The 72,089-nt window shown below is 46.8% G+C and overlaps 1 protein-coding gene across 1 annotated transcript; it reads right to left on the reverse strand.

Annotated features, from left to right (window-relative positions):
• Positions 1-6,932: 6,932 nt before the first annotated feature.
• csrnp3 (cysteine-serine-rich nuclear protein 3) lies at positions 6,933-53,840 on the reverse strand (the record flags this gene model as incomplete). Its single annotated transcript, XM_084311429.1, has 4 exons — positions 6,933-8,003; positions 10,517-10,813; positions 17,686-17,945; positions 53,675-53,840. The coding sequence occupies 4 exons, from the start codon at positions 53,838-53,840 to the stop codon at positions 6,933-6,935; spliced, it is 1,794 nt and encodes a 597-aa protein (XP_084167555.1).
• Positions 53,841-72,089: the final 18,249 nt, after the last annotated feature.

Here is a 72,089-nt window from a genome sequence, read left to right on the forward strand (position 1 = left end):
ATTAACATAGAGGCTGCGCTAGCTGCCGGAGCTAGGCTGGCAAGCTAGCTGGAAGGACAGTCCAAGCTGTGGGGAACTGACCTTGCTAGCTGAAGGGGCAATCCTAGCAGTGGGAAAACTGACCTTGCTAGCTGAAAGGGCAGTCCTAGCAGTGGGGAAACTGACCTTGCTAGCTGAAAGGGCAGTCCTAGCAGTGGGAAAACTGACATTGCTAGCTGAAAGGGCAGTCCTAGCAGTGGGATAAACTGACCTTGCTAGCTGAAAAGGCAGTCATAGCAGTGGGATAAACTACACAAAAAGTGGAGGCCATGCAGAGGGACCGGGTTAGCTGCCTGGGCATGGCTAGCTACAGGGCCTATGCCAGCTGCAAGGGCTGCATTAACATAGAGGCTGTGCTAACAGCCGGGGCTAAGCTAGCAGACTGGGGCCATGCAGAGGGACTGGGTTAGCTGCCAGGGCATGGCTAGCTACAGGGCCTATGCCAGCAGCAAGGGCTGCATTAACATAGAGGCTGTGCTAGCAGCCGGGGCAAAGCTAGCAGACAGGGGCCATGCTGGTAGTAGAGGCCTAACAAGCTGCAGGGGAGCTAACGAGGCTAACAGGGAAGCAAACAGGGCTAACAGGGGAGCTAGAGGGGAACTAGAGGGAACAAGAAAAAAAAAGGCAAACTCAACATACACCGTCTGTGCTGGCTGGGGTCGTCGATTTGGTCGGGTCGTACTCTTATGGTTTGTAACCGACCCCAATCGCACAACACAAGACAGGTATGAGAGTAAGCCAATAACGGGCATTTATTGAAAACAATCAGAAAAAAGGCTAAAACGCTGGGTGAGTGACTGTCTGATAAAAAGCTGGAAATCTTCAGTGTTTTATAAACACACGAAAAACGGAATTGGATCAAAGACAGTCATAAAAAACTCACCCAGGCGTTGTGCGTAAAGAGCGTTGGAACAGAACGGGGCGAGAGCGTCGCCACCGGGGAACCGGTTGTCCAAGCGGAGGTCTGAGTGGTGCGCGACTGCTTGGAGTACGCGCCGGTACGAAGGGCGCATGAGGCGCGGAGGTCTGAGGGGTGCACGCCTGGAGTGAAGCGCGCATCTGCTGCGTGGAGGTCTGGATGCGCGCCTGGAGTGAAGAGCGCATCTGCTGCGTGGAGGTCTGGATGCGCGCCTGGAGTGAAGAGCGCATCTGCTGCGTGGAGGTCTGGATGCGCGCCTGGTTGGAGTGCGCGCCGGTACGGAGGGCGCATCTGGCGGTGCGTCTGTGCGGAAGAGCGCGCCAGGCTCGGAGGTCTGGATGAGCGTCAGGACGTCTGCTGCGCGGGGGTCTGAAGTGGAACACTGGGAAGCCTCCCGTGGAAGTCTAGAGAGCGCAGTCCAGTGTCCACCTCAGGCAACGGCGACAGGAGGCGAAGGCTGGAGCGCATGTCACGCCGGAGATGAAAACAGCATAAACAGACAGAGGCCTCCCGAAGGAGTCCTGGTGATAGAGAATATGATACCGAATGAAACGGCATGTTACGGCACGACCCGATGACCAACAGAGGGGAAGAGCCAGGTACTTAAAGCCCACAGGGGAACTAATTAGAATGCACCACAGGTGCGTGAAGGTAATTGATACTTGAAACTAAAAGTGTGTGTTCGGCACAAGACCAATCAAACACACAATGACAGGTTGTCCAAGGTGTGGCCGCTGAGAGCAAACGAGAGTAACGAACGCGAGGGTGGGGGCTAGTGAGGTGAGTGAGAAGGGAATTCCTTAACAGTAGGCTTAAAGGAACAGAGAGAGTAGGTGAGCAGCGGACAAAACCTCACAGCTGGCCAGTATGACTTAGTGTCTTTATATCTGTATCATTGTATATTAATACTACAACTCTGTACATACATCTGATTAGCACAATTACGCAGTAGTACTATTTTATACCCCGTTTAATCACCTGTACATTGCACTTTACTGTTACATTTGCACTGTATATATATATATACAAAATCGCTGTATTGTATAATGAATTGATTAGGAGCATGTCTTGTTGTTTTAATCTGTCTGTATGGCATGTGAATGTCTGAGTGTATAATGTAAGTCTAACTGTATTTTATGTGTTATGGACCCCAGGAAGACTAGCCACAGCACTGCTTAAGACTAGCCTTGACTTTTAGCCTTTATCTTATTTTCATACCAGCGCTCGTTTTCCTATGCTTTTTTTGTTGTTGTTCTTAGCTCTATTTATTTTAATTAAAAAAAAAACTTAGATACTATTTCTACCATGTATGTATATATTTGTTTCATTACATGTATATATACATACTGTACATACCAATTATTTGCCTGTTCTATTCCTATATCCATCTATCATCCATAGCAACAGTATCTTATCACCGACATCCTATTGGGGGATCCCCTTTGAACAGCCCATCTGAGGTTGCCTTGTGATGTTTCTTCTTGACTTGTACAGTCCATGGGCGCAATTCCATGTGATCTCGGGCTCTACAAATACATTTGATTTGGTTGGATGCCAAACTTCTTTTAGTTGTACTGTACTTGTGCTGTATGATGACAATACATTTTAAATCTAATCTAAAGGACAGTTCTGTGAGTGCCGGTTATTTCTATAAAAGCATGTGAGGCCTATACGTTCGAAAATACCCCAAGAATACATTGTGATTTAAATTCAGTTTATTTCAAAATCATGTTAAAAAGGAAACAACTCAACGTAAAGTGAACTTTATCTACAGTTAGAAACCAAAACACACTGAAACATTTAGAAAATTTTTGTGCAAAACCTATGCAGTTTCACAGAGTAAGAAATAGAACCAAAGTAAATAGATCAGGCACATGAAGCCATTATATTATAGAACTCACAACCAGCATGGAACAGAGGACAGCTTTAAGACAAGAGAAGCACTTATTTTACCCAATACAGACTGTTTCAGTAAACCACAATAAATACACATTTCAATATATCATTCATAATAAATACTGGAAAAACGCAAAACACAGCAGAATCACTTAACTGGATGCAATGTCACTGTTATCTAGCCTTCTCATAATGCTTTGGCACACCGATTCTGTCTCATAGGCCGCCTTAGAACGGCACCGATTGGCTGAAAGCAGTCTGCGCACTTTATTTGACCACTGACGTGAGGCGTCCCCGCTAGTGTTTGTTTGCAGACCAGTACAGACGGCAAGCTATACATGGTCGCATACAGTATCACTCCAGCACTGACTGACCGTTCCGATATATTGACCTATCTCAAGCCCCAACCTCTTTTCTTCATCCTCCAATGGCAACCGTCAAGGGACGCGGTTGGAGGATCCCCGAAAAGAGGACGGGGCTCTGGATTAGGTCCGTTTGCAAGCTTAGGAGAGGGGCGGAAATATTGTTATTCATGCAAGAGCGGATAGCTCAAGGTGGAGAACTTCAGCAAGGTATTTCAGTAGTAAATATATGCGCTGAATTATTGCAGTCCCTAAATTGCAATTTCGATATGAGGCGTTGAACACAGCAACGGGCATTCACTTTAGATTCATCCCGATGTCCGTCACGTCATGAAGAGGTGTTGGTCCTGGTCTTCTACAGCTAGTCTCCAGGGCTCTGTCCCAACCGGCCCTGGTCTCCTACAGCTAGTCTCCAGGGCTCTGACCAGTCCTGGTCCCCTACAGCTAGTCTCCAGGGTTCTGACCGGCCCTGGTCCCCTGACCGGCCCTGGTCCCCTACCGAAGTCGGCCCATGTCACCCCACTTCTTAGGGACCTGCACTGGCTCCCCATTGCTGCACGAATCCGCTTCAAGGCCCTCGACCTAGCATACCGTGCGGCAAAGGGAACTGCTCCCGCCTACCTCCGGTCAATGGTCTCTAACTACACACCCTCAAGACCCCTACGCTCTGCATCTTCTGGCCGCCTCAGACCTACTCCTATCCAAGCTCCGGGAGGGTCATCAAAGAGAAGTCACCTATTCTCAGTCCTTGCCCCACAATGGTGGAATGAACTACCCACCCCAGTTAGGACAGCCGAAACACGTCCAATCTTTCGCCGTCGACTAAAGACGCACTTCTTCAACCATTATCTGAAAAAAAAAAAAAAAAAAAAACTAACCATACTGTCATGCACTTGTCCTAATAAACTAACCTACACTGTAGCACTCAACACTTTGATGAACATTGTTACTCAGCTGATAGAGTTGTGCCCTTCCTGATGGCTTGTCGTACAGAACTTGTAAGTCGCTTTGGATAAAAGCGTCAGCTAAATGACTAATGTAAATGTAGTCTCCAGGGTTCTGTCCTGACCGGTCCTGGTCTCCTACAGCTAGTTTCCAGGGTTCTGTCCTGACCGGTCCTGGTCTCCTACAGCTAGTCTCCAGGGTTCTGTCCTGATCGGTCCTGGTCTCCTACAGCTAGTCTCCAGGGCTCTGTCCCAACATGCCCTGGTCTCCTATAGCTAGTCTCCAGGGCTCTGACCGGTCCAGATCCCCTACAGCTAGTCTCCAGGGCTCTGACCGGCCCTGGTCCCCTACAGCTAGTCTCCAGGGCTCTGACCGGCCCTGGTCCCCTACAACTAGTCTCCAGGGCTCTGACCGGCCCTGGTCTCCTACAGCTAGTCTCCAGGGTTCTGTCCTGACCGGTCCTGGTCCCCTATAGCTAGTCTCCAGGGCTCTGACCGGTCCTGGTCTCCTACAGCTAGTCTCCAGGGCTCTGACCGGTCCTGGTCCCCTACAGCTAGTCTCCAGGATATGGAGTGTTATAAGGTTATTTACAGCTTTTTGGCAAATCATACTGCTTTTATTTTCCTCATCTGCTTCATCATTTTCAATGGCTCTCAGGACTTAGTCAGGTATCAATTGAAATATGAATTCTCTATTTGATCTCAAGCTTTGATTGTCAACCTTTAATGTCCCCCCCCTTTTTTTTGTGAACAAGCAATGTTTCATCAAACAGATGTTGCCCCCGCAACCCATTTGCAATTCCGTTTAACGGTAGGAGTTACTTATGTTAGAGAATAACCATGGAATAGCCTTGAAACTATTGCACTCGACGCTCAAATGACTCGAAACCCAACATTGTTACAGGTCTGAATAAGCGTCCCGATTAACGCCTTAACGTGGACAACATCGTTTTGAGAACCAACTATTCTAATGATGCTGTAACACTGTCTCGTCAGAAAACATAAATAAAGTACTAATCTCGACCACAGGAAAAACCTTTTGCCTGTGGTTGGTCAGTACATTATTTGCATATTTTAAGCGAGATCGGTCTGAATGATGATGGGTTCTGGCCACTGAAAGCCGTGGGGTTCTAGAATTCAGAGAAAACATTCCAAGAAACATACTAGCTAATTCGTAGTATTTGATCGCAGACATCTTGGTCGTAGGTGATTGTAAATCGACTAGCAGGTGATTATCGTTAGATGACAAACCTTGGCCAATGAGCTCTGGCATCATGCCATACTGTATGGCAACAAGTATCGGGAGAATTACTACCGTACAAATAGACACTGAAGTTGTCATAATTGAGTATTTCGATGTTAGACCTCCTCCTCCCACCTTCCCACCCTGCACTCAAAAATGTAATACAACTCGTCACGAGTGAACTTCAGTTATGAATTATTGAAAGAGGCTAAGGTCAATCAAACCGTATATCTACAGTGCATGTAATTTGGATGGGAGAGCAGGTGCTCGTGCCGTTTCAACCAAAGCCCCGTTTGAAGATTTACTGCTAGCGATAACGGGCGGAATCTTTGAACGTATCGCTTCACTTATACGATTATGCTCCCGGAGATGTGTAAAAGTGCTGATTTAGTATATCCCTGTATACACCATCGATGTTTGACAAGAATAAATATGTAGACCATTAAAGTTATGTGGTGACACTTCGTAACCGCCTCATTCTGGGAGCAAACGATAACGAAAGGCGGAGCGTCCCAACCAGGTACCGCTGTTCAAGTATATGTATCATATCATCACGTCATCTGCATATCACCGGACCCCGACACACAAAAGTGCAAACGCTGTGGATTATTTTTGACTTGAATGTCCTGGACCAGATCTAGGACCAGATCTAGGCTCTCCTGACAGTTTTTCCCCCCCAAAGACACAAATAACAAGTTTAAGTCATGCTTTGTTTTCCAAACCGTAGAAAAGTACGGATCACAAGTGACGAAAGAAAGAAGGAAAGAAAGAAAGAAAGAAAGAAAGAAAGGAGGAAAGAAAGAAAGATGTAAAATTTACATTATGTATAGATACATGTTTTGTTTTTAGTTCGTTTTTATAAACCCATGTTAAATTCTTCAGAACTGCCCCCCCCCCCCCCCCCAACAAAAAAGAAATGGCATGCGTATCATTATCAAAACATTTACAGTATATAAGTATACACAGAATTCAGAACCAATAAATAAACTAACGATAAACCTTCTTTTTTTTGCACATTTGACACATTTAGTAGACATAGAAAAGTTCCATCTACAGTACAATATCTGCTTAAAACTAGAACTTTACATCTGAAATTACAAGATACATTGCACAGCATAACATTTTGTGTGTGTGAGATGTATTAAATGTTCCCATCTTGCAGGTTGAAATACTACGGTTATGAAACCTTCAAATGGGAGAAATGCTCTAAAGCATTTTCCATTGACCGTATTCACACAGTGGCCATTTTGCTCTCGTATGTCATGATCAGGTTGGGTTCCTTTTCACCCTGCCCCCCCCCACAACCAGAATGACATAAGAGCTAAATGGTCTGTGAATAATGGTCAATCACGGAGACCTCAGCGGATACCGATGAAGATGCACTATCATTCTGCAAATAGCTTTTTGAAAATGTAAGGTCATATACTGTAAAAGGCAATGAATATGTTCCCTTGAAATACCACTTGGTCTTGGGGAGGATTGATCTCAAGTAAAGACACAGAATGAAAGAACACTTAAGAAAGGTTTCACTAAACGGCTGCGACATCTGGGTAATGGTCAGGTAATGGAAGGTTCTTAGTATTCTCAGCTAAAGAGGGCGCTTCAGAAAGACTGTTAACTCCGGCCTCCATCTGGGGCTGCTCTGCCGCTGAACAAGTGCTATTGCTGCCATAGGAACCCTGCGTGTTGTTGTTCTGTTCCGAGAGGTACTTCTGGAAGTCTATCTGGGTCTGGTTCTGAGGCCCGGGCGGCGGCTCCACAAAGGCTACTTTGGACAGAACCTTCTTTTCCTGTTCAGGCGCGCAGCAGGCCACAGGCGAGACGGAGACCAGCGTGCCGTTGGCGAGAGCAAAGTGGCGGTTAGCTGCGTCGGCGCGCCCGGGGTAGTCCTCGTACTGTTCGGCGGATACGCCGAACGGCCCTTGGGGCGCGGTGCCGCTGGCGCTGCTGACCGGGTCTTGGAACGCTAAGGCCTCTCCGTAGGGTTCACTGGCCTGGCTGGCAGAGCCGCCGCCGGTGGAGAGGGTGCTGGAGTTCCCCGGCTGATAGTAACTGGCTGAAGACGCGTTAATTAAGTACGTGTTTCCGTTGTCGGAGTAACACAACACCGAGGACAGGGGCACCCCGTCCTCCGATTTCTCCTCCTCCGCGTCCTCCTCCTCGTCCTCCTCTTCCTCGGAGTCGCTGTTGGCTAAGCTCTGGGTGCTGGAGTCGGACAGGCCGCTGCAAACGCTGCTGCTGTCCTCCTCGTCCTCCTCGTCTTCCTCGTTCTCCTCCTCGTCCTCATCCTCGTCGTCCAGCGTCTCGTCCATGTCGTCCGCCATCGGCAGGTGCATGATGGCGGTCTGCGGCACGGCATCGGACAGGGGGTACTCCAAGCCGTGCTGGGATTGGACGAGGCCGTTGCCCAGGCCATTGGTCTCGCCGTGGTAACCGTTGGCGGGGGAGGCTTGCTGCTGCTCGCGACTCTTCTCCAGCTCCAGCTTCATGATGGTGTGCAGGAAGTGGGTCCGGACGCGGATGGGGTTGAACTCCACCCTCCCCGCTGCGTTGCTACAGCCTTCCTTTGTACAGCCACACGGGAAGGACATGCGGTCAACCTAGAGGAAACATAACGGTTCACAAGATGAAACATTGGAGTTGAGTTGAATTCATTAAGGTGAACTTTTCATTCAGGTTGAGTCGTACATCCGTGTTTCACATTTGATATTGTATTTGTATTGTTTGTGTAAATTGTACATCTTGTGTTGTATTTGTATTAGTATTGTATTTACAGTACTTTTGTGCAGAACCTTGGTGAACCTCGGTTGTTTTTTAATGTGCTATATAAATACATCTGACCTTGACCTTTCCTATGATGCTGTATTTCATAAGGGAAGTTAATTTGCTTCTAGGGGCGCATCTCAAAGTTAATTTGATATTAACTTGCGCCTTTTACCAATGTTTACTGAGAAGCATCTGGACACATTTCTGTGTTTATTTTTGCTGACATGCATGTTTGGCTGCTGCTCAACATGTATGTTACAGCAAGGACACTTCCCCTGGTGTTACACTGAGAACACTTCCCCTGGTGTTACAGCAAGGACACTTCCCCTGGTGTTACAGCAAGGACACTTCCCCTGGTGTTACAGGATAATGATCCCCCCCTCACGGATCCTCTCCCATCCCGGAGACAGACGTCTCACACCTTCAGCCCCATCCAGCCCCCAACCCATGTTCCCCCCCCCCCCCCTCCTCATAACCCTTCTCTCTTGACTATAAAAAGCCACGTCTGACTGGACTCTCCTGGGGCCGGTGTCTATACCTCTGATAATAAACCTGTGTTTAACCAAGTCTATATTTGACTATCTACATTCATTCATCACACTATCAGTGCCGGCCCTGTTTACCTTTTTACCCCCTTGAATGCCATCATCCACTTCAATGTTAGCGTTAAAAACGCATAATCTATGTTTTAAATTATGGCTATGTGTCTAATCTGCCCGTCGCTTATCAATGACTTGTTTGCAGTCTAAACGGATTGTTTTTTAATCGGTTCATATCCTTTTTATAGCCTTTCGAAAAGCTATCGTTCTCTCGAACATTTTCGGAAAATTTTAAGATTCCGGCATTTATTGGAATATTCTCGAATACACTAGACACGTTGTCATTTGTCGGCCTATTTATGAATCGTTTTCAAATAAACGCTAGATTATCGATAGTATATGTGTACTTATGCACGCTATAGAAGCGGGCTGAAAAATCTATTCTCTCATTTCCTCAACATCACACACACACGGCACATGCTGATATCTCAGTGAATACAGCTCTGATTATCCTAAAACTGGTAACAGACTCCTTACCTTAGATCAGATGTTCTCAAAAGATTATTCCAATTCCTGATCGCCATTCCAAATATCGATCGCGTTTATTGATTGATTATTGGCTGCTGTAAATATATATTCCACGCTGCTTTCCTTCTTGCGATCACTTCGATGTTCATCAGACGGCTTGCCAGCACAGTCCACAGATCCAGCAGTATAATCGAATGGCCTGCAGTTACACAGGGATAGACAATAGGGGGCGGTATTTTCCCATCTGAGCTCCTAGAGGGTCTGCTGTACCAACGGGAGACTCGGTTGATGAAATATGAATTCAGATTGCTAATAAAAAAATCAAACGACAAATCACGTCGGCACTCAACGGGGGGCATGATAAGACGACAATACACGTCGTCGGCACTCAAAGTGTTAATATGGGGAATTTCCTCAACAGTGTTCAAGATTCAAGAGGTTTATTTGTCACATACATACCAGGGCATACAGTGAAATGTGGGTGGCCATGCCCGCTTTGATTGTGCAATAATACTAATAATAAAATAGACATAATAAACGGGTAATAAAATAGACATCAAAATAGGCATGATAAAATAGACATGCTAAAGTCCTGAGTGCAATACAATGTTAGCTACGGATTTAAGGCACTGGGTCCTATGTACACTACTATACAATATACAGTTTTTACTCTATATCCTTATGCTATACTTGCTACAGTATATCTAAACTATACTATTCAAGAACCACATTGGTTCACGAGGGGAGAGAAGGTTAGGCTGTGATCACAGCCTTTAGGCATCCGAGCGCAGGAACCTGCATCGTAGTTGTTCTCTTGTTACCTGTAGGGCTGTCCCCGATTAGTCGAATAGTCGACTATCGGTCGAAAGGAGCCGTAGTCGACTGCCAACCTCTTAGTCGAATGCAAAAGAAATATATTGAAATATTTTTTTTTATCATTCTTTCCAAAAGCAAAGAGGCCTAGAAGCCTGGCTAACGCTAATGGTGCGCATGCCAGAGGCTAACTGCCTAAGAAAACGGGCACAGAGGCACTGAAAGAGGATTTCACCCATCTAATAAACACACTAGACTACACAAATATCAAGATGTATCCATCAGTGGACCAATTGAATGCTTTTGCAGAGGACAAGAAGCCTTCAGTCAACTCCTTCAGACATTAAGCACCCCCCACAGCCCAAATGGAATGATAAAAAATGCATTGGGTGGGTTGTCGACTATCGGCACATTTCGACCAATCGAAGTCGACTATACAAATCCTAGTCGAGGTCAGCCCTAGTTACCTGGCACTTGATCCCCGCCACGCTGCAGGCGCAGGTCTCTGGGTCACAGAAGACCCTGCAGTCGCAGCCGCAGTCCTCCCGGGACACCCTGATGGAGCGCAGCTCGTGCTTCTCCTCCACGTCGATCTTCTTCACGCCGGAGGAGCGCAGCAGTGCCCGGCGCTTCTTGGTGGTGAGCGGCTGCAGGAAGAAGTACTCATCCACCTCTGTGTTGTCCAGGTCGATGTCGTCGTCCGAGATGTCCTCCGCCGTGAGCGTGTTGGCCTCCTCCGACTCCACCGTGCCGTTCTTAGTCAGCTGGGAACAAGATAGATAGAGAGGGAGGGGGGGGGGGGGGGATAACATAAATAAAGACATACATTTATGCAGAAAAGGCACAAATTAGTGCATAAAAGTACACCAGAATGCAGGAAAGGGTTTGACGCTCAAATGTTCCTGTTCCTGGGGGAGGACCCCCAGAACCCCAGCTTAAAGTGCCCCCATATTCAGCTATGTATTTACAGAGTGTGACAGAGACAAGGGTATAGTTTTAGCCTCAGGTCAAAGATAAACCTAAACTAAGTACTAAGTACTAAGTACTAAACTAAGATAAACCTAAACTAAACCTAGTACCTATTTGACCTCCTCCACCCCCTCCTGGAGGCTGTGATCCTCAGACATGGATCTGCTCTCCACCCACCCCTGGAACTCTCTCTCCTGACTGAGATCCTCTCTGCCACATCCTTGGACTCCTTCAAGACAGCCTTGTAAAACGTCCTTGGGTCTAATCCAAGTTATTATTATTATTATTATTATTATTATTATTATTATTATTATTATTATTATTATTATTATTATTATTATTATTATTATTATTATTATTATTATTATTATTATTATTATTATTATTATTATTATTATTATTATTATTATTATTATTATTATTATTATTATTATTATTATTATTATTATTATTATTATTATTATTATTATTATTATTATTATTATTATTATTATTATTATAACAAAATGGATTTATGGAGACACATTTATGGAAAGTTCAAGTCCGGACCACAAAGCTTCTGGAAGGGTTAGCGCAATACCAAAAAAAGTTAGTCTCAGCCTCTGTGTTATGATAGGAAAATGTTATTGTAGTGCTGTCAGACCCAGATACAGGTTGTCTTTTCCCTTTTTATTTTCTTCTCTGAGTGCTTCATTTACATGTTAAAATCACAACGATTGTCTTCATGCCCCCACACCCCTTACAAACATGTCACCTTTTTCACCTCTTATCAGTTTGCCGGTCTGGTTATATACTGTAGTTACTGAAACTGAGTGAATATGGCACAGCCCCACCTAGAATATTTTCACCAGCCACCACTGTTCGGGGCGTCTCTTTAGGCATCTTAAGTACTGAACATGACGGTATCGATGTGAATCCGCATGTAGGTGCCCTTGCACGAAATTAAATAATGTTACAGTATTAATATAGCCATCAATATCTTATGCCAGATGATTAGGACCTATTACAATATCATTTTCTTTACAAATAACTATTTATCATTTTCTTTACAAATAACTATTTATCAATTAACAAGTCCTCGTCTGCAACTTCCGAGTCCAAATGCAGTCAATGCTCAAGTCCAAGTACACTTCCCCCTGGTGTTACAGCGAGGACACTTCCCCCTGGTGTTACAGCGAGGACACTTCCCCTGGTGTTACAGTGAGGACACTTCCCCTGGTGTTACAGTGAGGACACTTCCCCTGGTGTTACAGCGAGGACACTTCCCCTGGTGTTACAGTGAGGACACTTCCCCTGGTGTTACAGTGAGGACACTTCCCCCTGGTGTTACAGCGAGGACACTTCCCCTGGTGTTACAGTGAGGACACTTCCCCTGGTGTTACAGCGAGGACACTTCCCCTGGTGTTACAGCGAGGACACTTCCCCTGTGTTACAGTGAGGACACTTCCCCTGGTGTTACAGCGAGGACACTTCCCCTGGTGTTACAGTGAGGACACTTCCCCTGTGTTACAGCGAGGACACTTCCCCTGGTGTTACAGTGAGGACACTTCCCCTGGTGTTACAGTGAGGACACTTCCCCTGGTGTTACAGCGAGGACACTTCCCCTGGTGTTACAGCGAGGACACTTCCCCTGGTGTTACAGTGAGGACACTTCCCCCTCGTGTTACAGCGAGGACACTTCCCCTGGTGGTACAGTGAGGACACTTCCCCCTGGTGTTACAGTGAGGACACTTCCCCCTGGTGTTACAGCGAGGACACTTCCCCCTGGTGTTACAGCGAGGACACTTCCCCTGGTGTTACAGCGAGGACACTTCCCCTGGTGTTGCAGTGAGGACACTTCCCCTGGTGTTACAGTGAGGACACTTCCCCCTGGTGTTACAGCGAGGACACTTCCCCTGGTGTTACAGCGAGGACACTTCCCCTGGTGTTACAGCGAGGACACTTCCCCCTCGTGTTACAGTGAGGACACTCCCCCTGGTGTTACAGCGAGGACACTTCCCCTGGTGTTACAGCGAGGACACTTCCCCTGGTGTTACAGCGAGGACACTTCCCCTGGTGTTACAGCGAGGACACTTCCCCTGGTGTTACAGCGAGGACACTTCCCCCTCGTGTTACAGTGAGGACACTCCCCCTGGTGTTACAGCGAGGACACTTCCCCTTGTGTTACAGTGAGGACACTTCCCCTGGTGTTACAGCGAGGACACTTCCCCTGGTGTTACAGCGAGGACACTTCCCCTGGTGTTACAGCGAGGACACTTCCCCCTCGTGTTACAGTGAGGACACTTCCCCTGGTGTTACAGCAAGGACACTTCCCCTGGTGTTACAGCAAGGACACTTCCCCTGGTGTTACAGTGAGGACACTTCCCGTGGTGTTACAGCGAGGACACTTCCCCTAGTGTTACAGTGAGGACACTTCCCGTGGTGTTACAGCGAGGACACTTCCCCTAGTGTTACAGCGAGGACACTCCCCCTGGTGTTACAGCAAGGACACTTCCCCTGGTGTTACAGTGAGGACACTTCCCGTGGTGTTAAAGCGAGGACACTTCCCCTAGTGTTACAGTGAGGACACTCCCCCTGGTGTTACAATGAGGACACTTCCCCTGGTGTTACAGTGAGGACACTCCCCCTGGTGTTACAGCGAGGACACTTCTCCTGTGTTACAGCGAGGACACTTCCCCTGGTGTTACAGCGAGGACACTTCCCCTGGTGTTACAGTGAGGACACTTCCCCTGGTGTTACAGTGATGACACTTCCCCTGGTGTTACAGTGAGGACACTTCCCCTGTGTTACAGCGAGGACACTTCCCCTGGTGTTACAGCGAGGACACTTCCCCCTCGTGTTACAGTGAGGACACTTCCCCCTCGTGTTACAGTGAGGACACTTCCCCCTGGTGTTACAGCGAGGACACTTCCCCTGGTGTTACAGTGAGGACACTTCCCCTGGTGTTACAGCGAGGACACTTCCCCTGTGTTACAGCGAGGACACTTCCCCTGGTGTTACAGTGAGGACACTTCCCCTGGTGTTACAGCGAGGACACTTCCCCTGGTGTTACAGTGAGGACACTTCCCCTGGTGTTACAGCGAGGACACTTCCCCTGGTGTTACAGTGAGGACACTTCCCCTGGTGTTACAGCGAGGACACTTCCCCTGGTGTTACAGTGAGGACACTTCCCCTGTGTTACAGCGAGGACACTTCCCCTGGTGTTACAGCGAGGACACTTCCCCTGGTGTTACAGTGAGGACACTTCCCCTGTGTTACAGTGAGGACACTTCCCCTGGTGTTACAGTGAGGACACTTCCCCTGTGTTACAGCGAGGACACTTCCCCTGGTGTTACAGTGAGGACACTTCCCCTGGTGTTACAGTGAGGACACTTCCCCTGTGTTACAGTGAGGACACTTCCTCTGGTGTTACAGCGAGGACACTTCCCCCTCGTGTTACAGTGAGGACACTTCCCCTGGTGTTACAGTGAGGACACTTCCCCTGGTGTTACAGTGAGGACACTTCCCCCTGGTGTTACAGCGAGGACACTTCCTCTGGTGTTACAGTGAGGACACTTCCCCTGGTGTTACAGTGAGGACACTTCCCCCTCGTGTTACAGCGAGGACACTTCCCCTGGTGTTACAGTGAGGACACTTCCCCCCGGTGTTACAGCGAGGACACTTCCCCTGGTGTTACAGTGAGGACACTTCCCCTGGTGTTACAGCGAGGACACTTCCCCTGGTGTTACAGTGAGGACACTTCCCCTGGTGTTACAGTGAGGACACTTCCCCTGTGTTACAGTGATGACACTTCCCCTTTCCCCTGGTGTTACAGCGAGGACACTTCCCCTGGTGTTACAGCGAGGACACTCCCCCTGGTGTTACAGCGAGGACACTTCCCCTAGTGTTACAGTGAGGACACTCCCCCTGGTGTTACAATGAGGACACTTCCCCTGGTGTTACAGTGAGGACACTTCCCCTGGTGTTACAGTGAGGACACTTCCCCTGGTGTTGCAGTGAGGACACTTCCCCTGTGTTACAGTGAGGACACTTCCCCTGTGTTACAGTGAGGACACTCCCCCTGGTGTTACAATGAGGACACTTCCCCTGGTGTTACAGTGAGGACACTTCCCGTGGTGTTACAGCGAGGACACTTCCCCTGGTGTTACAGCGAGGACACTTCCCCTGGTGTTACAGCGAGGACACTTCCCCTGTGTTACAGTGAGGACACTTCCCCTGGTGTTACAATGAGGACACTTCCCCTGGTGTTACAGTGAGGACACTTCCCCTGGTGTTACAGCGAGGACACTTCCCCTGGTGTTACAGCGAGGACACTTCCCCTGGTGTTACAGTGAGGACACTTCCCCTGTGTTACAGTGAGGACACTCCCCCTGGTGTTACAATGAGGACACTTCCCCTGGTGTTACAGTGAGGACACTTCCCCTGGTGTTACAGCGAGGACACTTCCCCTGGTGTTACAGCGAGGACACTTCCCCTGGTGTTACAGTGAGGACACTTCCCCTGTGTTACAGTGAGGACACTCCCCCTGGTGTTACAATGAGGACACTTCCCCTGGTGTTACAGTGAGGACACTTCCCGTGGTGTTACAGCGAGGACACTTCCCCTGGTGTTACAGCGAGGACACTTCCCCTGGTGTTACAGCGAGGACACTTCCCCTGGTGTTACAGCGAGGACACTTCCCCTGTGTTACAGTGAGGACACTTCCCCCTCGTGTTACAGCGAGGACACTTCCCCCTCGTGTTACAGTGAGGACACTTCCCCTGGTGTTACAGTGAGGACACTTCCCCTGTGTTACAGTGAGGACACTTCCCGTGGTGTTACAGTGAGGACACTTCCCGTGGTGTTACAGTGAGGACACTTCCCCTGGTGTTACAGCGAGGACACTTCCCCTGTGTTACAGTGAGGACACTTCCCCTGGTGTTACAGCGAGGACACTTCCCCTGGTGTTACAGTGATGACACTTCCCCCTCGTGTTACAGCGAGGACACTTCCCCTGGTGTTACAGTGATGACACTTCCCCTGGTGTTACAGTGAGGACACTTCCCCTGTGTTACAGCGAGGACACTTCCCCTGGTGTTACAGCGAGGACACTTCCCCTGGTGTTACAGCGAGGACACTTCCCCTGGTGTTACAGTGAGGACACTTCCCCTGTGTTACAGCGAGGACACTTCCCCTGGTGTTACAGCGAGGACACTTCCCCTGGTGTTACAGTGAGGACACTTCCCCTGTGTTACAGCGAGGACACTTCCCCTGGTGTTACAGCGAGGACACTTCCCCTGGTGTTACAGCGAGGACACTTCCCCTGTGTTACAGCGAGGACACTTCCCCCTGGTGTTACAGTGATGACACTTCCCCTGGTGTTACAGTGAGGACACTTCCCCTGGTGTTACAGCGAGGACACTTCCCCTGGTGTTACAGCGAGGACACTTCCCCTGGTGTTACAGTGAGGACACTTCCCCTGGTGTTACAGTGAGGACACTTCCCCCTGTGTTACAGTGAGGACACTTCCCCTGGTGTTACAGCGAGGACACTTCCCCTGTGTTACAGTGAGGACACTTCCCCTGGTGTTACAGTGAGGACACTTCCCCTGTGTTACAGTGATGACACTTCCCCTGGTGTTACAGCGAGGACACTTCCCCTGGTGTTACAGCGAGGACACTTCCCCTGGTGTTACAGTGAGGACACTTCCCCTGGTGTTACAGCGAGGACACTTCCCCTGGTGTTACAGCGAGGACACTTCCCCTGGTGTTACAGCGAGGACACTTCCCCTGGTGTTACAGTGAGGACACTTCCCCTGTGTTACAGTGATGACACTTCCCCTGGTGTTACAGTGAGGACACTTCCCCTGGTGTTACAGCGAGGACACTTCCTCTGGTGTTACAGCGAGGACACTTCCCCTGGTGTTACAGCGAGGACACTTCCCCTGGTGTTACAGCGAGGACACTTCCCCTGGTGTTACAGCGAGGACACTTCCCCTGGTGTTACAGCGAGGACACTTCCCCTGGTGTTACAGTGAGGACACTTCCCCTGGTGTTACAGCGAGGACACTCCCCCTGGTGTTACAGTGATGACACTTCCCCTGGTGTTACAGTGAGGACACTTCCCCTGGTGTTACATCGAGGACACTTCCCCTGGTGTTACAGCGAGGACACTTCCCCTGGTGTTACAGTGAGGACACTTCCCCTGGTGTTACAGCAGAGGACACTTCCCCTGGTGTTACAGTGAGGACACTTCCCCTTTGTTACAGTGAGGACACAATAAACACTTACCGTAACACCCACTCTACTCACTTTAAACACTTTATATTTATTAACAAAGAGATTTGCACTACAACTCATACCTCATTGCACCTTACCCTAAGTTGTACCTGATCCCATTGCTGCATTGTACCTCACTGTTTTTATTTTTATTTTTTACTCTGTATTGTATGTATATTGATTGACTGAACACTTTTTGTTTACGTACTCTTGACTCTGTCTATTTTATACTTTTTATCTATTTTATCTAGCACACTCTCAGGAGCTCATACAGAAAAAAGCATTTCATGGAAAAATATTCTGTATTTTCCTATGACAGCTATTAAAGAAACTTGAAACTTGACACTTCCCCTGGTGTTACAGCGAGGACACTGCCCCTGTGTGTGGGACTGGAGTACCACGACGCTCACCTTCAGCTTGATGGAGTTGAGCTTCTCCTCCTTCAGGTGCTCTCGCAGCATGTCCCTGTGGATCCTCTCCTGCTCCGCCGCAAACTCCCCCAGGGAGTACTGCCGGACCCAGCCGTGTCTGTTGGACATGCCCAGGGTGCTGCCCCCCTGGCTGGGCACGCTGGTGAAGCCCTGCCGCCTGCCGAAGTAGTACACCGTCACGCCGTCGAAGTGCACCCGCCGCGTCCGCAGCCGCTTCTCCCGCTTCAGGATGGAGTCGGCTGCGAAGGAATGGGAGGGAGGGATGGGGGTTGGGATGATGATGTTAGAAACTGCAGTGGCGACTGCATCGGAGGACAACAACAAAGGCGGGATGCAGACGGTCTTTTAGCAATTTGACATGGTGTGAAATAATAAAACGTATACATTTCAGCTGAATGAAGGAATGTCTGACCACTAAGTGTGTCTGACTCTTAACCAAACCAAAACCTGCACGGACTACAACGTGTGACGTACATCGTGCCAGTTAGGGTACCTTGTGTATACAGTTTACTTTTACTCTTACTCATGGTATATATATTCAGATTCAGATTATTATTTTTTATTGTAATGTATAATATAACCGATGGGGCATTACAGACCCTCATCTGCACCTTTGCTTACTACACTGTCGGTAACATTTTCAAAAGGCCTGATGGCTCCAACATTGTCCTAATAATCATAACAGTAATGTCCAGTTTATATGAAAAGACCAGCCTCTCTACCCCCCGTCAGGACTGCAGACCACGGCTCCCAGCATCTCTACCCCCCATCAGCCTGCAGACTACAGCTCCTAGCCTCTCTACCCCCCGTCAGCCTGCAGACTACGGCTACAGCTCCCAGCCTCTCTACCCCCCGTCAGGACTGCAGACTACGGCTACAGCTCCCAGCCTCTCTACCCCCCGTCAGGACTGCAGACTACAGCTACAGCTCCCAGCCTCTCTACCCCCCGTCAGCCTGCAGACTACAGCTCCCAGCCTATCTACCCCCCGTCAGGACTGCAGACTACGGCTACAGCTCCCAGCCTCTCTACCCCCCATCAGGACTGCAGACTACGGCTACAGCTCCCAGCCTCTCTACCCCCCGTCAGCCTGCAGACTACAGCTCCCAGCCTATCTACCCCCCGTCAGGACTGCAGACTACGGCTACAGCTCCCAGCCTCTCTACCCCCCATCAGGACTGCAGACTACGGCTACAGCTCCCAGCCTCTCTACCCCCCGTCAGCCTGCAGACTACGGCTACAGCTCCCAGCCTCTCTACCCCCCGTCAGGACTGCAGACTACGGCTACAGCTCCCAGCCTCTCTACCCCCCGTCAGGACTGCAGACTACGGCTACAGCTCCCAGCCTCTCTACCCCCCGTCAGGACTGCAGACTACGGCTACAGCTCCCAGCCTCTCTACCCCCCGTCAGGACTGCAGTCTACAGCTACAGCTCCCAGCCTCTCTACCCCCCATCAGCCTGCAGACTACAGCTCCCAGCCTCTCTACCCCCCATCAGCCTGCAGACTACGGCTACAGCTCCCAGCCTCTCTACCCCCCATCAGGACTGCAGACTACGGCTACAGCTCCCAGCCTCTCTACCCCCCATCAGGACTGCAGACTACGGCTACAGCTCCCAGCCTCTCTACCCCCCGTCAGGACTGCAGACTACGGCTACAGCTCCCAGCCTCTCTACCCCCCGTCAGGACTGCAGACTACGGCTACAGCTCCCAGCCTCTCTACCCCCCGTCAGGACTGCAGTCTACAGCTACAGCTCCCAGCCTCTCTACCCCCCATCAGCCTGCAGACTACAGCTCCCAGCCTCTCTACCCCCCGTCAGGACTGCAGTCTACAGCTACAGCTCCCAGCCTCTCTACCCCCCATCAGCCTGCAGGCTACGGCTACAGCTCCCAGCCTCTCTACCCCCCATCAGGACTGCAGACTACGGCTACAGCTCCCAGCCTCTCTACCCCCCGTCAGGACTGCAGTTTACAGCTACAGCTCCCAGCCTCTCTACCCCCCGTCAGAACTGCAGACTACAGCTACAGCTCCCAGACATCTCTAAGTCAGCCCGGCTTCGCAGGGGAAAGCCGTCACGCCGCGTCACGGTGCCTCCGCCCCGGGCACCAGGCTGCCGCTTGGCATGCCAGACTCAGAGCCCGGGGCGGGGGACAGTTCTCTGCGAGGGAGGTCGCCACGGAGGAGGGCAACGGTGGAGCATGAATAATAATCCTGCCTGCCTGCCTGCCTTTTATATAAACTTTATAGGCTTATGAGACACAACATCTCACATGTATGTTCCTAGTTAGCCAGCTATTAATAACATGATCCTATGTGACCGGACCACAGCATGTCCCCATGTTAACCCTGCTCAATCTGCACATGTCATCTAGCTCTTTAAATATCATCCCCTGTGCAATAACCCTGCTCAATCTGCACATGTCATCTAGCACTTTAAATATCGTTCCCTGTGAGATAACCCTCAATCTGCACGTGTCATCTAGCACTTTAAATATCGTTCCCTGTGCGATAACCCTCAATCTGCACGTGTCATCTAGCTCTTTAAATATTGTTCCCTCTGATAACCCTCAATCTGCACATGTCATCTAGCTCTTTAAATATCGTTCCCTGTGCGATAACCCTCAATCTGCACATGTCATCTAGCTCTTTAAATATCGTTCCCTGTGCGATAACCCTCAATCTGCACGTGTCATCTAGCTCTTTAAATATCGTTCCCTGTGAGATAACCCTCAATCTGCACATGTCATCTAGTACTTTAAATATCGTTCCCTGTGAGATAACCCTCAATCTGCAGGTGTCATCTAGCTCTTTAAATATTGTTCCCTCTGATAACCCTCAATCTGCACGTGTCATCTAGCACTTTAAATATTGTTCCCTCTGATAACCCTCAATCTGCATAATGTCATCTAGCTCTTTAAATATCGTTCCCTGTTCCCCTCCCAGTTAGACACTGCCTCTGCATATTGTTGTGTTCTGTATATTGTCTGTCCAGGACCAGGAGGACTGTTTTGTACTTGTGTTGTTTTTATCTTGTGCCTCTGACTTGTCAGGTTTCCCATCTGGGATAACAAAGTGACATAACCCTCCCTCCACCTTGTGACATTAATGAGACAGTTGCATTAATAGCAATTAATAATTATGACCTGACTTCCATAATGCATCAGCTAGTATTTTTGTAAACGGAGAGTTCAGTTCTACCCCAAAGCCTGGAAAGAGTCTGTTTGCTCAGTCTATTTTGTCAGTCTCTCTCTCTCTCTCTCTCTCTCTCTCTCTCTCTCTCTCTCTCTCTCTCTCTCTCTCTCTCTCTCTCTCTCTCTCTCTCTCTCTCTCTCTGGGTTATTATTATTATTACAGGTGCTGCTGATATGAACAGGCTACTTGTTTATTATTATTATATTCTAGTTTTTACGTTTGTCTGATTGATTTCTCTTCCTATGCAGAGTGAGTAATTTCCTGAAAAAGGAGCACATATCCTGGTCTTTCTGCATGACGGCATACAATTCTACAGATGTATGAGTTAAATAAACAAGTAGGTAACCCGACAGCCGTACACTCTGTTGTTCAACGTCGTTGCAGCAGCTCTGAGAGTGAGACTCTCCGGAGAGCAGCTCTGTGAGTGAATTAGGGCTGACCTTAAATTTTTTTTGGAATTCGAAGCTTTGGGGCCGAGTTTCGATTTTAATTCGAAGCTTCGAGATAAAAATTATAATAATACAAAAAAATTATGTTGTGGGACTTGTACAGCACTTTGTTCAAACTTGGTAAAGTTTAAACCTTTTTAAATCTTAGACAAACGAAACACTTTGCTTTCATGAAATATTGTAAGCCGTCATTTGAGGCTTTATAAAAGCAGCACAATGAACACAAATCTGTCAGTGCCGAGTCTGACCTCATCTTAAATAACAAACCGCATTGCTTGTTGTAGTTAACAAAGAGAGGCAGAGTTGATTCTGCAAAAAAATAAATATATATATATATATATATATATTTTTTTTTTATATATTCGAATTATTTTTTCATATTCGAATCCCATGCCCATCGAATAAAGCTTCGAAGTATTTAAGACAGCCCTAGTGTGAGTCTCTCTGGAGAGCAGCAGCTCTGAGTGTGAGTCTCTCTAGAGAGCAGCTCTGTGAGTGAGTTTCTCTGGAGAGCATCTCTGAGAGTGAGTCTCTCTGGAGAGCAGCAGGCAGCAGCTCTGAGTGTGAGTCTCTCTAGAGAGCAGCTCTGTGAGTGAGTTTCTCTGGAGAGCATCTCTGAGAGTGAGTCTCTCTGGAGAGCAGCAGGCAGCAGCTCTGTGTGTGAGTCTCTCTGGAGAGCAGCAGCTCTGAGTGTGAGTCTCTCTAGAGAGCAGCTCTGAGAGTGAGTCTCTCTGGAGAGCAGCAGCTCTGAGTGTGAGTCTCTCTAGAGAGCAGCTCTGTGAGTGAGTCTCTCTAGAGAGCAGCTCTGTGAGTGAGTTTCTCTGGAGAGCAGCTCTGAGAGTGAGTCTCTCTGGAGAGCAGCAGGCAGCAGCTCTGTGTGTGAGTCTCTCTGGAGAGCAGCAGCTCTGTGAGTGAGTCTCTGGAGAGCAGCTCTGAGTGTGAGTCTCTCTGGAGAGCAGCAGCTCTGTGTGTGGGTCTCTCTGGAGAGCAGCAGCTCTGTGAGTGAGTTTCTCTGGAGAGCAGCTCTGAGAGTGAGTCTCTCTGGAGAGCAGCAGGCAGCAGCTCTGTGTGTGAGTCTCTCTGGAGAGCAGCAGCTCTGTGAGTGAGTCTCTGGAGAGCAGCTCTGAGTGTGAGTCTCTCTGGAGAGCAGCAGCTCTGTGTGTGGGTCTCTCTGGAGAGCAGCAGCTCTGTGTGTGAGTCTCTCTGGAGAGCAGCTCTGAGTGAGTCTCTCTGGAGAGCAGCTCTGAGTGTGAGTCTCTCTGGTGAGCAGCTCTGTGAGTGAGTCTCCCTGGAGAGCAGCAGCTCTGTGTGAGTGAGTCTCTCTGGTGAGCAGCTCTGTGTGTGAGTCTCTCTGGTGAGCAGCTCTGTGTGTGAGTCTCTCTGAAGAGCAGCAGCTCTGTGTGAGTGAGTCCTCTCAATGACCTCCAGCTACAGGAGCAGCTGCAGCTGACAGACCCCCCCCCCCCCCCCCCCAGGGACCACGCACTCAAAGCCCCCTCTCCACGGCAGGGGGCCCCTCTGCCACCCTGCTGGCCATCACCCACAGCCTTTATCTGGACTGATCTGTATTATTGGCAGATCGCTTTTGAACTACGAACTAATAATAACACTTCACTTCGCGTCGTTCGTTAGTCCCCCCCCCCCCCCCCCCCAAGAACGATTTGGCCCATCCTCTGAATTTGTAATGCCAATCATTTAGATTTGTTTGGAAATAGTTTAATCCAAATCCCATGATGGTGGAATATCATGAACAGTCCTTATAATAATCACATACTTGTGATGCACACACGCACACACACACACACACACGCGCACACGCACGCACACACACACACTCACACACTCACACACACTCTGACACACACTCTCTGAGCATGAGTCACGTCCTTTGTTTTTGGAGTGGCCCTTTGGAGACAGCTCTCTAGTAGTTAGTTTACCATCCGGTGTCTTTGAGATCCGATCCCCATATGCTCCGAATTACTCCACCGTGGAGACGACGTCCGTGTCCTTTTGAACTTGCAGAAAGGAGGACTCTTGTCTCCTGACAGGTTTAACGGCTACAAAGACATACGCCGTCCTCCAGTGGGGGCCGGTCTGGGATTAACCCTCTCACTACCACACTACCAAATAGTTAACCCTTTCACTGCCACACTACCAAAGGGTTAACCCTTTCACTGCCACACGACAAAGGGTTGACCCTTCCACAACCACACTACAGAAGGTTAACCCTTTCACTGCCACTATTGATTGATTGATTGAAAAGTTTTGATTGAAAAGTTTATTAACAGATTGCAGAATGGGTACAGTACAGTACAGCTCGATACATACAATTGTTAAGAGGATGCAGACCTGAGAAAGACTTTCGTCTTGTTTCCATCAGGGTCCCCCATTTTCAATTCATCATATGACACACATGACATACAGATAGACAGTACTGCTACATCTATACATTTATGACATACCAGATTTTCAAATACAGTACTGTTTGTGATACTAAAAAAATCCAGAAGAAGAGTATATACATTTGACATAGAAACTGTGCATTGGGGGAGGTTGGGTAGGTGGGGTGGGGCTGTACATTGGAGGTGGGGGGGGGGTTGGGTAGGGGGACACACTGTACATTGGAATACTGACATACATTTGACATGGAAACTGTACATTGGAGGAGGTTGGGTAGGTGGGGTGGGGTTGGGTGGGGCTGTACATTGGAATACTGACAAAGCCATGCTTGGTCTTTATTGTACAACTGGGTTAGGACATTTGTAGGGGCCAGTTTTGAATTGCAGTCTCCCGTAGGTGTTCTTTGAGAGTGTTTTTGAAGGTGGGTAGTGATTCACATTCCTTTACAGCTTTGGGTAGGGCGCTCCACATTGTTGTGGCATAATTGCGAAACGTGTTTAGTCCCTTGTTTGAGCCGAATCTGGGTTTTACATGATTTGTGGAGCTCCCTCTGGTGTTGTGATCGTGGTATTCACTGACCTTTGGGAAGTATTTTGACATGTACATGGGTACCTTGGTCGTGTAGTGTATCTTGTAGACCAGGCCCATTGCAAGTTGCTGTACTCTGTTGTCTACTCTAAGCCATCCTAGGTTGGCAAAGTGTGCAGGGGTGAGGTGGGTTCTAGGAGTCAGGTCAAGCAGTAGTCTGACTAGTTTGTTTTGAGATGTTTGTAATTTGGTTTTTAGTGCCTTTGAGGTGCTTTGGTACCATGAGGTGCAAGCATAGTCGTAGTACCCTTGAATGAGTGCTCCTGCCAGAGTCTTCAGGGTATTCTTGTTTACCAGGGAGGAGATCCGGTACAAGAATCGAGTTCGTTGATTGACTTTTTTTATTACATTGGATGCCATTTTGTCACAGGAAAGATTAGCCTCTAGGATGGAACCCAGGTAGGTAATTTCATCTTTCCTTGTGACAATATTGTCACCCACTGTAACTGAGAAGCCGTCTGTTTTGCTGAGTTTGTTATTTGAACCGAAGAGAATGGACTCTGTAACTGAGGGGTACAATTCCCTGACTGTATTGATAAGTATGGTATCATTAAACCACTACCGCTTTATGTACTTTAATTACTGGCCATACAGTACACGATATATGAATATGATGAACACTTCCCACAATGAAATCGGTTCCAAACAAAGGTATAATCAAGTATTTAATGGAGCAAAAGGTACATAGGATACTTTACATTATTCTTTGAATGCACTTGTAAGGCAAAGGAATGTGCGTAGGCAAATCAACAATGAATGTCCATTCTCTGGTTACGCAGGAGGTAATTATACAACCTGAATCTTAGGGAATTATATCTATGGTACACTAGTAATATAGCGGGAGATACTGGAAGGGGTTCCCCCTGGTTGTAAGCCAGCGGGGGGTAGAAGATCTGTCGGTAGTAGAACGTCTGGTCAACGATGACTAAGGAGACTCCAGGTACAGAAGCCGGTGCAATAGCCTCTTGATCCACAGACGAATACAGCTGTTCTCCGTAGACTGTAGCTCCACAGTGAAGAAAGCTAGTCGGCCTCAGGCTCTCTGAGGCGCCGACTCGACTTGACTCCTCGCGGGGTAAATCCAACACGTGCAGGCGTCTGCGATTATCCGCTCCATAAATCACAGGACCAAAGCAAATATATTCCAGCCGCAAAGGGCTATGTAGTCGTCGGGTAGATTAATCCAGTGTACATGTCCATACGGTTCTCGTCTAGGTCTCCTCGGGTGAAAGCGCCATGTGGTCAGCCCAGCCTGGATAAGAACTCTAGCTAATACGAGGAAGCGTTGGAGATGCTGGTCACTGTAGAACTTTAACCGCACGATACACTATACACAAATAGACTATTATTGACTTAATAGAAATATGTCGCACTCGACGGTATAGCGCCAAACTCTGACAATTCAGTTATTAATTCGCACGCGGTCTCAATGCTCTATTCTGGGGCCAAACAGGCCATACTTCACCGCACGTTGTATCGTGGGTGAGGCTTCAACTTATTGGGTAACATACTAAGGCTAAGAAGGGGCTTCTATATTCACCTGCGCCGTATTTATACGCACGGTGAACAAACTAGTACCAATCTCATTTCTGTCGCGTATCCCTGGGCAAGGCCGGGCATGTCCAGACACGTCTTGACGGTGACTTTGAACCTGACTCCGGAGGCTGGTCCCTGGCGCCGGTGGACCGCTGTCCAATAGGGAAATGAACTATTATGGTCTGGGCTAAAGGGATATTCCGTGTATATGTACAAGGAATATACAAGGGATATCAAGCGATATACAAATACTATGCAATATATATCAATAAATAAATATATATATTCGGTTTAATCTGATCCTTTGTAACAGCCGCCCCCTAATTAGTCCCACCTAATTAGCTAAGCAGAGACAGATTAACCGCACTGTCCACTACTCAATGTCTGTTGTGAGGGGTCGGTCAGTTCACAAAGTCATGGGGTCATGGTCGTCATCGATGGTATCGGGGAGCCTTGGCAGTTCTATTAGCCTCGCCACGGGTCGGGTGTAGATCCGCCCTTGGACGAGCACTTCGGCTGCTCGGACCTTTCCGTCGGCACCGGTGATCACTTTGCTTACGCGGCCAGCCGGCCACATAGCTCGGGGTAGTGACTGGTCGATAATCATGACGACTGTTCCTTCTGTCAAATTGTCTCTCTCTTTCACCCATTTCTGGCGGGTCTGTAGAGACGGTAGATAGTGGAGTAGGAAGCTGTTCCAAAACTTGTCAGCCAATACTTGACTGTACCTCCACATTCTTCGGCCGTTCGCTTCTTCAGGCCTGTACATTGTCTGTGGTAGCGCGGGGTCCAGCCGCCCCATCAAGAGTATGTTGGGGTGACTGGGTCGACATCTGCTACATCACTTGAGACGTAACCGAGGGGCTTTGAGTTCAATACTCCCTCGATCTCCGTGAGGACTGTCATTAGGACTTCTTCCGCCACAGTCTGGGCCCCAAGCACGGCGTACAGGGCTGTCTTTATTGAACGTACTTCTCGTTCCCAAGTTCCACCGAAGTGAGGTGCGTTCGGGGGATTAAACTGGAAGTCAATCTGGGATGGAGCGAGGTGGGTCTTAAGTTCTGGGCCCATAGCTTGGAAGCTCTCTCTCAGCTCTCTTTCTCCGCCTTTGAAGTTTGTCCCGTGATCAGACAACAATATAGACGGTTTACCTTTCCGCGATGTGAATCTTCGGAAGGCCATAAGGAATGAGTCTGTGCTCATGGTTGGAAGGAGTTCTATATGCATCGCTCGGGTGGTCATGCATTTGAATACAATACCCCACCGCTTCTCGGTTCCTCTTCCTTTCTTTATATACAGCGGGCCGAAACAGTCCATACCGGTGGAGTGAAAAGGCTTGTCGCCGAGTCGGAGGCGACAGGGAGGTAGGTCAGCCATCCGGGGTATACTGGGCTGCGCTCGCCACTTACGACAGTCTAGACAGGTTCGCTGGAAGCGCCGCACTGCTTCTCTCCCTTGCAGTATCCAATAACGACGTCTGATCTCCGCGAAGACTCTCTCTGCCCCGGCGTGATGCACATCCTCGTCGTATTTCTTTATGATCAGCTCTGTGACCTTGTGTCGGCTGTTTAAGACTATCGGGTACTTGACGTCATCCGGTAAGTCTGGAGCTCTCCGCAGACGACCACCCACTCTGATGAGACCATGGGCGTCGCTCTCGGGGGCTAGGTGGAGCAGTCTGCTGTCTGATGGGACGGGCTTTGCTCCCTGTAGACAGTCTAGCTCATCGGGGAACGAGTCTCTCTGGGCTCGTTGTAGTAGAAGAAGTTCTGCTTCTTCGTAGTCAGCTGCAGTAATGTCAGTAGTGAGCTGAACCTCTGGGTGGTGCCACAGGAATGTCTTTAGCTGCGCACTCTCTAGGGTGAGGCAATCGTCTATGTCGGGGTCTGTGGAGACGAGTGTGTTCAATCCACAGAACATAGATTTCTTGTTTTCTGCCTCCTCTTTACTCGCTTCCCGTGGGGTGGGTGTAGGCCACTCTTCTTCCGGGAGCTTGAGGAACTCTGGCCCGTCACTGTATAGGTTGTGACGGGTGAGGTCATCCAGGGACATTCCCCGGGTGATGACGTCAGCTGGGTTGTGTTTTGTGTCCACATACCTCCAGCTTGCTACTTCTGTTAAATCTTGAATCTCTGTGACTCTGACTCCCACGAAGACCTTGTATCTGCACGAATCAGACCGGATCCATGTGAGTACTGTCGTGGAGTCTGACCACAAGATTGTTCTTTGCACCGGAATGGTGAGTTCACGTTGGATTAACGTGGCGAGTTGCGCTCCTGCTAGGGCTGCGCAGAGCTCTAGACGCGGGATAGATTGTTGCTTTCGTGGGGCTATTCTTGAGCGGGCCAGGATGAAGGCAGTATGTATTTCTCCTCCCTCCTCTCGGGCACGCAAGTAGGCCACCGAACCGTAGGCTACTTCGGAGGCGTTGCTGAAGACGTGCAGGTCCATCTGGCACGTCTCCGGCCTCACTGTGGGTGGGAAGTAGCTGCGGCGTATGTTGACACCTGGGAGTGAGCTGAGTTCCGTCTCCCACTCTCTCCATGTGGATGCAAGGTGTTCGGGTATGGGGTCGTCCCAGCCCTGGTCCTTGTCCCATAACGCTCTTACAATCATCTTTGCCCTGGTGGTGTAAGGTAGAATACATCCCAACGGGTCATATTGTCTGGCGAGTGTTCTGTATACACTCCGTCTGGTGGTCGGTAGTGCAGTCGACCTTCCCTGCTCCTTGGTCAGGGGTGTGTGTTTATAATGGAGCGAGTCTGTTTTGAAGCGCCAGACTAGTCCTAATGTCATTTCTTGGGCTTCTCCTGGGATGGTCGCCATCCAGGTCTCGCTGCTTGCTGCCTTGTCCTCGGGGGAGAGGCTGCGCAATACTTGCGGGTCGCTGCTGGCCCACTGCCTGAGATCAAAGCCGCCTTTGATCAGGGAGGCGCGGAGCTTGAGTAGAAGGGCCTCGGCTTCTTCTGGCGTCGAGACGCTTTGCAGACAGTTGTCCACGTAGAAACTATTTCCTACACTTTGTCGGACCTCTTCATCAGCTGCTGGGTCCTCTGCGACGTGTTTTTGCAGTGCAAACGTAGCACAGCATGGGCTGCATGTGGTTCCGAAAGGGAGGACTTCCCATTGATAGATGGCTGGTTGCTCATCCCCGATCCTCTCTCTCCATAGGAACCGCAGCAGGGGCTTGTCCTCCTCCACTAGTCTCACCTGCAGGAACATCCCTTTGATGTCGCCGCTGATGGCCACCTTGTCCTGGCGGAAACGTAGTAACACGCCTAGTAGGGAGGGGCCGAGTGTTGGGCCGGGCAAGAGCTCTTTATTCAGATTTTGTGATCTGATCTGGTAGCTGCAGTTGAACACAATACGATCCTTGCCGTTGTGGTGGACTTTGTGGTGCGGCACGTACCATGATTCGGTCGTCTGATCGGCCTCTTTAATGTCAATTTTCTTTATGTGTCCCGCTGTGATTAGCTTGTTAATCTCAGCGCGGTACACAGTCTCCTGAGCGGGGTCTCTGGCTAGGCGCCGCTCTGTGTTCAATAGATACCGCTCCGTCGCTTCTTTTGGGGCGTGGAAGGTGGGCATACCCTCTCGCCTCAGGAGTGGAGTTGCGTATCTCATCACTCCGTTGACTTTGACTCTCTTTGTCCCTTGCTCGAGGAGTGCTATAGCGTAAATGTCTTCCTTGGAACGAATGTCTTTCTTTTCGTTCTTAAAGGGCATTGTCTCTAGTGTCCATAGCCTCTCGACATGCTGTAGGAGGGTGGTGTCTTCTTCTGTCACTCTGGAGTGGAGGCAGCTAGTGGCTGCTGTTCGGTTAAGAGACTTAGCGAGGGGGCCTTGTAATGTCCATCCTAGGCGGGTCTCGACTGCTGCAGGACAGCCTCTGGGCCCTGTGTGGACCCGGTCTATCGGGACTATGAGGTCTGCATGGTCGGAGCCTATCAGCAGGGTCGGGGTGGCACCGTCTATGAGCGGTATAGGTAGTTGACGCAGGTGCACATATTTATCCATCAGCTTGGCGATGGGGTAGGTGTACTGCGACAGGCCTATTTCTTGGCTGGTGAAAGCATTAGTAATCCTATACCGTCTCTCTGGCTGCCCGCTTGCTGCGATAGTGAAGGAGACATTCTCGCCCTTTATCGTCTTTAGATCTCTTCTTATTGTCCGAATCGTCATCTGGTTTTCGCTCCCCCGCAGCCCCAGCTGGGCCGCAGCGGACGCGAGGAGAAGGGTCTTCTCTGACCCGTCGTCAAGGACGGCGTAAGTGTCCATGACCTTGTCTTGGTAACTCAGTGTTACGCGGACCACCTTTAAGAGCACTCGGGCGCCCCCGCTGCTGGCGGGGTCAATGTACATAACACTTGCCTTTGTGCTGCTTGAGGGTGCAGGCTTTCTTCTGTTACTGTCGTGTAGGACATCTAGGTGGGCTCCGTCACACCGACTACACATCTTCTTTAAGCGGCAATCGGCTGCCATGTGACTGCGCGCACATCGGTAACAGCGTCGGTTGGACTTTATCCATTGACTCACCTCGTCGGCGGTCATCTTCTTGAACGTGTCACATTGTGACAACCAGTGTTCCTTTTCGCAGTACGGGCACACCATCTTCCACTTCTCTTTTATCGAGGGGGTACTGTGGTTCTTGCTGCTCGGTACTGATTCTGATTGGTGCATGACGGTCACCAATCTTCGGCCATCGTTTGCTCTCCTAGGTCCCTCTCTGGATCTTGGGGTGCTCCGCATGAACGTATCCAACCGTAGGCTGTTGACTTCTCTCGCCAGGAAGTCGGCTAGGTCTAGGAGGGATGGCTCGGGACCGTTAGGATCACGGTGGTCTCTTTGCCGCCTGAAGCGCTCTTGTCGGGCGGGCGGAAGCTTCTCTAAAATCCTCTCGACATTAGAGTTTGCGTACAGTTCATGCATACCCTTTTCTCTTTGCGCCCCCAGCATCCCTACCAGGGATTGTACCTTGATAGACAGGTCATCTAGTGAGCGATTGTCTGTGGCTGGGGGTAGGCGGTCAATATGCCTTATCTCTTGTATTACGTAGTCCCATATGCGTCCATATCTTTGGTCGAGTGCTGCTAGAGCCGCTGTGTATGGGGTAGTAGAGGTGGCATAGGCCAGCGCTATATTGTGCGCTCGGGGCACCTTGAGGTGCTTCAGTAGGATAGCATACTTGTACGGTTCGTCAGCTACATCGGACATCATTGTCTCTAAGCACATTCGTAGCTCCGTGTACTGTGCTCTGTTCTCGTGGGTGAAGTCCGGAAACGTCGGTGTGCCAATGTATGATGCCATGGATGGCTGGCACATCGGTGAGCGTTGGAAGAGAGGCCTCCTAGGCGAGTCTCCTCTTACGCCTCTTGGTGGGCTGGTACCTGCTGGGTACCATGGCCCGCGTATCCAGGTGCTATTCCTCGGGGCTGGTCGTGCGTCAAGCTCACCCGTGAATTGAGTCGGGGGTCTGTAGCGCAGAGCCGCGGGGGTAGAGCCTGGGCTGTACTGGACCTCCTGGTCCTGTGGAGTTCTGTGCTGCTGTCGGGCTTGACTCTCCTCCTCTCCCTCTTCTTCTTGCTCTGGCAGGTCCTCTAGATCCTGTAGTCGTCTATTTAGCCTCTCCAAGGTGTAGACCGTTTCTTCCTTGTAGCTGGTCCTCGCGTGGACCGGTCGGGGAAGGAGTTCGGAGGGGGGTATAGGCTCTCTCTGGTGGTCGGGCTCAGGGTCGCTTGATCGGGTAGGGGAGGGTGCCCTTGACCCGTGTCTTGACGAGGCCCTGGAACCCCGTGCGGAGGGAGGGGGTGTCGCCCTGGCGATCAGCTGCTCCATTATCTGCGCTTGTAATCGGTCGCGCTCGGCTTCGCGCTTGGTGAGAGCGAGGTCGCGCTCCGCTTCTCTTTGGGCACCGGCAGCGGCGCGCTGGGCTTCGGCGCGGTCTCTTACCATATTCTCTTCCGCCTGAAGGCGTCTAATCTCTAGACGTATACGATCTTCGTCGCTCCGTTGCTGCGCTTGAAGGCGTTCTCTTTCCATGGAAGAATGTTCGCGCTCACTAAGCGTCTGTGCTTGGAGTCGATCGCGCTCTGTTGAGGCTGCTAGGCTGGCGAGGAATGCCTGTGCCAGCATCTTGTCCGCCTCGCTGGGGGAAGACGCTGGTTGAGGTGATCCGCTCCTGGCAGTACTCGTTGGAGATCTGTTCTCCTGTGGCAAGTCCTGGAGATCCATCTCCGGGGTGCTCTCCTCTTCTTGTAGCGGGCAGAGTTCCATCCCTGGAGAGCTGTCCTCTCCGGGGACTACTTCTTCGGTCTTGGCGGGGGGTAAAGTCGTGTCAGGTCCCTCCTGGTCCCTACCGTGAGCTTGGTCAGTTACGTTAGAACCCACTAGGGCCTCTATTGGCGGGGTAGCCTGGGCGATAGGGTCGGATATAATTTTACTCTCTACTTTTTCCGCGTTTACCGTATGTAGAAGGCTAGGTAGTATATTGGCAACGTAATCCTCTAAGTACTGAGGTGTCTGCCGTCTACGCTGCGGGCGATCTACTTTAGGAGAACCGGTTTGTGGAGTGTTCATCATAGGCCATGTCAATATTAATACCACTATATTAATATTACACTAGTTACCATCCGGCTCGAAGGACCAATTGTAACTGAGGGGTACAATTCCCTGACTGTATTGATAAGTATGGTATCATTAAACCACTACCGCTTTATGTACTTTAATTACTGGCCATACAGTACACGATATATGAATATGATGAACACTTCCCACAATGAAATCGGTTCCAAACAAAGGTATAATCAAGTATTTAATGGAGCAAAAGGTACATAGGATACTTTACATTATTCTTTGAATGCACTTGTAAGGCAAAGGAATGTGCGTAGGCAAATCAACAATGAATGTCCATTCTCTGGTTACGCAGGAGGTAATTATACAACCTGAATCTTAGGGAATTATATCTATGGTACACTAGTAATATAGCGGGAGATACTGGAAGGGGTTCCCCCTGGTTGTAAGCCAGCGGGGGGTAGAAGATCTGTCGGTAGTAGAACGTCTGGTCAACGATGACTAAGGAGACTCCAGGTACAGAAGCCGGTGCAATAGCCTCTTGATCCACAGACGAATACAGCTGTTCTCCGTAGACTGTAGCTCCACAGTGAAGAAAGCTAGTCGGCCTCAGGCTCTCTGAGGCGCCGACTCGACTTGACTCCTCGCGGGGTAAATCCAACACGTGCAGGCGTCGGCGATTATCCGCTCCATAAATCACAGGACCAAAGCAAATATATTCCAGCCGCAAAGGGCTATGTAGTCGTCGGGTAGATTAATCCAGTGTACATGTCCATACGGTTCTCGTCTAGGTCTCCTCGGGTGAAAGCGCCATGTGGTCAGCCCAGCCTGGATAAGAACTCTAGCTAATACGAGGAAGCGTTGGAGATGCTGGTCACTGTAGAACTTTAACCGCACGATACACTATACACAAATAGACTATTATTGACTTAATAGAAATATGTCGCACTCGACGGTATAGCGCCAAACTCTGACAATTCAGTTATTAATTCGCACGCGGTCTCAATGCTCTATTCTGGGGCCAAACAGGCCATACTTCACCGCACGTTGTATCGTGGGTGAGGCTTCAACTTATTGGGTAACATACTAAGGCTAAGAAGGGGCTTCTATATTCACCTGCGCCGTATTTATACGCACGGTGAACAAACTAGTACCAATCTCATTTCTGTCGCGTATCCCTGGGCAAGGCCGGGCATGTCCAGACACGTCTTGACGGTGACTTTGAACCTGACTCCGGAGGCCGGTCCCTGGCGCCGGTGGACCGCTGTCCAATAGGAGAATGAACTATTATGGTCTGGGCTAAAGGGATATTCCGTGTATATGTACAAGGAATATACAAGGGATATCAAGCGATATACAAATACTATGCAATATATATCAATAAATAAATATATATATTCGGTTTAATCTGATCCTTTGTAACAGACTCTGTTTTGCCCATGTGTAATGATAGTTTGTTGTCGGCGAGCCATATGCAGATTTTGCCTAGTTCCGAGCTGAGGGTTTTTTCAACCTGTAACTTGTTCTTGTCAGAGACCAGCAGGGCTGAGTCGTCCGCAAACAGGAACAAGTTGCAGTCACAAGCTGACGACATGTCATTTGCATAAATTAGGAACAGTAGTGGTCCTACTATGCTTCCTTGTGGAACACCACAGTTCACTGTGAGGGGGGGGATAGGGTACCGTTTACCTCCACCATCTGTTCTCTCCCCTCCAGGTAGGATTGTATCCAGCTCACTGATAAACTATCAAAACCAATTGCTTTTAGCTTGTCAATCAGAATGGTGTGATTGACAGTGTCGAAGGCCTTTTGTAGGTCTAGCATGACCATGCCGCAGTATTTGCCCGCGTCCACCTCTTGCTTGATGTGGTCGTTCAAATAGAGAAGGCATGTGTCAGTGGAGTGGGATGTTCTGAAGCCAGATTGGAATTCGTAGATTAGATTTTTATCCGTAAGGTACTTTTCGACCTGTTCGTATACTATTTTTTCCATGACTTTCGAGATTGATGTAAGGATAGAAACAGGGCGGTAGTTGCCTGGGTCTAATTTGCTGCCCTTTTTGTGCAGGGGTGTTACTCTCGCTATTTTGAAGTCCTTGGGAACGTGTCCCTGTTTTATGGAGAGGTTTATTATGTGTGTGATGACTGGGGTGATGGCGGCTGCTGAGTCTCTGAGGAATTTGGAGGGGATGTTGTCATGGCCAGTGGCCTTGTTCGGTTGGAGGGCGCTCAGTTTATCGAGTACCTCATCTGTAGTTACCATTTCCAGTTTGAAATCGTCTTTGTGGACGCCTAGGTTCTTGTAGTATGCTACTATGTGTTCTACCCCATACTGCCCTGAGTGGGAGGGTAGTTTGTTTACCAGTGTTGTGGCTATGTTTGTGAAGAAAGTGTTTAAGTAATTGGCTACATCCAGTTTGTCTGTGATGAGCGTGTTGTCCGTCTTTATGTTTATGTTTGAGAACCTGGTTTTAAGTTTTTTACTGCAGCCTAGTTGATTATTGAGTAATTTCCAAAGTTCACGTGGTTTATTTTTGTTTTCCTCAGTTTTGTCATTGATGACACTTTTTTTTGCAGTTTTTATCATGGAGTTTACGTCATTTCTTAGTCTGTTTCTTTCTAGTTTGAGTTCAGTCACGTGGGCTTGGAGTTCACTGCTCGTGCTTTTGGTAAGCTTTGACTGACTTTTATGAAATTCAGAGCATTTTTTGTCTCTGGCTTTCATAGCGGTCAGTATTTCAGTGTGCATCCACGGCTCAGCGCGATTTTTTACCCTGGTGGTTCTTAGGGGGGCCATGTTGTTTAGTATTGTTGAGAATTTGGTTTTGAAGCCAAGCCAGGTTTCTTCAACCAGTGTACCATTGAGTTCATCTGACCAGTCCAGGCTCTTCAGTTCAAGGTTAAAGGCCTCGCTAGAGTACGTTTTGAGGTCTCTAGATGTGACCATTTTGTGACAGCCAGCCTTTTGCTTTGGCTTTTTGCGGGAACAGAATATCATATAATGATCACTTAACCCGCATGCTATCACCCCTTTATTGGAGATCATGGACTTGTCGGAGGTCAGGATGAGGTCAATGGTAGTCTGGGTTGATTCACACACCCTTGTGGGTTGGGTGATTAGCTGGCTGAAACCGTGCAGATCAGAAAATCTACTGAAGGCCTTGAAGACGGGTGCTGCTTTACGTAGCATATCCGTGTTCCAGTCCCCAATAAGGATTTTTTCTACGCCCTCCACCCCAGTTAAGCACCCATCAAGTGTGTCATAAAAGCCACTCTGTTCTGGTGGTCTATAGATTGTGCCTATTAGTACTGATTTTGCCCTTTCAAATAAGATTTCAATCCATACAGTTTCAATCTCGTCATGGTTAAGGTCAGTACGGTTGCTGAATTTGGTATCTTTGTGTATATACACACAGACACCACCTCCATACTGGTTCCTATCCCTCCTGATGATTGAATAGTCCTCGATTTCTATCTCTGGATCCTGAACAGATGAGTCAAGTTTTGTTTCTGTGAAACATAATATATTAGCCTTACCGTTTAAAAACAAATGTCTGATTTCAGCCAATTTCGGTTTCAAGCTGTTAATGTTTAAGTGAAATATGTGAAGTCCATTTGAGTTTGTTATTTCATTAATGTCGTCAAGTTCAAATTGTTTTTCCACTGTGGTGTGTGGTTGATCTTGTGGCGGTAGGTGGGGAGGGGGGGATGGGGTCCTGTGTTCATTGATGGTAGGAGGGGGGGTGGGGATGATCCTTTGTCCTCTGCTGGTGTCTGTATTGCTCGGTGTGAAAGCCCGCGACGTGGGGGGGGGCTGGTCGCTGTCCACAGATGTGTCTGGAAGTCCTCCATTGTGGGGGAGGGGGGGTGGGTCTGCCTTTTGTCCTGGCCCGGGTAGCCTAGCTAGCATGGCGGGGCTAGTCAAGCCAGCCGGCGGGTCCCTGGTGATCTCGACGTCCTCCGTCGATCTGGTTGTAAGCTCTCTGCCTCTCGCATCTCGCCTCATCTGCAGGGGCTTCGGTGAGGGCATGTCGCCGCCTGCTGGCCGGTTGGTGCATCCGCTGGCTGATGTGAAATCTGCGTGGATGTTGTTGATGTTGCTGTCGACGGCCGGCTTCGATGTGAGGAGGAGCCGTTGATTCTTCGCCTGTCGGCGTGTTAAAACCGGTCCCGGGTTTTGGTGAATGTCACCCGACAGGAGCAAGTATAATAGAAACATAGATTTTCTATTAAACTGGCCTGTCGGGGGTAGTTTCTTTCGGTCCGGGTTCGCTGTTAAGACTCTGTGAACAGCTGCTATTCCAATCGCTGGGTGTTTTTGCTCCGAGCCTTTCAGCAAGTAAAAGTCACAATGAGACTGTTTATTTGCGCCTTCTTTACTTTCCACTTCTGTCTGGAGTTGATTCAGTGGTGAGTTGATGTACAAGTCCATAATCCACAGGAGTGAAAGTAAAAAATGCGCAAAATACCTTGTCGATCTGTAGCGTTTGTTTTGCCGGGAGCTGTTTGAAATGCGACCGTCCATGTCGAAGCCGGATGTCTTCAACCGAACAGAAGGTTCTATGTCGTTAATGGCTTGCTCAGCACCTGTCTGTACTGTACTTCACTTCGTGCACATGCACTGAATAAAAATTCCACCATGTACCTTTACATCCCAACATCCGTCTGACCACACCCCCTTCCGCTTACCTTCATAAGCAGGTGTGTGGTCACCTACTCGCCTCCTTCTTCACTTTCACCACAAGGAAGTGCCTTCGGTAGATCCCCACTTGACGAGGTTGTTAGTAGAAGAAAGTTGGAAAACAAGAGATACGTTGACATCATATCTTTATTTTCTCTCTCACTATTTTCGAGAAAATACGGCGATATTGTCTTCGTTACTGGAGTGTCTGGATCATTCCGACCTTCAACGTTTTTTTCGTATTAGGAGCTCACGCCGCTGACATGCTTCCCAACTACAATCCTCCTTGCTGCGGCTGGATGGGGTTACCCTCCAGCAACACAGCTGGACTGTAGGACGCACCGTCTGTTGTGAGAAGCGGTTGTTTCCAGGTTGGGTACGTACTGTTTTTGCTTGCGAGCTCTGGTTGTTGTTGATGCTATGGGGGTTAGCTAACAATTTACGAAACGCCGACCCCAGGCTAGGGTCCTCTGCTCGGCTTAAAACGGCGGTCGGAGGATCTGGGTCTGACGCCCATGATGGCTAATCTAGTGGGCCACGCTAGGTTCTGGTGATCCCAGGATTCTAGAGCGGATGCTTCTCTGTCCCGTGCAGGCCCCATCTTTCATATACAAATGAAAGTATACCCTAACGAGGAAATGTGGGCATAAGATCTACTTTATCGGAAGTTCCATGCTCAAAGGGCCCCGTGTATGTCTGGATCACCGTTGACAACTGTGTTCTGACATTTCTTTTTCTTTTCCCTGTTAGGGGAGGGATTGGGACAGCGGTCTGTCTGAAGTGTGGCTTGTTATGTCATTGTATACAGTTCAGGTGATAGCTGCTTAAACTTGCGTGCTAGTTGTGGACTACTGTTTTAGCCAGTCAGCTGTTAGCTGCGCAGCTGTTAGCTGCGGCGTTAGCTCGCTGTGTTTACCAGGCTGGTATACGTTAGCTTGTTGCTATCAGCCGAATGGCTGTTAGCTTAATGCTACACTGTTGAACGTTTCTGTGACTAACATGTGTTAAACACTCTGACTACGACGTCATCTTTGACAGAGGATGTTAGTCGAACCTACCGGGAGCCCGGCCGGCGAGGACTGCGTCAACATGGGGAACCGTAGCGGCTGGGTGGCGCAGCGACGCTGCCCTTGTCGTCAACACAGGAATGCTGTGTTTAACGTCGGTGCCCCGTTAGCCAGACTGCAGTTCGCTTGGCCTGCGCTCAAGGTAGGAAGGTCCCGACCAGACCATAAACACGTCTTCTTCCTTCCCTTCTAAATGTTTTGTAATAACGATGTTTTCCAAAACGGGTGTTGCTGCAATACATTGAGGATACGACGCGTGTTGTGTGTGAATTGTCTTGTCACTGGTATAGCTTCTTCTCCATACAAATCGGGTTGTTGTTTACATGTGTAAAAATGATCTGGTTAGTTGTGTTGAGAACATCATGTGTGTTCATGTACCGTGTACTCACGACTAAGGGGGTTAATTAACCTATAAAGCTATGCTTAGTGACATATGAGTGAAGAATGAATTCTTTTCGCAGCCTGTAATGACAATGAACAGTGTGTTCACATATTAACAGGGTTACCTGTTCAACTGGGCCGTATCAAGGGTAAGGTAGGAGGGGTGATCCCCCCGGTTCCCTGGGGCTTCCCCACCCTCCTCTCAGACATGTTGTTTACAATATATTGTGTCACTGTGTTTGTGGGGATACGATGTAACCCTTAGCTTAGTTGCTGGGGTTGTGCTAACCGCTTGAGAAACTATATTTTCCTAAAGAAAAGATTGTTTGGTCGCTTTTCGTGTGTGCTTAGCAAGGCCTGTGGCCGATACTAATCGAGGATTCTGTATTCTCTCGTTATGAAAAACGGCGTTCCTCTGTAGCAAGAGTGTACTTGCCATTTTTTGTTGTGATAAAGGGTTGTGTGTGTCTTGTGATCTACAACTGGGTTAGGTTGGCCACAGAAGCACATGTGCAAGTCTGGTACCGGGGCTCTTAAGGGGGCCCTCTCTATTCTGTGTTTTTTCCTTAGTAAAAATCAGATAGCAGGTTAGCACATAAGCTGTGTGAAGCTGTTAGACACTTCATGTAGCTGACTATGACTGTGTCATGCTCTTTTTTGTCATTACATCGTATCATGGGTGTGGGGTCGTAAAGGGGTGAACTGGTAATCCTTTCCTCCCCTTTTGATGGGCAGGGGTTAAAACCTCCTGTCCTTCAAGGTTCCTGTCACGTTGCTGTTCGGCACGTTACAGGGTTAGAGGGGGGGGGGGTTTCCTGGTCCCACGCCCTGGAAGATTGGGCGTGTGCACCACAGAAATTCCCCCGCCATAGAGTACGTCACTGTGCGCGTCTCTGTTGGTAAGACTTCCGTGAGTTGTTCAGGTCCATATGATGGATCTGTTTCAGGGAGTGGTCAGGGATCCTCCTCACGAAGCTCCTACTCGGGCCTTCTGTGAGTTAGGACTCTCCTTCCCTGTGAGGGAGCCTCCTCAGAGTTCAGAGCCTCTTCCTCAGATTGTCAAGGTGAGTAGAACTTCAAAAAGGAGTCCTGCTCTATTGTGTGTGTATTCGATTCAATTCGATTATTGAGTGTGTATTGGTTCAGTGCCTCCTCCTCGGAGAGCCCTAACCCTAATTTTACATAGCTCAATGTTGCAATATATTCTTTTCAATCTATACAGCTCGCATGGAAGTCTCTCTGGGGATTTCCGTCTCCTCCCTATGGGAGGGTGGTGGGATGTAAAAATGTAAAAAAAATTTACCCTCAGCTGCGTCACGAGGGATTCATGTCAGTCTGTGTTCTTTCTTTTTTGAATAAAAAGAGGAAGGTACATGAAGCACGACGGCTCCGTGTCGTTCTCCCAGGCGACTTGGAGGAACAATGTTTGGTGTCTTGCTGGACTATCCATTGATGTGTTTGGGTCTCGACGCATACATAGTGCTGGCTCTGTGTGTTTCTGTTAAAGAATCACACAGGGGCTAAGTGCGCCTTGGTTGCTTGTTAAAACAGCGTTTTTATAGGGCAACTGGGATGGAGTTTTGTCTCTTCCGAGCGCCAGTTTACTAGGTTGTCTCGATGAATTCTCGTTCATATCTGGGGGATGTTAACGGAATAGATCAGAACATAGGTAGAGGGGTCTCACGCCCTTGGGGTGGGCCACTGAGCATGGTCTAAATGGGGACCGTCTGGGTGGCGCCCTCTTTTCATGTTTTAGATCGACACGCATACCTACCCCCTCTTCTGGAGTGGGCATGTCGGCGTGGTTAGGACACGGGACTGGTCTGGTCGCACTGGTCCAGGTCAGTTAACCTGTTGTCTGCCGGGGATGCAGATCTGCTGTTCTGGTACCCTGAGGGACTTGTGCTTTTTTCGGGGGGGAAAATGCCAGGTCGGTCCGGGTGTCACAGGGTTAGGCGCTATGGAGACTCTTTGTTGGGTACATATTGTACTCTGCACTATCGTAATGGCTTGCGGCCATGCCAACCTGTACACGCCTGATCTCGTCCGATCTCGGACACTACGCAGGTTCGGTCCTGGTTAGTACTTGGTTGGGAGACCGCCTGGGAATACCAAGTGCGGTGTGCTTAGGGCTGGTTCTCCATTCTTTTCGCTCCTCTCTCACGCGTGGCGAAGAGGGGGCTGTTGGGGTGGTCTTGGACCTCCTCTGGTAACCCTGTGCTTCCAGTGCCGCCGGGCCCGGTCCGAAGTAAAGTTTCGTTGATACCGTAGGCCTGGGATAACTTTTTTTTTTTTTTTTTTTTTTTTTGAAAACTGAAACACTTGTACTGCGGTATAGCCAGTGTATGCCCGCAGGTGTGTTTTGGAGTTTTTTCTTGAGGGGTTATAGAACAACCACCGTTGGTACCAAGAGGGTAGTTGATTCCCTGGTGTGTTGGAGCAGTGTCAACTCCCGGGTTACCCGGTTGAGTGTGCCCCTGCACGTTCATGACGTCTGCCAATCATGTCAGCCTTCTCTGCCTCGACCCCTCTGGGTGGTTTTTTTTTTAATGGAGGCTTTGTCATGCAACAACGCCAGCATACGCCCCTTCCGCCGAGGGGGCTGTTTTCAGCTGACTCCTTTGGCGCCTGTCTCGTCCACAGTGCTCCAGGCTCAGGTTACAGCCTGTTGCCTGGTTTTCCCCGGTGCGCTACCTGCTTCCGTTGGTTAGCCTTTTTGTGTGCTTACGGCCATACTGACTGCCTGTTCTGCAGGGTCAGTGTGCCAGGCGGTGTGCTATTGGGGGGAAAGGGCCCGCTCTTGGAGGGGCCTTATCCGAATACGCTGGCGATGTGGGGGGCGGTGTCACTAAGTGACCACCTGGTGGGGTCTTGATGCCTGGCGTCATTGACCTCTCCGGGCCCCCGTTTTCCAGGGGATCCAGTCCCTTCAGTGGGTCTGGGTCTTCCTTCGCGCTCCGCTGCTATGGCCTTGCCACGGGGTTGGATTTGCTCTTAACCCCGTGATTTCTGGGGGCAGTAACGAGGTTGTTCTTTCCGTTCGTTCCCGGGTGGCATGCGGGTTGTGCGTGTGTGTAGTCGTGGGGTCAAGCCACGGTCTGCTCACCCTGTGCGTTGAGTTGCTTGAGTGCCTCTTCGCACGGTCGGATCCGTCGCCCTCCCGTGAACCTCCAATAGGGGGGGTATCCTCCATTAGGGAGGGTCGGGGGGGCTCGGTCCTCCCCGGTCTGATGGTTGTGGGGGGCCTCGGCGGGGTACATTGGTCGGGCTATGGCTCCCGCTCAGCCCCTGTTGCAGACAGGTGCTGAGCAAGCCATTAACGACATAGAACGAAGGGTTATGTATATAACCCAGTTCTATGAGTTAAATGGTGCGCTCAGCACCTGGACGCCGCTACGGCCCTTGATCTCGCCTTGTGGTGAAAGTTTGGGAAGGAGGCGAGTAGGTGACCACACACCTGCTTATGAAGGTAAGCGGAAGGGGGTGTGGTCAGACGGATGTTGGGATGTAAAGGTACATGGTGGAATTTTTTATTCAGTGCACGTGCACGAAGTGAAGTACAGTGCAGACAGGTCTACAGAATGTTAACCCTTTCACTACCACACTACAGAAGGTTAACCCTTTCACTACCACACACAGAAGGTTAACCCTTTCACACCATCTGTAGTGTGGTAGTGAAAGGTTAACCGTCTGTAGTGTGGTAGTGAAAGGGTTAACTAGATCCGTCTGGTTCCTCCGCGCATTGTGTTATTAGCCAGGATGCACGGAGTTCCAGTTGGTAACCTTATCTAACTCAGCCGGGGCTATTGATCCTGTCTTTAATCTAGATTCACGGAGCCCATGTGAGCGCACGTGTGTTTCATCTAAATTAACGAAGGTTTTTCAATCTGTTGACTTTATCTTTGTTTCTTTTTATTTACAGGAAGTCCCCCTCTTAGATTTCCCCCTCAGATTTCCGTGACTGTATATGACCTCCTGTCAGGTTAGACTTATTGAAGGGGAACGACGCCCCCTGTTTCAGAATTCATACGTGTTATTCCTCTCTGGTCTAAGACGGTACAGAAGTAATAGTGGAAATGTGAGCGACTCTCTCCCAAATTGAAAAATGTGAGCGAAAAACTTGTGATGTCTATTAGGAATGTCTGACCACTAAGTGTGTCAATCTGATACTTTAGACCTACTATTATCTTTACAGTGACATTCAATCATGAAGATGTAGGCCATGAGCTTAAACAGGTGGGTGAACTCTATTCATGATTAAAAGGGTGGGTAAAGTCTATTATTATTAATAAAAGGGTGGGTAAAGTCTATTATTATTAATAAAAGGTTTGGTCAAGTCTATTATTAATAAAAGGGTGGGTAAAGTATTATTATTATTATTAATAAAAGGGTGGGTAAAGTATATTATTTATTATTAATAAAAGGGTGGGTAAAGTATATTATTATTAATAAAAGGGTTGGTCAAGTCTATTATTATTAAAGGGGTGGGTAAAGTCATATTATTAATAAAAGGGTGGGTAAAGTCTTATTAATAAAAGGGTGGGTAAAGTATATTATTAATAAAAGGGTGGGTAAAGTCTTATTAATAAAAGGGTGGGTAAAGTCTTATGAATACAATTGTGCGTAAAGTCTATTAATAAAGGGTGTGTGTAAAGTCTAATTATTAAAAGGGTGGGTAAAGTCGTATTAATAAAAGGGTGGGTAAACTATTTATAATAAACTCTTATTATTAATAAAAGGGTGGGGAAAGTGAGTTTAGGTGGGTTTACCCTCCACTACATCCCTTGGTTCTACATGAGAGCAGCTCTCATCCACTGGTGGAAGAATAAGAATACCATCTATCTGGAAGCACTCAAAAATTACTCCTCTCCACAAAGCAGGCAATGTACTAGATCCCAATAATTACAGACCAATAGCAATTATCTGTTCCATAGCAAAAGTCTTTGAAAAGTTAATTTATAAACAACTGTCTAATTATCTCAGCAACAACAATATTTTATCACCTTCGCAATCTGGTTTTCGCTCCAATCATTCCACAACTACTACTTTATTAAAACTCACTAATGATATATTTTCTTCATCTGGTAATGGTAATCTCACTGGTGCAATATTTATTGATTTAACAAAAGCCTTTGATTTGGTCAACCATTATCTCCTATTAGACAAATTGTACGCTATTGGCCTCTCACGCAATGCCCTGCTTTGGTTTAATTCATATCTGCACAACAGAAAACAATGTGTTGCTATACAGGATGGTAGATCTGAATTGGCAGTACAGGAATGTGGGGTGCCACAAGGCTCAACATTAGGCCCGCTCTTGTTTTCAATATTTATTAATGATCTCCCCTCAATTTTCACAGGTTGTAATACTCAACTCTATGCCGACGACACAGTGATATACACATCTCAAATTACCTTACCTCAAATTCAGTCAACACTGCAATCAAATTTCAATAAACTCGAATCATGGCTCTCGGCTAATAAACTTTTAATCAACAAAACTAAAACTAATACTATGCTCTTTGGGACCACCCGTAATCTTGCATCCAAAACCATTAATCAACCATTTAATATCACTTGTCTGGACGGTACACAACTGCATAGAGTTGATAACATTAAATACCTTGGTCTATGGCTTGATTCAGAACTCTCATATAAATATCACATTGATAATATTGTTAGAAAAGTCAACTTTAGTGCTGGTGTTCTCTACTGCAACAGAAAATGTTTCACACTCCCTGTCAGAAAGAGACTGTTCAGCAACTAATTTTACCCATCATGGATTACGCTGACGTAGTTTACCAAACTGCATCCAAAACCAACCTTCTTCCACTAAACACACTATTCAACCGGCTATGCAGATTTGCTCTTGGCTGCCCATATTTGACACACCACTGCACCATGTATGAAAATCTTAATTTGCCAGCTCCCACAGTAAGACGACAGCAGCACTGGTTACAGTTCATTTTTAAATGTATTCACTTCAATTATCCGCAATATCTCAAACAGTATATGTACCCTTTCACCTCTATACATCAACTGAGACACTGTGCACAGCTATTTTTTAAAGTTCCAACAAATGTTACTACCTCAGTTGGCAAAAAAGCATTCATGTTCAAAGGTCCATCTGACTGGAATAATCTCCCAGTTCATATTCGAGCTATAACATCCTCACAACTGTTTAAAACTGTGCTGTCCTCTCACCTTGAGATTACTTGTTCATGTTTCCACCAATAATAGTATAACAGATCTTTGAAGCAATAACTTGAATATGTGCTCTGTGTTTTGTTGTTTGGTTGTCTTATGTTCCTCTTGTTTGATGTTGTTTGAACCTGTTTATTATTAATTTTATCTTGTTTTGTGTTTGGTTTTTGTTTGCTTCTTTTGTTTTGTTATGTTTAATACATAATAATTTATGTATTCTGTAAGCTGTGGACCCCCTTGAAAACGAGATGGTTCATCTCAAGGGGTAATTCCTAATAAAGAATTTCAATATAAGAACAGGAAAAACATGGTTCATCTTTTGTTTGCAAAAAAAAAGAAAAGATGTTGATCGTAAAGGAAGTTTTGTAAGGCGCTGCAGGGTCAGCATGGAGCTTCCTCAGAGAACAAGGGAGTGGAATTTGCATATCGCCCCAAAAGGTCCACGGAGGACGCCATAGGCCATGTGCTGCACACAGCAGCATCACACCTGGACAAGAGGCAGGGGAACTACTGTATGTGAGAATGCTATTTATCGACTACAGCTCAGCATTCATTACCATAGTCCCCTACAAACTCATAGCCAAGCTCAGGGACCTGGGCTTGAACTATGACCTCTGCCAGTGGGTCTTGGACTTCCTGACGGGCAGACCCCAGGTGGTGAGAGCAGGCAACTGCACCTCCTCATCCATCACTCTCAACATAGGGGCCCCCCAGGGCTGTGTTCTGAGTCCCCTCCTCTACTCCCTGTACACACATGACTGTGTGGCACAGCAGAACAACAACACAATCATCAAATTAGCTGACGACACAGTAGTGGTGGGCTTGATCTCTGCAAACAACGAGACGGCCTACCTGGAAGAGGTAAAGGTTCTAGCGGGATGGTGTCAAGAGAACAGCCTCTCGCCATGTTTTTGTTGTTTGTCCTTTGTCATGTCTGTTAACTCTTTCAGTGCCACTCACGAGATTTCTCTGTTTTTTTTATAGGTGGTTGCGTGCCACTCATGAGATTTCTCTGATTTTTTTTTTTTTTTTGCGATCTGAAAAATTATTGCATCACCCGAGCCTACCCGAGTATAGCCGAGCTGCGCCGGTGATCACTGTGGAAAAAAGAGCCCCCTGTCGTCTCCCAGATGACATAAGTAATTTTGGAATGGACTCAATGAAAATGAATGGGGAAAAAAATCCGGTACTCCACATTTTCCAGTTCACTGATCCAGCCGGGGTTACCACAGTTCATTCTGGAGCCTCAGATCCCCGCGGATCATGGAGATCTACAGTCTCGCGTTGGATCCATACACTTATCGATTTTTTCGAATGGTGATCAGGAATTGGAATATACCAGTTGGATACCATCTGATGTCAGGTAAGGACTCTATGTTATCAGTGGTAGGATAATCAGAGTAAGTTTGATGAAGTTATAAGCTGTTTTGTGAAATGTCTTCTTTCGGTTTCACTGTAAAAGTCTGTGAGGAAATCAACGGAGCGATTATCAGTGCGCGGCCGTAATGTGCTTGCGTGCACGTATAATATTGATCATCTAGCGTTTATTTGAAAACGATTCATAAAAAGGCCGACGAATATCAACGTTGTGGAATATTCCACTAAAAGACGATTTTCATAGAATGCTCCAGAATGAGCTGTTTTTTATATCAAAACGGGGGCTTTTCTAACTGCTCTGAAATGGAAACGACGCGATAAAAAAACAATCTGCCTTCACAGCACTGACTGGAAAATAGTCTTTGATAATGCGATGGGCAGATTAGACACATAGCCATAATTTAAAACATAGATTAGGCGATATTAACGTTAACATTGGCGCCGATGGTGGCATTCAAGCGGTAAAACGGAAAACCAGGCGTGGCACTGAAAGAGTTAATGTACTTTTATAGTTTATATTATGTCTTTATTATGCTTATTGTCATTATTGTTATTATTGTTAGTGCTAGTGTTGTTAGTGTTTTTGTTATTAAGTCTACTGTATTGTGATGTCTTGTTCTATGTATGTTTTGAAAAGATTAAATTAAAACATTTATATAAAAAAAAAAAAAAAGAGAACAGCCTCTCCCTGAACGTCAGAAAAACAAAAGAGATGATTGTGGACTTTAGGAGGTCGGGGGTCAGGGACTACAGCCCCCATAGCATCGACGGGGCACCGGTTGAGCGAGTGAACAGTTTTAAGTACCTCGGAGTCCACATATCCGAGGACTTGACATGGACCACACACATTGACAGTGTTATCAAGAAGGCCTCTACTTCCTTAGGCGCCTAAGGAAGTTCCAAGTGAGTCAGAAGATCCTTAAGAACTTCTACTCATGCACAATAGAGAGCATCCTGACTGGCAATATCACCTCCTGGTTTGGGAATAGCACTGCACAAGACCGTAGCAGACAACAGAGAGTGGCCCGTTCAGCCGAACGCACAATTGGAGGGGGGCTTCCCACTCTCCAAGACATTTACAACAAGCGCTGCATAGGTAAGGCTAAGAGAATAATCAAAGACCCCAGCCACCCAAACAACTGCCTCTTTGAACTGCTGCGGTCAGGCAAGCGATACCGGAGTCTCATGGCAAGCACAGAGAGACTCAGAAGGAGCTTCTATCCCCAGGCCAGCAGGATGCTCAATGAACAATAACACTATGTAACAAACCATCAAAATCACCCACAGCACACACATCCACACTCACTTTAAATAAACAACTCACTGTAGCACCCACTTTACTCACCATAGACACTTAACACACTTTATTATTGATAAGAGATTTGAAGATCTCTCACACCTCATTGCACCTCACCACCACAAGGTGGCACCACAAGCTAAGCTATTGTATATTGTTGTAACTCTGTTACCTTCTCTGCTCTGCATTGTGCATTGTGTATACATTGTACATACTGTATATATGTACATTGAAAATGTATGTTTTGTTTACACTTGTTTACATACTTGACTTTCTATTTTATACTTATATTATACTTATTTTTTACTATTTTTATTTTATCTAGCACACTCTCAGGAGCAAAACAGAAAGAAGCATTTCATACAAAAGTATTCTGTATTTCTTTTTTTTATCCACTTTTTCTCCCCCTGTTTTTCTGTGTTTTTCTCCCATCCCAATTTAGTCGTTATGTCAATTTCCCCCCTCCCCTTCCTGGTCGTTGCTCGCATGTGCCACCAACTGGTCGGTCTAGGGAGCCCTGAAGTCTATCAGATGCTTCCTCCGAGACATAGGAGACAGCCAGCAGCATCTTTTCACTTGCCAGTGCGGACTCTCATTGGCGAGGTGTAGCGTGTGGGAGGTCACACTACCCTCGCCATCTCCCTCCCTCGCTGTGCAGGCGCCCTGACTGACCTGTAGGAGTCGCTGTTTACAACGACCAGAATACCACCCCACCGGCTTCCCTCCCGCTGACTCTGCCAATTGAGCCAGTATGACGGCCGGCCAAGCCAGAGGCAACGCTGACAGCCGGATTCGATACCAGTGTCTCTCGCGTTGGTGACGAGCGCTTAGTCCGCTGTGCCACCCAGCCACCATAGTATTCTGTATATATATATATTTTTTTTTATCTCTCTTTCTCCGATTTTTCTCTGTTTTCTCCCCGTCCCAATTTAGTCGTTTGTGCCAATTCCCCTCCCTCCCCTACCTGGTTGTTATTCGCATGTTTTCCTACTGGTCGGTACAAGGGAACCCTGAAGTATCCACATGCTTCCTCCGACACGTGCGGCGACAGCCAGTGGCTCTCTTCTCACCTGGCAGCGAGGTCTCTCATTGGTGAAGTGTAACGAGTGGGAGGTCACGCTGCCTTCCTCAAGTCCTGCCTCCGCTGAGCAAGCGCCCAGACCTGACCTGTAGGCGTCGCTGTCCACAACGCCAGTTTCCCAACCACGGCTTCCCTCCCCCTAACCCAGCCAAACAAGTTAGTATAGCGATCAGCCCAAGCCAAGGCAATGCTGACTCCGAAAGTCGAGACCGCAGTCTCTTGCATTGGTGACGAGCGCAATCTCCGCTACGCCACCTGACCGCCTTAGTATTCTGTATTTCTGTATGACAACTAATAAAGAAACTTGAACTTGAAACTTGGAGGCTGGTAGGTAGCTACCCTGATACTAACACAGCTCTCCCCACTACATTAAGACACCCACCCTTGGTACTAACACAGCTCTCCCCACTAGACTAAGACACCCACCCTGGTACTAACACAGCTCTCACCACTAGACTAAGACACCCAGCTACCCTGATACTAACACAGCTCTCACCACTAGACTAAGACACCCACCCACCCTGATACAAACACAGCTCTCACCACTAGACTAAGACACCCAGCTACCCTGATACTAACACAGCTCTCCCCACTACATTAAGACACCCACCCCTGGTATTAACCCAGCTCTCCCCACTAGACTAAGACACCCACCCTGGTACTAACACAGCTCTCACCACTAGACTAAGACACCCAGCTACCCTGATACTAACACAGCTCTCACCACTACATTGTGTGCTAGCCGGATATGACAATTTATCGCTTGGATGCCAGCACGTTAATCAATGGGAGGACGAGCACATTTGCGAGCGATTAAACTATATCTTAAATTATGGCTGTATCTAATACACCCGTCGCTTATCAATGACTTGCTTGCAGTCAACATGTACAAAACGGATTGTTTTTTCATCAGTACATTTCCGTTTTATACCATTTTGAATACGAGTATAGTTTTGGAGATTTCTAGAAAGAAAAAAAGATTCCGCGATAATAGCCATTTACTGGAATACACAAAACACGTTGTAATTTTCCGGCTGATTTATGAATAGTTTTCAAATAAACGCTAGATTATCGAGAGTATTTGTGTTCTTATGCACAATACAAAAGCGGGCTGAAAAATCAATTATTCGTGCCGTGCTCAGCGCTTAACGCCAAACACACACACACACACACGTTGTGAACGCTGTGAAAAACAACTCTGATTAACCCAAAACTGGTAAAATAGAGTCCTTACCTCAGATCAGATGTTCTGCAAAAAGATGAATCCAATTCCTGATCGCCATTCCAAATATTGATCGCGTTTATTGATCCAACGTTATAGTCCGAAATGCATAATCGAAAGCTGCTCTGAGCCTCCCCAGTGAATCTGGTAACAGACACTGCTTGCCAGAGATGGGGAAACCCTGGACCGGAGTTTTTCTCTGATGCACTTTTTCACTCAATCCAATCTAATGATGTGCATTACCATCCGGGAGACGATAGGGGGCGGTATTTGCCCTTTTCGAGCTCAGAGCCATTCCCAATGATAACGTCAGGCTGGACGGATGAAAAATGAATGGATATCGCTAATAAAAGAAATAACGATTAAATAACGAGAAATCTCATTATTGGCAACCAACGCATGGCGAGAAATAATGAGAACTCTCGTTTTTGGCAACCAATGTGTTATCAGCCCGCGGGTTGAATGCCCATCACGAGAATATTCGTTTATTTTTTTTTATTAGCGATCTGAATTCATATTTCATCAACCAAGTCTACCGTTGGTAAGCCTGCCACACCAGGCGCCAAGATGTGAAAAATGCGCCCCCTATCGTCTCCCAGATGGTAATGCACTCTTTTGGATTGGACTCAATGAAAATTGATGAGAAAAAAAACCTCCGGAATCCACATTTTACTTCTCACGCATGTAACCGGAGCCGATCAGATTCATTCTGGACCCTCAGGACAGCGTGTAATATGTCTTTACAGTACGTAGCATTGGATCAATAAAAGGATCGATTTTCGGAATGGCGATCAGGAATTGGAATAATCCATTTGGATACCATCTGATCTCGGGTAAGGAATCTATTTGACCAGTCTTGGGATGATCAGACCCGTTTTCACGGAGATATAAGCTTTTCCCATATGTGTCCCCCAGGCTGTTTGACTGTGCGAGCGGTCAGGAACTAGGAGAATCGATTTTCAGCGCACGGCACCAGCGTGCATGCGTACACATATACTATCGATGGTCTAGCGTTTATTTGAAAACGATTCATAAATAGGCCGAAAAATTACAACGTTCTAGAATATTACAGCACAGGACGTTTTTTTATCAGAGAATCTTATTTTTTGTCCTTGAAAACGAGGGCTTTTCAAAATGCTATAAAACGGAAATGAACCGATAAAAAAACAATCTGCTTCGACAATGTTGACTGGAAAATGAGTCATTGATGGGCGACGGGCAGATTAGACACATAGCCATAATTTAAAACATAGATTAGGCGATATTAACGTTAACATTGAAGCGGATGGTGGGCATTCAAGCACTAAATGTGCGCCCCCTGCTGGGCACTGAAAGTGTTAATACACCCACCCTGATACAAACACAGCTCTAATCCACTACATTAAGACACCCACCCACCCTGATACAAACACAGCTCTCATCCACTACATTAACACTTTGAGTGCCAACGACGAGATGTCTCGTTAGTTCATGCCAACCGTTGAGTGCCAACGACGAGAGATCTCGTTTATTTTTTTTATTATCGATTTCCATTCATTTTTCATCAATCTAGCTTCACGTTACCAGTGGGGATCTGTCTTGAACAGGGAAAATACCGCCCCCTATCGTCTCTCCGGATGGTACTGCACCCCTTTGGATTGGATTGAATGAAACGCATGGAGAAAAAAAAGTCCTGCTTCCACATTTTACTTGTCAGACAAGTAACCGGAGACGATCCAAGTAATCGCCTACCACCAGAACAGCGGAGAATGTGTGTTTCCAGTACCCAGCGTTGGATCAATAAACGCGATCGATATTTGGAATGGCGATCAGGAATTGGAATAATCTTTTGAGAACATCTGATCTGAGGTAAGGAATCTATTTTACCAGTCTTGGGATAATCAGAGCTATTTTCACCTATATATCAGCGTGTGCCATATGTGTGTATGTGTGTGTCTGTGTGTGTGTGCGATCAGGAAATAAGATAATCGATTTTTCAGCCCGCTTCTATAGCGTGCATAAGTACTATCGATAATCTAGCGTTTATTTGAAAACGATTCATAAATAGGCCGGAAAATGACAACGTGTTTTGTGTATTCCAGTGTATTCGAGTAAAGGGCGTTTATCACAGAATCTTAATTTTTTTCTGGAACTTTCAAAAAACAAGGGTTTTTCTAAATGGTATAAAACGTAAATGAACCGATAAAAAATAAAAAATAAATCTGTTTCGACAATGTTAACTGCAAACAAGTCATTGATAAGCGACAGCCATATTAGACACATAGCCATAATTTAAGATATAGTTTATGCGTTCGCAAATATGAGAGCTCTGTCATTGAAGTGGGTGGTGGCACGCAACGGGGTTCCGGGGCACCAGACCCGTGGCACTCAAAGTGTTAAGACACCCACCCACCCACCCTGATACTAACACAGCTCTCACCACTAGACTAAGACAGCCACCCTGATACTAACACAGCTCTCACCACTAGACTAAGACAGCCACCCTGATACAAACACAGCTCTCACCACTAGACTAAGACACCCACCCTGATACAAACACAGCTCTCACCACTAGACTAAGACACCCACCCTGATACAAACACATCTCTCACCACTAGACTAAGACACCCACCCTGATACAAACACATCTCTCACCACTAGACTAAGACACCCACCCACCTTGATACTAACACAGCTCTCACCACTAGACTAAGACACCCACCCTGATACAAACACAGCTCTCACCACTAGACTAAGACACAAGTAGGTACAGTATATAGAAGCATTATTATGCAGGTATATTCAGATAGATATGGATATATATATATGCTGTAAATATAAATAATATATAAATGTATGCAGAGTTAATGATAGTATAGTCTGTCTTTCTGTCTGTGCCATGCTGTTCCACAAGAATTTGCTGCAACGTGAAACATAGGAGTAGTTGAATATTCTGCACCAGGTCAGACTCCTGTTTTTTTGTATTTAGCAAATAAAGTGATTCTCATTCTGATTATTATGTAGTAGTATGTCGTATTATGCTACTGAATAACAGACTACTCTGACCTTGCCTTCTTTTTGATCAATCTGCTATGAATAATGGACATTACTAGGCATGATGCGTAGTTCATAGTTTTGTCTGTAAGCTAATCAGTTTGCACTTAAAATTGATTCCCATGTTTCACAATTCTATCTTTTTCCAGCAAATAAAAAGAAAAGTGTGAAGCCTGACTTAAGACACATGAACTTCCAGACGTGACAAATATTTAAGCTCTCCGTCAAATAATGTCATACTCAATTAATCTGTGCCGTCCATGTCTTGCTTTATACAGTTTATAAGGAACACGCCAACATTACGGGAAATGCACTTACTATCTTCTCCAGAGTCAGACAAGAAGATGGATACCAATTCCCTCTCTGTGTGTTCAGTAGAAAGCTATCAGGTTGCAAGCTAGCCTAGCTTAGCACTAATGACTGGCAGCAGATAAGGACCACTAGCAACAGCTAGGTTTGGTATCTATCTTCTAAACGCATTTCCCATGATGTTGGTGTGTTCTGGGCCCCTGAATATTTGAAAGGTCATGTGGTTATGGTAAGAGAGATACACAATCATAACACCAGACCTAGAATTATGTCTTGCAGTGTTTCTAAAGTTAAGAGTAAGATAGCAAGAAGCTCCTTTTTTTCTTTTTTTTTCTTTTTTACACATGTGTAGTATGAACTACCTCTGCCTACCAATTTCTATGTTTTTATGTCTTCCCTCGAGGACCACCTTGGAAATAAGTGTTTTAATTAATGCTTTTAGGTGATATCCTCAGGAATACAAATTGGTCATGATAATTTGTTTTTATGATGTGTTTGTAATTTCCAAATAAACATCAATCTGTTAAATGTTAGCTTCAAGGGGGGTTTCTGTCTCTATGGAGGGAGGGGAGTGGGGACACTCACGGGTAAAGGGGCCCGAGGTGGACGGGTTGACGCTGTCCCCACTGTCCCCGCTGTCCCCGCTGCAGGAGACCTCGTCATCAGACTCCCGCAAGGAGGAGCAGGGAGAGGAGGAAGCCTCCACCTCCTCAAACTTCCTCTTCAGTATTCCACTCATGGCCCTCTGCATCTGCACCTGAGAGACGGAGAGACGGAGCCACACATTATTTAATACTCCGCTTAGGACCTGCACAATCCTCAACACACTCAATTAGCTATGAGACCTAGAACTCTCTTACCCACACAGACACATGCATGTTTATGTTTATGTTTATTTAGGATCCCCATTAGCTTTTGCACTAGGCAAAAGCTATTCTTCCTGGGGTCCGGCACGCACAAATGTACAACAGTATTCAATACATTACATTACATCATACATACATTACATCATCATCAACATCAACATCAATACATTACATCACTATCAACATCAGTTAAAAAAGCATTCAAATAAAATAACTAAAATAACAAATAACTAAAATCAAACAAATAGTGCTTCCTGAGCAGCACTCACCGCCATCAACTTAAACACAACCAACGTGAAAATAACTAAAATAACTCAAATCAAACAAATAGTGCTTACTGAGCAGCACTCACCGCCATCAACTTAAACACAACCAACACCTCTTTGCCATAATGGCTCAGTGCATGCTCATCAGCAGATGGCACTTTAACTTCCTCTTAAAGGTAACCTTGGATTCTATTTCAGCTAAGTAGCTTGGCAATGAGTTCCATTCCATTATAGCTCTGTAAGTCACAGAAGATTTTAGTAGATTTGTTCTCGGTTTAGGTGCCATTAGATGGCCTGACGTAGCTTGTCTAGTCATATGGTCATGTTCTTCTCTCATGTAAACTATATGATCATAATACAGTGGTCTTTTGACAACTTGAACATTTCTGAGAAAAGTAATGAGACGGGATTGCAGACGTTTCTCAACCGTAAGCCATGATAATTGTCTATGCATAGCTCCAATGTTAGTGCGCTTTGAACAGTGGAGGGCTAGCCTTGCAGCCTTATTTTGAGCTATTTGTAGTTTTTGTATTTGTGTTTTTGCTGCTGATGACCATATGACGGGACAGTACTCAAGATGTGACAAAACCAGAGCCTGGATGACTTCTTTCAAAGTGGTTGGTGTTAGATACTTTGTGCATTTTCTTGTCACAGCTATGCTCCTTCCTATTTTTGTTATTCTACTGTCAATTTGCTTTGTCCACTTTAAACCTGAGTCAAGAACCATGCCAAGCAACTTAGCCTCTTTTACCTGTTCCACTGGCTGACCAGCCAGAGTCAGGCTTAATTGTGGATCGCTGCTTAATATGTGCCTGGATCCGAATACCATTGCTTTTGTTTTTGCAATGTTGAGTACCAGTTTGTTATTTTTAACCCAGTCTGTTATGGCTTTAAGCTCTATTCCAAGTATATTGTTTAACTCACTACATGTTGATGCTGTACTGTACATTGTCGAATCGTCAGCATACATGATTACCCTAGATTTATTTAATACATAAGGGAGGTCGTTTGTGAATATTGAGTATAGCAAAGGCCCAAGCGAACTTCCCTGTGGGACCCCACACTGCAACACCTTACTTTCAGAAAAGCTCCCATTGAAAAATACTTTCTGGCTTCTCCTAGTCAGGTTGGTCTCCATCCAACACATAGCAACAGAGCCAAAGCCATAGCATTTGAGTTTGTTCAGCAGCAGACTATGATCGATCACATCGAAAGCTGCGCTAAAGTCTAACATCACAGCTCCAACAAGCCTCCTATCATCCATGCTCTTAAACCATTCATCGGTCATTTGGGCAAGTGCTGTGCTTGTAGAGTGACCATCTCTATATGCATGTTGGTAATTCGTTATCAGACTATTACTTAAAATGTAGTTTTTAATTTGGGTGTATACAATTTTTTCTATTATTTTACTTAACACTGGGAGGAGACTTATGGGTCGACTATTGGAACCAGCGAAGGTTTTTCTTTTGTCCTTAGGTAATGGGATAACCTTGGCTTCCTTCCAGATCTCAGGGCACACACCCTGCTCTAGACATTTATTGAAGATGTGACTTAATGGCTTAGATATGTATTTGGCAGTCATTTTGAGCAGTTTACCATCCAAGTTGTCAATACCAGGAGATTTATCATCAGACAGGTGTAAAAGCATATTTTCAACATTTTCCTCTGTAACATGGTGGAACTCAAACATGCACTGCCTCTCCTTCATGATACAATCTTTAATGATGTTATGTGACACTGTGTCATCGACTGCACCCATGGCATTCCTCAGCTTGTCTACTTTATTTGTAAAGTAATCATTAAAATGATTTGCAATATCTGCTGGCTTGGTAAGGAATTTACCCTCTGTTTCTATAAAGGAAGGATGCATGTTTGAGTTCCTCCCCATTATGTTATTTAACGTTCTCCATAATTTTTTTCCATAATTTTTAGAATCACTGATTTTCTGCATGTAGTATTCCTTCTTTCTACATTTATTCAATTTTGTTACCGCGTTTCTTAGTTTACAGTAATGTTGTTTGTCACATGGATTGCCTGTTCTATTTGCGTTTTTTTTTTTAATCATCTCGTTGGACCATCAGACTTCTCATCTCATTATTCAACCATGGTGCACATGCATAGTGACCCCCCCAACACCCACACATGCAACGTGACCCAAACACACGCATAGTGAGCCCCCAACACACACACGCATAGTGAGCCAAACACATGCATAGTGACCCCCCCCCTAACACACACACGCATAGTTACCCAAACACACGCATAGTGACCCCCCCCCAACACATACACACGCATAGTGACCCCTCCACCACACATGCTAAAACACACACGCATAGTGACTAGGGATGGGTACCTTTCACATTTGAACCGATACCGGTACCGGTACCTGTGAATCGATACCGGTACCCAACGGTACCTTTTTTCGGTACTTTAGTCTCAAGAAATTTAATTTACCTACCTCAGTCGTAAAAAAAAAATCCAAACTTCAAATAACTACAATTTCGACAGTTTTCGGCTTGTCATTGCTCCGACTGCTTTGTTGTTGAATCAAGTCAAATCCTAGGTAAGCATATATTGTGCGTGTGAACGTTGACATGAAAAGAAAAAAGTTTAAAAAAAAAGTAAAAAAAGTAAATTTTTTTTTTTTTTTTTTTTTTTTTTTGGTTTCTCACTTGATTCGATACTCGGTAGTACCGACGTGTTTCGGTTCGGTACCTCAAAAGTACCGAATTCGGTACCCATCCCTAATAGTGACCCACACACACAGTAAAACACGCATGCATAGTGACCCACACACACAGTAAAACACATGCATAGTGACCCACACACAGTAAAACACACATGCATAGTGACCCACACACACACAGTGACACACACACACACACAAGTAAAACACACATGCATAGTGACACACACGCACGCTAAAACACACACACACGCATAGTGACCCACACACACGCTAAAACACTAAAGCACACTCTCTCCAGCCACTCCCCGTGCTCCCAGTCTCCTGGTCATTGATCACCTAGGCACCAAGCAGCAGGGATAGAGGATGAAAGCTGCTAATTGAGAATTACGTCGCTGCACAGGAAGTTCTACAGTGCTACAGTCATTAAAACACAAGAAGAAGAAGCACCAGACTGCACTGCTGCTACAGTACAGCATTCATTAAAGAAGAAGAAGAAGAAGAAGAAGAAGAAGAAGAAGAAGAAGAAGAAGAAGAAGAAGAAGAAGAAGAAGAAGAAGAAGAAGAAGAAGAAGAAGAAGAAGAAGAAGAAGAAGAAGAAGAAAGAAGAAGAAGAAACACCAGATGACTCCACTGCTGCTACAGTACAGCATTCATTACAACACAAAAAGAAGAAACACCAGACTGCACTGCTGCTACAGTCATTACAACACAAGAAGAAGAAACACCAGACTGCACTGCTGCTACAGTCATTACAACACAAGAAGAAGAAACACCCGACTGCACTGCTGCTACAGTCATTACAACACAAGAAGAAGAAACACCCGACTGCACTGCTGCTACAGTACAGCATTCATTACAACACAAAAAGAAGAAACACCAGACTGCACTGCTGCTACAGTCATTACAACACAAAAAGAAGAAACACCAGACGACTGCACTGCTGCTACAGTCATTAAAACACAAGAAGAAAAAACACCAGACTGCACTGCTGCTACAGTCATTAAAACACAAGAAGAAAAAACACCAGACTGCACTGCTGCTACAGGCATTAAAACACAAGAAGAAACACCAGACGACTGCACTGCTGCTACAGTCATTACCATAGATATCTATAGAACACTAGATAGCTTAAGGCGGAGTCACCAGCGTCACTGAACCGCCGCCATCTTGCACAGGTCAGCCTTGAGTGAGAGTGAGTGAGCTGCACAGACAAAAATACTCATAACTCGCTGAAATATTGATGGATTTACAAACGGGTTGGTTTGCTATAAACATCAAAGAGTTATTATACTGCATAGGCCTACTTATAAAATAAAAAAAATTTAAGATGTTTTTTTTACAAACCGCTTGAATCATAGCCACGTTAATAATGCTTGTAATAAACCAAACCGTTTCTAAATCCGTCAATATTTCAGCGAGTTATGAGTATTTTTGTCTGTGCAGCTCACTCACTCTCACTCAAGGCTGACCTGCGCAAGATGGCGGCGGTTCAGTGACGTCGCTCTCCATTGGCCGGCAGCGCGGGCAAGCTATCTAGTGTTCTATATATATCTATGGTCATTACAACACAAGAAGAAGCTACAGTCATTACAACACAAGAAGAAGAAACACCAGACTGAACTGCTGCTACAGGCATTAAAACACAAGAAGAAACACCAGACGACTGCACTGCTGCTACAGTCATTAAAACACAAGAAGAAAAAACACCAGACTGCACTGCTGCTACAGGCATTAAAACACAAGAAGAAACACCAGACGACTGCACTGCTGCTACAGTCATTACAACACAAGAAGAAGCTCTACAGTCATTACAACACAAGAAGAAGAAACACCAGACTGAACTGCTGCTACAGGCATTAAAACACAAGAAGAAGAAACACCAGACTGAACTGCTGCTACAGGCATTAAAACACAAGAAGAAGAAACACCAGACTGCACTGCTGCTACAGTACAGCATTCATTAAAACACGAGAAGAAGAAGAAACACCAGACTGCACTGCTGCTACAGTCATTAAAACACGAGAAGAAGAAACACCAGACTGCACTGCTGCTACAGTCATTAAAACACAAGAAGAAGAAACACCCGACTGCACTGCTGCTACAGTACAGCATTCATTAAAACACAAGAAGAAGAAACACCAGACGGCACTGCTGCTACAGTCATTAAAACACGAGAAGAAGAAACACCAGACTGAACTGCTGCTACAGTACAACATTCATTAAAACACAAGAAGAAGAAAAAGAAAAAAACAGACAGTTGATGTTTTATTTTCTCTCAAACCCACGAACAAGGAACAGTTTAATTAAAGTGGAAGTTTAAAAAACGTCCTGAGCAGGTTTAAATCAGCCTGCGGCAAATAAATAGCAGGAATTATGTGACTACACTTAATTGCTGTTTCACCTAGAAAACACAATGTATTGAAAGGGAAATGATAATAAATTGAAAATAACCACTGGCTTCAAAATTAATTAACTAACATCTTGTGGGAAATTCAAATAGCCCATCTGTAGCCCATTATACGAATGTAAAGGATTCGTGTGTGTGTGTGTGTGTGTGTGTGTGTGTGTGTGTGTGTGTGTGTGTGTGTGTGTGTGTGTGTGTGTGTGTGTGTGTGTGTGTGTGTGTGTGTGTGTGTGTGTGTGTGTGTGTGTGTGTGTGTGTGTGTGTGTGTGTGTGTGTGTGTGTGTGTGTGTGTGTGTGTGTGTGTGTGTGTGTGTGTGTGTGTGTGTGTGTGTGTGTGTGTGTGTGTGTGTGTGTGTGTGTGTGTGTGTGTGTGTGTGTGTGTGTGTGTGTGTGTGTGTGTGTGTGTGTGTGTGATTTAGGCGGGCGGGGGTTGCAGCCAGGGGACATGTCCCCCTCAACATTGAGAAGAGGTAAATGTGTCCTCTCTGAAAAATATAGCTAATATGAAACACAGCCCCCTCCTCAAAAGAGGTAACAAAATAAAGTGTCCTGGGGGATGACCACCAGGCCCCATGCTTAAATGTGTGTGTGTGTGTGTGTGAGAGAGAGAGACAGTGTGTGTGACAGTGTGTGCAAATGTTTCCACGATTCCCAGGTCTTTCCTTTTGAATAATTCCATTCAGTGCCAGAGGTGAAGGTAAATATTCAAGCATTCACAGGAGATAATGAGAAACATGATACAGGTATTGCCACCCAGTGGAGCTGTGAGGAGCAGCTGATTAAGAGGGTCAGAACAAAAGGCTCCCGTTGGAACATACAGCTTCCAACAAAGCAGACCAGAGTATAGGAGGAAAATAAATCTATACTTGGCATCTTGCGCCTCCTATGAGAGGCTATAATAATATACCTAAGCTGTTACTCTGCCCTGATCATCTTTTACAGACACAGTCGATAAGTGTTTTTAAAACGTGGAAAAAAACAAGGTGATATAGCCTTTCATCAATGTATCCTCGATACGTACTGTACAGCCACCCGGGCCGCCATGATGTACGGCCACCCAGACCACCATGATGTACGGCCACCCAGACCGCCATGATGTACGGCCACCCAAACCACCATGATGTACGGCCACCCAGACCACCATGATGTACGGCCACCCAGACCACCATGATGTACGGCCACCCAGACCGCCATGATGTACGGCCACCCAGACCACCATGATGTACGGCCACCCAGACCACCATGATGTACGGCCACCCAGACCGCCATGATGTACGGCCACCCAGACCACCATGATGTACGGCCACCCAGACCACCATGCTGTACGGCCACCCAGACCACCATGATGTACGGCCACCCAGACCACCATGATGTACGGCCACCCATACCACCATGATGTACGGCCACCCAGACCACCATGATGTACGGCCACCCAGACCACCATGATGTACGGCAGGGTTCGAAATTAACGGGGGCTTGGGGCATAATGCCCTTGAAAATGGACAAAATGCCCTCGAAAATCAGTTAAGGGGGGCACAAAATGCCCCAGACAGTTTACTAATTATATATATATATTTATCCGGTAATGGCGCGTCTGTGTATCGTACGGTTCAGATGACGCGCAAATAAAAAAAAAATCATTTGGCGGAGGTGAGCACTGGCTGCTGCAGCAGCACTGCAGCTGAGCCAGGTGCTAGTCAGTTTGTGTACAAATGGCAAGCACAATCTAAATCAATCTTCATTACGACTTTAAAAACATAGCCATTAACATTACATAGGCATACACACATCTTGCCATAGCGTTAGCAGTTTGTACAAAACAACGCACGTTTTAACTATAGAATCAGCCCGCGAGACCAATACAGTCAACGAAATGTTACCGTAGCTACTAGCTAGCAGAGGAGGAAATGGGAGTCTGAGAGGCGGGGTGTTTAAAGACAATGATAGGCGTTTATTCAACATCCAAGAAGGCTAACATACAACTGTGTTTTACTAACTCCAACCGGGACTATTGCCGCTTTCCCACTGCATGCCATCACCTCCTAACGTTACCGGAGCTACCGGAGCTGATAATAACATTGCCTGAGCTGAAGGTGAGTGACACTAAAATGTCCGTGGGGACCCGGCGCCAACCCATAGATAGTTCCAACTCGGAGGTACTTCCCAAGGTGGGGTCCGGGAGGGGGGGGGGGTTCGAGCTGGAGCATAATATGTGTGTAGGTTTTTAGATAACAGGTATTAGGGGTATATCTTATATAAGACAATTAACTAAAATGTGATTTCATTGGATGTGCTCTGACAATTAATGCTTGTATATCTTATCGTGTGTTGTCATGTTTGTTTATGTGTTTGTTTAAAAAATAATTAAAAAATTAAATACAGATAGTTCCAACTCACCGAATTACGTAATCCACCACAGTTGCACTCAATATTTAAATAATGTTAGTCTAAATAAATGTAGACAGATACATAATAATTTCAAGCAGAACACAAATCTTTCCATTAAGAACTGACAATCAGGGAATTTAAACATGGTTGACATTGTTTTTTTGTGTTTATATTAAAGAAAGGAAAGTCTAGTGCTGGCTGAGCATATTGTTTGTTTGCACTAAGTTAATACTACAAATGTAGCCTATATTTTTCAGTCAGTTCGGTCTTTGTGTGCCAAACATTATTTAAGGCTGTAAACACTGTAACACTGTAAACTTTTAAATTTTTTTTTAATAAATGAGAAGCATGTTTAGATTTGAGTGTTAAATTTTTTTTTATAAAAATTTACGTATATCGAACCGAACTGAAAACCGTGACCCCAAAACCGTGATACGAACCGAACCGTCCATTTTGTGAACCGTCCCACCCCTACCGTTTATCATAAAAATTCAGTGCCCCCGAAATACAAAAAAAAGCCCCCGAAAATCAATTAAGGGGGGCAAAAAAAGCCCTTGAAATTTTCTTTTAATTTCTAACCCTGATGTACGACCACCCAGACTGCCATGATGTACGGCCACCCAGACCACCATGATGTACGGCCACCCGGACTGCCATGATGTACGGCCACCCAGACCACCATGATGTACGGCCACCCAGACCACCATGATGTACGGCCACCCAGACCACCATGATGTACGGCCACCCGGACTGCCATGATGCTGCTATGTATTTTCTAGTGTATTGCTGCTACTTATTTGTACATTTCTTACTGTTTTATATGTCCTGTTTTTATGTTTGGGGACAACGGATGGAAATTAAATCCGGCAATTTTTACACTCCACTGTGTTCATTAATTTTGCATTGTCTCGTCCAAATAAACAAATAAAGTAAAGTACGATATTATTATTACAGAGGGCCGTGATATTCTATGTCTGCACAGACTCAGGCAGAGGGAGTCCTGGCGGCACAGACTCAGGCAGAGGGAGTCCTGATGGCACAGACTCAGGCAGAGGGAGTCCTGACGGCACAGACTCAGGCAGAGGGAGTCCTGATGGCACAGACTCAGGCAGAGGGAGTCCTGATGGCACAGACTCAGGCAGAGGGAGTCCTGACGGCACAGCTCCAGACTCCAGTGTCAACCGAGAGATGGGAACCATTAACACTTTCAATGCCAACAACGAGATACCCCGTTTGTTCATGCCGACCGTTCATTGCCAACGACGATAGATCTCGTTTGTTTTTTTATTAGCGATTTGAATCCATATTTCATCAATCTAGTCTCACGTTAGTCCTGCAAACTCTCTCTGAGCTCCATTGGGAAAATACTGCCCCCTATCGTCTCCCTGTGGTACTGCAACCTTTGGAATGGATTGCATGAAAACACATGGGGGGGGGGGGGGGAAATCCAGCTTCCTCATTTTACTTCTCAGACAAGTCACCCGAGAGGATCCAAGTCATTGCCGAGCCCCAAAACAGCGTGAAATACATATTTCCAGTACCCAGCATTGGATCAATAAACGCGATCGATATTTGGAATGGCGATCAGGAATTGGAATAATGTTTTTGGAGAACATCTGATCTAAGGTAAGGAATCTATTTTACCAGTCTTAGGTTAATCAGAGCTTTTTTCACAGAGATATCAGCGTGTGCCCTGTGTGTGTGTGTGTGTGTGTGTGTGTGTGTGTGTGTGTGTGTGTGTGTGTGTGTGTGTGTGTGTGTGTGTGTGTGTGTGTGTGCGATCAGGAAATAAGAGATTTGATTTTTCAGCTCGCTTCTCTAGCGTGCATAAGTACACATATACTATCGATAATCTAGCGTTTATTTGAAAACGATTCATAAATAGGCCGAAAAATTACAACATTTTTTGTGTATTCCAGAATATTCCAGTAAAGGGCGATTATCACAGAATCTTTATATTTTCCTGAAACGTTCAAAAAACGAGTTTTTCAAAATGGTATAAAATGGAAATTAACCGATTAAAAAACAATCCGTTTCGACAATGTTGACTGCAAACAAGTCATTGATAAGCGACGGCCAGATTAGACACATAATTTAAGACATAGTTTATGCGTTTGCAAATATGGGAGCTCTATCATTGAAGTGGGTGGTGGCAAGGAAACACTAAATCGTGCACCGAGCTCCGGCATTGAAAGTGTTAAGGCCTTCTGACTGATGATGCAATTAACAAGTAAACAACAACAAGCTCATCAGTCAATAACAACGCTAATAATAATCACTGTTACACTGGAACCGGCTCTAATATGGACCGCAATGTTAACTGTCAACAATACATGAATAATGACAATTGAACAATACTTCTGCAGTCTGTAAATCGTTTGTAATATAGTAGCGATTACTTTGATGTGAATCACTGTGCTGTGATATTGAGCATCAATGACTCTGCAGTCTAAATATCTCTCTTCACCACCAAGTTCATGTTTGCTACAAACACCCCCCCCCCCCCCCCCAGCCAGGCGCCCCAACCCCATCCCACCCCCACCCCATCCCAAACCCCCACCCCAACCCCATCCCACCCCCACATCTCCCCTTTTCTCTCCAAGAAGCTGGAATCAGTAAAGGCAACGTCTCTCTTGTCTATCTGCCAGAGCAGCTTGTGGGGGAGTTCCATTCAGCGAGAGCCGCAACGCTTCATCTGCAGCAAAGCCTCGGCTATCCACTCATTACAGATGCAAATGCTGCCTGAGAGACGTGAGAGAGAGACGTGAGAGAGAGAGACGTGAGAGAGAGAGAGACGTGAGAGGGAGAGAAGAGAGAGAGAGAGATGTAAGAGGGAGAGAGAGAGACAGAGAGACGTGAGAGGGAGAGAGAGAGACGTGAGAGATGTGAGAGAGAGAGAGAGACGTGAGAGGGAGAGAGAGAGGGAGGGAGTGAGAGACACACACAGAGAGAGGGGGAGAGAGAGACAGAGAGAGAGAAAAAGAGAGACAGAGAGAAACCAGACAGACCAGACAGAAACCACACTGGACTAAACCAAATTATAAGAAAACAAAAAGAAAACTATCTTGACACATTAGAAAGAATCAACCCAAAGCCAGAGCCAATTGGAATGCTATTGGACCCTAAACAGAGAGTACACAGTGGCAGAATACCTGAGCACTGTGACTGATCCAAAACTAAGGAGATCCTTGACTAGGTACAGACTCAGCGAGCACAGCCTAGCCATCGAGAAAGGCCGCCATAGGCAGACCTGGCTCCCGAAAGAAGACAGACTGTGCACCCACTGCACACAAGACGAGGTGGGAACCGAGCTACACTTCCTGACAACCTGCCCACTATACAAAGACATCAGAGACATATACTTCCCACAAATTGCAAACACCCAAAGAGACATTGAAAACATGGCAAATAACACAAAAATACAACAATGTGCAAACATAGCAGCAAGATTTGTGAGCTGCTTTGACAAGAAAAGGACATCCAACGGAATACAACCACCATAAAGACTGTCAATCACACAAAAATCCTGCAATATCTGTACTGATCTCTGTTTGATTGTTTTGCTTTGTTTTGTTTGTTTTAACACTGGCTTTGGCAATATAAACGTTTCTCATGTCAATAAAGCCCCTTTGAATTAAAATGTAATTGAATTGAGAGAGGGAGAGAGAGGGGGAGAGGGAGAGAGAGAGAGAGAGAGGGGGGGAGAGAGAGGGGGGGAGAGGGAGAGAGAGGTGCTGTGGTGCTCAGTGGTGTGGTGCTCAGTGACATGGCACCACCAGCTCCTGGAGAAGCTCTAGTGTCAACAGAGGCTGAGGACTGAGGAATGTGAGGTATTCTCAGTCAGAGAGAGGAGTGGAGAGAGAGGGCTCAGTCTGGGAGAGAGGAGCGGAGAGAGAGGGCTCAGTCTGGGAGAGAGGAGCGGAGCGAGAGGGCTCAGTCTGGGAGAGAGGAGCAGAGAGAAGAGGGCTCAGTCTGGGAGAGAGGAGCGGAGCGAGAGGGCTCAGTCTGGGAAAGAGGGCTCAGTCTGGGAGAGAGGGCTCAGTCTGGGAGAGAGGGCTCAGTCTGGGAGAGAGGGCTCAGTCTGGGAGAGAGGGCTCAGTCTGGGAGAGAGGGCTCAGTCTGGGAGAGAGGGCTCAGTCTGGGAGAGAGGGCTCAGTCTGGGAGAGAGGGCTCAGTCTGGGAGAGAGGGCTCAGTCTGGGAGAGAGGGCTCAGTCTGGGAGAGAGGAGCGGAGAGAGAGGGCTCAGTCTGGGAGCGAGGGCTCAGTCTGGGAAAGAGGGCTTAGTTTGGGAGCGAGGGCTCAGTCTGGGAGCGAGGGCTCAGTCTGGGAGAGAGGGCTCAGTCTGGGAGAGAGGAGCGGAGAGAGAGGGCTCAGTCTGGGAGAGAGGAGTGGAGAGAGAGGGCTCAGTATGGGAGAGCGGAGCAGAGAGAAGAGGGCTCAGTCTGGGAGAGAGGAGCGGAGAGAGAGGGCTCAGTCTGGGAGAGAGGGCTCAGTCTGGGAGAGAGGGCTCAGTCTGGGAGAGCGGAGCGAGGGCTCAGTCTGGGAGAGAGGAGCGGAGAAAGAGGGCTCAGTCTGGGAGAGAGGAGCGTAGAAAGAGGGCTCAGTCTGGGAGAGAGGAGTGGAGAGAAAGGGCTCAGTCTGGGAGAGAGGAGCGGAGAGAGAGGGCTCAGTCTGGGAGAGCAGAGAGAGAGGGCTCAGTCTGGGAGAGAGGGCTCAGTCTGGGAGAGAGGAGCGGAGAGAGAGGGCTCAGTCTGGGAGAGAGGAGTGGAGAGAAAGGGCTCAGTCTGGGAGAGAGGAGCGGAGAGAGAGGGCTCAGTCTGGGAGAGCAGAGAGAGAGGGCTCAGTCTGGGAGCTCAGTCTGGGAGAGAGGAGCGGAGAGAGAGGGCTCAGTCTGGGAGAGAAGGATCAGTCTGGGAGCGAGGGCTCAGTCTGGGAGCGAGGGCTCAGTCTGGGAAAGAGGGCTCAGTTTGGGAGAGAGGAGCGGAGAGAGAGGGCTCAGTCTGGGAGAGAGGGGCTCAGTCTGGGAGAGAGGAGCGGAGAGAGAGGGCTCAGTCTGGGAGAGAGGAGTGGAGAGAAAGGGCTCAGTCTGAGAGAGAGGAGCGGAGAGAAGAGGGCTCAGTCTGGGAGAGAGAGAGAGCGAGCGGAGAGAGAGGGCTCAGTTGGGAGAGAGGGCTCAGTCTGGAGAGAGGGCTCAGTCTGGGAGAGAGGGCTCAGTCTGGAGAGCGGAGAGAGGGCTCAGTCTGGGAGAGAGGAGAGAGGGCTCAGTCTGGGAGAGAGGAGCGGAGAGAGAGGGCTCAGTCTGGAGAGCGGAGAGAGAGGGCTCAGTCTGGGAGCGAGGAGAGAGGGCTCAGTCTGGGAGAGCGGAGCAGAGAGAAGAGGGCTCAGTCTGGGAGAGCGGAGCAGAGAGAAGAGGGCTCAGTCTGGGAGAGAGGAGAGAAGAGAGAGGGCTCAGTCTGGGAGAGAGGAGCAGAGAGAAGAGGGCTCAGTCTGGGAGAGCGGAGAGAGAGGGCTCAGTCTGGGAGCGAGGAGAGAGGGCTCAGTCTGGAGAGCGGAGCAGAGAGAAGAGGGCTCAGTCTGGGAGAGAGGAGAGAGGGCTCAGCCTGGGAGAGCGGAGAGAAGAGGGCTCAGTCTGGGAGAGAGGAGCAGAGAGAGAGGGCTCAGTCTGGGAGAGAGGAGCAGAGAGAAGAGGGCTCAGTCTGGGAGAGAGGGCTCAGTCTGGGAGAGCGGAGCGGAGAGAGAGGTTCCAAAACGGTTCGGTCAGATTATACGTCACTACGGACTCAACTTTCATTGTTATGCTGATGATACTCAGCTCTATATCAGCACATCACCATCCTCCCAGCTCCCCCCACAGTCTGTAGTCAACTGCCTCCACGCCATAAAAACCTGGATGTCAACCAAATTACTGAAACTCAACAGCAAAAAGACAGAGCTCATGGTTGTGGCCCCCAAGGCACTGCTCGGGAAGGTTGGAGATCTCCTCCTCCACGTTGACGGCTGTTCCATCTCCCCGTCTCTCGAAGTCCGTAACCTGGGCGTCACCCTTGACTCCACACTTTCATTTCACTCCCACATCAAATCCGTCACCAAGTCTGCCTTCTACCACCTCAAAAACATCTCCCGTCTCCGACCCTCACTCTCAGACTCTGTGGCTGAGACCCTGATCCACTCATTCATCACCTCCCGGTTGGACTACTGTAACAGAGTCCTGTTCGGGGGTACCCAGCAAAGCCCTGGACAGGCTCCAGTATGTTCAGAACTCAGCTGCCAGGGTTCTCACTCACACCAAGCCCTGGCAGCACATCACCCCCACCCTCATCCACCTCCACTGGCTCCCAGTCAAGTTCTGCATCACCTTCAAACTGCTGCTCCTCACCTACAAGTCCCTCCATGCCCTCGCCCCCCGATACCTGTCTGATATCCTCCACCAGCACACTCCATCCCTAACTGTCATGTTCCGTGGTATGCAGGAATGGAACTCTCTTCCCAGACATGTTAAGCAGGAGAATAGTAAATGCCGTTTCAAAATCGTGGTAAAACAACATTTTCAACCAAAGAAATTGACATTCCCTAATACATAGTGTGTACGTAAATTAAAATGTATGTGTCTGATAAAGAGATAGGTATATATGGATGAAAAGGCATGTGTCTGATAGGGATATATTATTAAAATATTGTATAATTTTGTATTTTTATATTGTATTATGAAATTGATTAGGGTTTTTACTGTTGTTTTAATTGTCTGTATGACATGTAAATGTTGTGAGTGTATAAGGTTTTTTTTATTGTTGTTTTAATGGTCTGTATGTCATGTAAATGTTATGAGTGTATAAGGGTTTTTATTGTTGTTTTAATTGTCTGTATGACATGTAAATGTTGTGAGTGTATACGTCTGTAACTGTATTTTATGTGTTATGGACCCCAGGAAGAATAGCCCCAGCACTGCTGTGGCTAATGGGGATCCAAATAAACTTAAACTTAAACATCCCGGAACCTACGATCCTCTGATCTAGGTCTCCTCTCCATCCCTCGCACCAGGTTACGGACTTTAGGGGACAGAGCCTTTAGCGTGGCGTCCCCTACCATCTGGAACTCTCTCCCCCCCGAAATCCGCAACGCCCCAACCCTGGACACCTTCAAATCTGCTCTAAAAACACACCTCTTCACCAAGGCTTTTCCCCATCAGTTAGTTTAGATTAGATTAGGTCCATTATCCCTTACCTTCCCTCATCCCCCTTTTTCCCCCTATTTCCCTAGCCCTATTTTTTGTCCTGATTGTGAAGCGACCTTGGGTTCTATGAAAGGCGCTATATAAATTTGATCTATTATTATTATTATTATTATTATTATTATTATTATTATTATTATTATTATTATTATTATTATTATTATTATTATTATTATTATTATTATTATTAAAACACTATTACTGTAGATTAGATGAACATTTATTGTCATCATACAGCACAAGTACAATACAACGAAAAGAGGTTTGGCATCCAACCAGAGTGCAAATGTAACTGTAAAGTGCAAAAGTAATATGCAATGTACAGGAGATTAAACTTGGTATAACATATATAAATTAGTACTACTGAGTAATAGTGCTAATCAGATGTATGTACAGAGTTGTAGTATTAATATGTACAGTGATACAGGTATAAATACACTATGGTAGTAAGTCATACTGGCCAGCAGCGTAACTAGTAAGAGTAGGTAAGGGATATGTACAGATATATATATATATATTACAGATATGTAAAAATTATTATATGCAGGTATTTTTTTTTATACATTTTTTGTTTCTTTGTTTTACAATGTTTCTCTGCCTATTGTCAGCGACTTCGGTTCCTTGAGAAGCGCTATATAAATACAATTTATTATTATTATTAGATGTGGATATATATATATATATATATATATATATATATATATATATATATATATATATATATATATATATATATTATATATATATATATATATATATACGTATACGGTAAGAATAAATATATATACAATATATACAGCATTATAATCTTTTGCCGTCGACTAAAGACGCACTTCTTCAACCATTATCTGAAATAATAATTTAAAACAAATTAAAAATCTAACCCTAACTAACCTTACTGTCATGCACTTGTCCTAATAAACTAACCTACACTGTAACACGCAACACTTTGATGAACATTGTTACTCAGCTGATAGAGTTGTACCCTTCCTGATGACCTGTCGTACAGAACTTGTAAGTCGCTTTGGATAAAAGCGTCAGCTAAATAACTAAATGTAAATGTATTGTACATACAGAGTTATATGGGTTGTACTGTATGCAGGTGTATAAGTAGGTATAAAGACAAATTATATGCAGGTATATTCAGACAGATATGGGTATATATATATGCAGTACATCTAATATATACATATATATATATATATATATGGCATATACAGCACTATTGTGCATTATTCTTATTATACTATATACATTTTGGGGGGGGTGGAAAAATATTTTTGTTTACCATTTTTCATCGTTGCCGCTAATCACGTTACACCATGAAAACAACTGAGCTTCTTCTCTCGTGACCCTGCTTCATTTCCCGGGAAGAGAGGAGGGAGAATCTCTGTACATGGAATGACCCGTGCAATTTTGGTCTCTTTCCTGCCCGAGATAATTAGATGCCATTGTTGGAAACCTATTCCTATGCGTGTAGACCCTGGCAGATGCTGCGCCAGGCTTTGATATCCCAAAGTGGTTTCCATGGAGATCCTAATGTACTCTCGTCTCTCCCACAACTAGTGATTTCCCATCTGACGGTGGATCCGCAGCTACACGCTGGGCATAAAGGCGCCAAGTAATGAAGCGCCAACATTCTGGTGAATGAAATCAACACGCCGAGAGCAAGATTAGAAACCAATTACTGCACCTTTTGATATATGAATGTATATCTTGTATATATGCATATGTATATATACATATATATTTATCAATCAGAAGCAGCCACTTAAGGCTGTGTTCACATTGGACACTTTTTTTAACGCGCCTGTGCCTTTTTTCTATTAATAATATTAATAATAATTCATTTATTTCATATAGCGCTTCTCAATGACCCGAAGTCGCTGACAATAGGCAAAAGAAAGAAACAAAGAAACATAGAACCACAGGGAAACAGGGAACAATATGAATACACAAGAACATAGAGCCATGGGTAACATACAACAAATACAGGAGCCAGTAGGGGAGGGGAGGCAGTCGGGAAGTAAGTAAGGGAAACCGAGGGGGGGGGGGGGTGGGGGGCAGGAGAGGAGAGAAGGGAGGGGAAAGGGGGGTGATGGGTTGGAGGAGGGTGGTTAATGTTATGGGTAGGGAAGGTTAAATGCTAGGGAGAACAGGTAGGTTTTGAGACAGGATTTGAAGGTGGAGAGTGAGGGAGAGTCTCTGATGGTCTGAGGGAGGGTGTTCCAGAGTCGGGGTGCAGCACGTGAGAAGGCCCGATCACCAAAAAGTTTGAGTTTGGATGACGGGACTGTGAGGGAAGCAGTGGAAGAGGACCGGAGGGATCGGGTGGGGCGGTAAGGGAGAAGGAGGTCAGTCAGGTAGGGGGGGGCAGGCTATGGAGGGCTTTGAAGGTGAGGAGTAATAGTTTGAACTGTATACGTTGCTTAATCGAGAGCCAGTGGAGAGAGTGGCTAATGTTTTCAATGGTTTCTCCTCCTAATTACGCGCATCGCTTCTTTGAAGCAATGCTTTTTTCGGGCGCTCTCTCAGTTGAACAAGTTTCATCTTCTGACTTCTACCGACATCAATGTCACCTTCTTGTCGACGGACCAATCAAATCAACCGAGGGGAGGGATTACAAACCTGAGGTATCTGAAGAGAAATTGACAGCAAAACAAACCAATCGATAATGGAGGAGAAGCTGATTTTGGCCGTTTCTGACAAACCTTTTTTGTACAACCTGTCCAAAACTAACAGCAACGTCTGAAGGGCTGCGAGTAGTAATGTATGTAACTTATGTAACGTTAGCGGAGGTTTGTTAAAATAAGTGGTCTAGATGTTAAAAAATAATAGCTTCTGACAGCCATCACTGATATAGATTGTCTGGTCAGTAACATGGGTCTCTCAGTCCCTCCGCTCTGCACTAAACAGAAAATACATTTCCTGGTATCCCGTTCTCACTTTATCCTAGTGTAGCAACCTGAAAATATGGCTATTATTCAGATGTGCTGACTTGCCTTTTGTCTCCCCTTTGTGCACGGAGACATGTTGACTAGTTTCCATTGATATTCTCACGAACAATGACGCGGGTGTCTCATTCTTCTATCGGCTGGAATATGGATTATACACAGTATCTCTGGACCATATTCACCATCCTTTTCCCTGTGTGACTAG

Source organism: Notolepis coatsorum (genome assembly GCF_963971535.1).
Source record: "Notolepis coatsorum genome assembly, chromosome: 3".
Taxonomy (NCBI): Eukaryota; Metazoa; Chordata; class Actinopteri; order Aulopiformes; family Paralepididae; genus Notolepis; species Notolepis coatsorum.